At 42.2% G+C, this 56,815-nt stretch overlaps 1 protein-coding gene across 1 annotated transcript; it reads right to left on the bottom strand.

The window, feature by feature from the left end:
• Positions 1–28,599: 28,599 nt before the first annotated feature.
• KCNV2 (potassium voltage-gated channel modifier subfamily V member 2) lies at positions 28,600–41,585 on the bottom strand. Its single transcript, XM_019645879.1, has 2 exons — positions 39,970–41,585; positions 28,600–29,881 (listed from the first exon to the last, which is right to left on the bottom strand). Exons 1-2 carry the CDS (start codon positions 41,347–41,349, stop codon positions 29,600–29,602), a joined length of 1,662 nt encoding a protein of 553 aa, XP_019501424.1. The 5' UTR covers positions 41,350–41,585; the 3' UTR covers positions 28,600–29,599.
• Positions 41,586–56,815: the final 15,230 nt, after the last annotated feature.

Below are 56,815 nucleotides of genomic sequence, written 5' to 3' on the forward strand. Positions count from 1 at the left end.
CAGGAAGAGCGCAATGATGGTGCCAACTTGGGCCAGTGAAGCAACGTCCTCCACAACTAGACTGAAGAACAAAACGACAGCAAATTGTCTGTTCCCCTTCCCCCAATTCCCCAGCGCTGTTCCCATCCCCCCAATTCCCCAATTAAAAAAAAAATCTAAAAAAAAAAATTCAAACAGAACTCTACTTTTAAGTAAAATTATCCAAAGCCCAGAACTAAGGCAAAAAGATAATGCCCCATTCAAAGACACATTAGCACATTGTCTACCAAACCACAAACAAGGCTATTTGACTTTTCTAGGGGGTGTAACTTTGTTTGATATACTAGTCTATTAATTAGGACCCAGACCCTGGAAAGGTGGGTCATGATATATTGAATATTAATAAGTTGTGAACAATTTCTATCCAAAGTAGAGAGAATGCCAAAGATTATATTTTATTGCCTTGTAGAACATTAACCAGTGTTGATCTAAATTTGCAGTCTTATTTTAATAGTCTTTCATTGAAGATACAGTATATGTATTAGAGGAGGGAAAAAATTTTCCCTCTACCCTGCTAAGATGGAAAAGAAAATATCTGTGGTACCTACATGTGACATGTCTTTAAATCTATTTTCTTTTTTCCTCGTAAAGATAGCTTCTATGTACGCTCAGTTTATAAATGTGTCATGACCTCAGGGTTCTCACCGTTTCCCTCTCCGTGGTACAAACGCTGTCTACCTGTTGCATCCCTTGCCCCTCGCCTTCCCCTGAGTGTACCAGAGACTTGGCCAGGATGCAGGGTGAGCCAAGGGGAGATGGGGGACCAGCAGTTCAGGGGGATAACCTCCAGTGACTTAAGTGGGAGGGGTACCTAGTCCCCCTCCTCCCGGAGGGATGTTCGGACTTGCCGTAGAAGCAGGTAACGCCTTGTGCCTTGATTTCCTAGTACAGCAAATACTGCATTTGGGATAAAGTGAGATGCAGTTTGGCACTGGGCATGTGAGGGCTGGCCCAGGAATTGAAGGATATTAAGGCAAAGTGAAAAGGTCTGTGTGCCAATAACCAGGTGTGTGACACAGGCTGAGCTATTTAACCTTTCTGGGTCTTCTTATTTCCTCCATTGGAATAGATCAGGTGGTTTCCAGCTGGGATCCTGGAAAACCCAGGGCGCCCTGAGATCCCTGGGGAGCTGCAGCGTGGCAGGATGGATAGGGCTCCTGACCAAAGGCCTGGGCTCCAACCAGAGCAGCTTCACTTATATGTGTTTAACATGATCAAACTCTGAGTAAGATTTCCTTTTGTAATGGGGATCTGCTCTTAAAAAGTTAGGAAACCACTCAACATCATCTCCAGTGTACGTTCTAGACGGAACAGTCTATGGCTGCCTGATTGCAGTCACCTCCATGTGTGTCCAGTGCAATCTGAACAGGGCCAGCAAGGGAGGCTTTAGACTGGAAACAGATTCACTGTGAAGTCAAGGATGCTTTAGCCTCAGGGCCCCTGGCTTGCCGGGTGGTCCAAAGCCTACCACCTAATGTTTTATTCATGACAGGTTTTTTCCTTAAGGGGAGATCCTAAACTGTACAAGCTTCAGGCCCCACAAACCCTGAATCCTCTTGCATCAGTCCTGAGCTTCTCAATGTGCAGACACCACTGCAGACCTGTCTAGTGAACTAAAATGCAGCCTTAGAATAAACCCAACTGTTTGGAGTAGGGTGGGAGTTGCTTTGCAAGCTCATCCTTATTAAGTGATGGCAAAACCAATTTTCTATTCCTGCTAATGAGGAACGGATGTAAAATATCAGCTATTACTCATCTTTCCTCTCTTCCACCAGCACTTTTATCAGAGTAGCACAGCGTTGAGGCTAAAAACTCACCCCCTGCAGATAAAGTGCCTCAGTTGAAATTTTCCATCACTTCCTAATTATGTGACATCAGACACATTAACCAGCCTCTGCAAGCCCTTATTTTTACATCTACAAAACGAATTCCCCATAGAATTGTGAAGGTTAAACAAGAGACTGTCATGATGTATTTAACACAGTGCCTGGACCCACAGAAAGCACTCATAAGTTTTAGTTTTCCTTATTACCATCATTGAGTGATTAGTTAATGCAGAAACAACTAGTTTCCTATCTCAACACCTGAGAAACAAAACTCCAGTTTTTAGCTGGGTGGCCTGTGACCAACTCAGACATTTCCAGCCTTCTTCACAGAAAAAGTTATTTTGCCAATGAGGTGTAAGAGGAAGTGTTGTACTCAGGAAGTCACGTTACAGGAGAATGAGTGGCCGCCTCTGGTCTTTTCTCCATCCTACTCCTTTCACCTTAGATATGATGGCTGGAGCTCCAGCAGCCATATTGCATCATGGGGACAAGGTTTTATCCTAGGGATGAAGCAGAAGACAGCCTGGGTCCCTGACAACTTCATGGAGTTACTGTGCTAGCCTCAGAATGCTGACTCTCAAATTCTTTTATAGAGGCAGGGTTCTCAAATCACCTGAAGGGTTTATTAAAACAGATTTGGGGGCCCCACCCCCAAATTTCTGTTTCAGTAGGTATGGTTTGGAGCCCAAGAGTCTGCATTTTTAACAAGTTCCCAGGTGATGTGGATGGTACTGCTCCTGGGACCATGTTTGGGAAATCAAGTTTTTATGTGTTAGGGAAATAAACTTTTTTCTTGTTTAAGCCACTACTATTTGGAGCTATTCTGGTATTAAAAATGAACCTAACTATTGAACTTGAATAACTCTATGTGCTCTACTAAGTGATAAAAAGCAGCAAAATGATTAAAATGCCATTCAAAGTGAAGCAGAGAGATGGGGTGAATTGCAGATTGAATTTTTGGCCTCTGCACCGTTCATTCGTCAGATGAGAACTGAACACCTAATATGTGCTAGGCATGTACAAGGATAACTGAGACATGGACCATGATTTGACAGCAGCTACCTCCTAGCTGATACGTGGAATCTAGTTGAGTCAGACCCATTATAACCAGTGTCTGCAAGAGAGTGATGAACTAAGCCAGTGCTTTCCCATCACTCACTTAGTATGGAAATAGGGACAGAGAGGCACAGGGCTGGAGGGGTCCTTAGAGACCATCAAATGCAGTGGTAATCAACCTCACCTGCACATTGGAATCACCTAAGGACCTTTAAAATATTGATTCCTCGGCCCATCTGCAGGATTGTTTTAATTGGTCTGGAGTGGGGCCTGGGCATCAGAGCTCCCTTGGTGATTCTAATGTGCATACTAGGTTGAAAATTGCTGATCTAAACCAACCCAAAAAGATGAGGTGACTGCCCCAAGGTGATTACAGGGTCAGGAGGCAGGTATCCTGCTCTTCAGCTGAGTGCCCTTCAGATGCCTGGCTGGCCCTGAAACCTGCCCGAGGCCAGGCCGGTACACCACTGGGTCAGCTCTCCCTCTCCCTTAATTGTCGGTGACAGAGGGCATGTGGTGCTGTAAGCAGGCTCCTGCTTTCAGCTCAGTGACAGCTCGCTGCAGCTCGTCAGTTTCCCTAACAAGATTTTCCTTGGTGACAGCAAAACAGATCATTTTAATTAGCATTAGATAATGAATTTAAACAGCACTGAAGTCATTCCAAAATCTCCCTTAACTGCCCTAAATAACATCAATAAATCCCCAGTGGGATTTATTGTTGAGCAATGTCTCTGGTAAGGATGCAGCCGAAAATTCTCCTTACGTGAGGATATTTTCCATGGTTTTACTTTGAAGATACAGTCGGGCTAGAACCAGAGCCTGTGAGAGCTGTAGGGACTTAGAAGTCATCTGGTGTCCTCGCCCCTTATCAGGTCTGCACATCTTGTCCACTGCACCCATGATGTGGTGGTGACCCTCAGCTTAGACCCTGCTAGTAACAGTTCATTCTCAATCTGCCGAGAAGCCCCCTTCACTCAGAAAGTCCTTAACACTCAGCTGAGAAGGTCCCCTTCTACCTTCCCCCTTGATCCCAATTCTGCTCTCTGGGAATTCATTCCCACCCTTCACCGCCAAGGGAGCAGGGCAGCGTCTTGGGGGGCATCCTAAGGGATTTGAATGGATGTTGTATTTGGGATGAATAATGCTGCTGTTAGCCTCAGAGGGAAGGGACGGGGAAAATGACACATTGTCTTGTAGCCCTGGAAGAACTTGTAAGTGGATTTCCCTTACCCCTAAATTTCTGTGAAATTGGCAGTAGATATTTTTGATTCACATTTCTCTGAAAGAAAAAAATCTTTTTGCCAACTTTTAAGGCATTAGGCCGTGGACATGCTCATCTCGTTGTTAGGGCATTAGTGTCTCCTGGGTCATACTCTGGTGTAGAAAGGGGCTCTGCCCTCTCTTCCTAACTGGCCCAGCCTCACTGGACAAGCTGGTCCATCCCCAGACCTTAGCTGCTTTATGGTAACATGAGTTGGTAACATGAAATCGCATGAGCTAATAACACTTAAGTTCCAGTTTTCTTGCATCTTTTGGACATAAATTTTATAAAGCGAGATAGTATGAGACAATTACCTAGTAGTAGCTTTTCTATGGAGCAAAGATAAAAGTGTTAATTTTGTTTGGTCTTTGCTTTAAAAAAGCAGAACTTATGAAGTTAGAACACTCGTTAGAGGTACTGTATAATTACATTCTGTGTTTAAGTGAAAGTTGCTCTGACACCAACTGGTGTACTGCTGTACAATTTTGACACTAATCACCCAGAGTGAGTATCATCAGGCTCCATGGGTTTAAGGGCATCGTTCCCAACAAGACTGCCCTCTGCCCCTTCTTCAGTCGCCAGCCACGCTCGGGCAGTCCCCAGGCTTCCCGCAGCTCTGACCAGTGGCTACAAATTCAGACGTTCCCACAACACCCTCAGGTTCAGTAACTCACTAGAATGACTCAAAAAACTCAGGAAAGCACTAAACCTAGGACTATAGTTTTATTACAAAGGATACAAGTTAGAACAAGCCAAATGAAAAGGCGCATAGGTGTGGAAGGGTCTCGAATGCAGAGCCTGGTGGAATCAGGGCCCTATACATCCATGTGTTCACCAATCAGGAAGCTCCCTTAGCTCTAGAGTCTTTTGCTGGGGTTTTATTATGTGGCCAAGAACAATGGAATTATTGGTGATTGAACTTAGTCTCCAGCCCCCTTTCTGTCCCTGGAGGCTGGGCTGGCTTGAAGCTCCAGCCCTCTGGTCACATCATCTTTCTGGTGACCGGACCCCATCCTGAGTCACCTCATCTGTCAGCATAAACTCAGGTGTGATCCAGGAGCACGAATGACAAGAACACTCCAATTACTTTGGAAATAATAAGGATTTAGAGTCTCCTTCCTGGGAACTAGGGTCAAGGTCCGTCAACATTTTTATTAACACAGCAGATTTCAACTAAATGTGCTTGTAGAGTAGTGGGAGGGAAGAGTGAAGCTTTGTCAACAGTGTACCCACTGTTACACTCAGTCTGTGCCCCAAAGTGAGTATGAAATAGACTTGAATCAGTGGTTGCTTTATTGGGTCCCCACATCTCACAGGGCTTCGGGGTACCTGTGTTTGTAAGAGTGCACTCTTTATTGTGCATTATTAAGTCACTATATGTATATATACACACATATATATCAGATGCACGGACTCATGATCTATAATTACTATACTATATAGTTAGTAATTTTCAAGGTGATTTTGCCTGTACATGGTTTTTTGCCTTACTCACTGACATTTGAGCCTAACCTCCATGTAAAATGCTATTCTACTATGCAGTATCCCAAGCTGACTCTTCTATAGTTTTCCAGAAGTTTGTCATCTAAATTTGTCTGGTGACAAAGAGCTCCCTGATTTAAGAGTCAATCCATTCAATTGCTTGGCAGCACTCATAGTTACAGAGTAGTTTCTTATGTTGAGCCAAATCTGTCCCCTGATCCTATGATTCTACCCTCTGGAGTCACACAGAGGACATCCTCTGTTAGAAGAGGACTTTCAATATTTGCAGAGACCCTGTGTGTTATACGCCTTCTTTTCTCCAAAGCAAACATTCCCCGGGGTTTTTATTTACCATTTTCATACATTCTTCCACATACATAGTTTTCAGACAACCTCGTCAGCCTTCTCATGGATATTTAATGTCCCTTGTAAAGGACAGTGCCAAGAACTGAATACAATACTCCAAGAGTGGTTAAGCAATTATAGCATAGTTCTTACATTTCCTGATTTGACATTCTATGCCCATTAATTCAATCATTCTGCGATTATACTTTTTTAGATGGATTATAATCCCTCCACCTTTTCACAGATCAAGTCAATGCACGTGGTGGACATATGTTCTTTAGGTACCCGCGTCCACCTCCCTTTCTCCTGGTAACTGCATTAGCATTTTCTTTGCCCAGCTACTTCCTCATTGTCAGTCTCTATGCCCACACATGGGAACATAACCTAGGACCAAACAGTCACAGCGTCCTATTCACTTCATTAAAGTGACTGGATCTTTTGCTTAAATTATTGGGAAAGAGGAGTTCTCTTTCCACTGGCGTTGCAATGCTGATATGATAAAAACCTTGAGTTACTACTGAATGAAGCCAAAATGGCGGAAAGCTGAACAGAAGGAGAATAATGGAGAAAGAAAGAGGCTTTGTGACATCTTTTGAGGCAAGCTTCAACTCCCTATAGACAGCGCTAACCTGGACTTTTCAGTTACTTGAACTTGCTGGGTTTTATTTGTTTGCTTAAACCAATTTTAGCTTTAATCAAGAGTCCCAGCTAACGTACTATTTTCTATTCAGTGATATCATTGACAATGTTTAACGACCTTCTCTTGTGAGGACGGAAAAGGAAAGGCCCTGATTTGTAGTGCTTACTGTTTTCTGTGATCTCAGTACCCCACCATAATCAATTACAATCTAACAACAGGCTGTCAACCTGCTCACATAGTTTCTGAAAATTTAATAATCTGCTCTCACAAACCAGCTTCAGCACACTACTTCTATGTCTTTACTCAAGTTATTAATAAAACTTATGATCAAGACCAAGCCAAGGATCAAACTCAAAAGCCAACTAGAGAACTTTGCTGCCCAAGTTGTCGTGGACACACTTTGGGCAATTCCAACAAGCTACAAATTTAACTCTTTTCATTAACATCCAGCCCATATTTCTACTTTGTCCAGTATCATGACAGAATGTCACAAAGTTTGCTAATGGTAAGTCCTCTGTATCCTTGTACCCCTTTACTCTTGTCAGTCCAGTCACCATGAGAAGCGAAGTCACCTTGTCATGGCTTTCTTTAATGACTCATACTGCCCCCTGATGGTCACTGCTTTCCATTCTAAACTGCAAACCATCTGCTAAATACTCCCAGCTAGGATTTTTATTGCTTGCCAATGGTCTATTGTTTTTGGAATCTGTCCTTCTTCCCACTCGAAAACTTGAACAGTGCCTGTGTCCAGTCTTTCTTCACTTCTACAGATTATTTTGGGTATGTGTCATGGGAGAAATCAGAAATGATTGGAGTTGGAATTTTATCTAACCTTTGTCATTTTTATTTTTAAATTTTGCCAACATCTATTTTCCCTCCAACAGATCTGCAATGTCGTATGGGTCTAGAGGCCTGCCTTATATAAAGAAACTGGAATTATTTGTTAACCTGTTCTCCAATTTTGAAATTTGTGCCTTTCTTAATAACGTTTGCTGTAGCCTTTTGGTAAGAAGCATACTCCCATTGGTAGAATTTCCTTTTGCTTCACCTAAATGCTCTGCTCTGTGTCTATTTCAGATCTATGGATTTTTAATTAAGACTACACCTTCTTGACATTTCATGTGACACTGCTTTCCCTACTACTAGATATTTCTTTTGAATAATTCAACATTCCATTGGGTCATACTTTAGGTGAGAGCCTGAATCCATTAAGTTTTCTTCACACCTGTAGGACTATAGTTCCCTTGGGTTAAAATTCCATGTTTACTATGATCATTCCTAATCTTTTGTGCATCAATATAATGACATCTGCGGTCATAAGCATTACAGCTAAACCCATTCTCCATAGTTTCCTTATGGAAATTATTACCATTTTATCTAGGCATTTTTCTTATTCACTTAGTCACTTCCCAGATTCCTTATTCCAGCTGTCCTTAGGGGAAAGAATGTGAAAGTAAGACCTATGCAACCAAGTTGCCAAACCAGGAAGCAGTAGGGCATAATGACTGTAGCATTCAAAAGGGAGCATTCTTGGCTTCTAGTCTGACCTTGACTACTTACTGACTATGACCTTGGACCAGCAACTTTAATCCTCTGAACTTTGCTTTACTCACTTGACAGGTGAAAATAGCAATGTCTGCCCTACCCATATGTCAGAGTTCTGTTCACAATGAAATGAGATGGTCTATGTGAAAGTGTTTGTCAACTGAGCTTTACACAAGGTGAGCTACTGTTAGTACCATTACCAAGGCTTTTTGTGAAATGCAGGTTGTGAAATGAAGCTAGATTTGTGGAATTTCAACATCTCATCCACTCATGATCAGAAGTTCTTATTTCACTGATAGAGCATCACAGTGGAAGGAGAAACAAGACTAATCTATTTGCTGAACTCATTAATCTTCATTGGATCTTTAGTTGACATCTCTATAGTAAAAGCATTCCGCTAAACACAGAGCAAAGGAGCTTTTAAGTACTAGTGGAATTGTTTTCTCTTTTAAATGAAACAGTGCCCACTGATAAGCACTGCAATTAACTGCTTCGCTATCACTTTAAACAAACCTCTCTCTCTGTTCCTGGCTCCTGGGGAGAGGAGAAGGAGGGAAGAGATAAAAATATTGGCTTGTTTTCATGTTGGTAATTTAATGTTGGTAACTCAGAACTGATAAAATTAATTGCTACCTTTATCAATGGGTTGTCTAGGAGGTTTCTTTAGAATCCATTGGAGACTCATAAAGTCTCAAGAGAGAGGTGCTAAATTTGGGCCTGGCCTATGACATAATTCTTTACCAAGTTGAAATAAACATTATTAGAAACAGGCTTTTACAAGGGATTTACAAGTGAAAGCAAAGTAATTTAAAAGTCATTAATTACATGTGAATATTATTTTGTGAATAATACTAACTAGGAAGATAAATGATTATAAAACATCATAGGGCATGGAATGAGTATGTGTGTTGCACCCCCCCCCCCACCGCCGCCAAAGGCACTTAAGTACCTCTGAACTCTTTGACCATGGATCTGTCATCAGATCTTCTTTACCAGCGTATGTAATTTTACTGTGTAGACCACTAACGTTTAAAAAGTACAAAAACATTAAAGCAAATCTGGAGAGGGAAAAGCATTTACGATTAGACCAGATTAACATACCCTTCCAGCTCTTCTCCACAAGCATAGGTATTTCCTACATGGTAGAAATACATTTGAGCAGCAATGTAACAAAAATTTTTTCCTAGCCAAATTAAACCTGCCCTCAGAACAGATAAGAAGTCAAATTTCACTCACTATTAAAGCTCTGTGGCCTCCAATTCATGAGTTCAAATCAGAACCCTTGACAAACCTGGTGCCAGACTATGGGAAGAGCCTGATGCTAGGTCTGTCATGGTCACCGGCATTGCCAGTGGTGCTGTAGAGATGGTCCTCTGCCACCTGGTGGGCACTCCTTGTCCCACAGGCCCCTCTCCATAGCCCTCCACTCTGACCCTGAATAGCTGCTTCCAAGCTACAGTGCTTAGAGTCCACAGGCCGTGGTTTTCCACAAATGCCCTCCCCTAGGGACTCGGGGTGCTGATGGTGACTTTAGGAAACACAGCTTTCTTACTTTCTTCCCAGGCTCAGGAAGCTATTATCACCCCACCAGATGAATACAGTTCTACCTCTTTAACTCAAAGCACCAGCCTTCATCCCCTTCCTCTTTGGTTCTTAACATAATCCCTTCTCCTCCCTTTCAAATAAAAAAAAATTCATATAGTGGAGTCTTCTAAAAATTCTTGATTTTGATTGTAAAGTACCAGGCTCACAAATAACTGTCAAAAGAATCAAAACTACCAAAACCAAAAAGCAATAACAACAAGACGTAACAAATATTTGGTTATCCTCCTTTGGAGGAGGGAAGGAGTGCTACAAATTGCCTTTGCATTCTGAGAGTCTGCTACATCAGCAAAAATAAGTTTTAGGGGGAAAAAAGTGTGTGTGTGTGTGTATGTGTGTGTGTGTGTTATATATAAATAAATAGACATCATATTTGGTACCTCGTCTAGCTAGCAATTTGAGAAATGAGGCAAAATAGAAAAGCTGTGGAGGGAGGTCAGCTTGTGGCCAAGTCTGGGCCTTAGGGAGTCATGACCTTGGTGATGTCATGAAAATTCATTGACCATCAGCTTTGTAATAAACTCTGAATCATAATTCTGTCATCATCCAGTGGACGGTTGATCTCTCAGACTTGTTAACCAAGCTTGCAGAGCCCAGTGTGTAAGCCAGGATGCCAACTTACTGATTTGTGTCCTGAATGTATAACTGTCAAGCTTGTGTTCAGTAGCTTAGTGCAGATGCATCAAGTGTGTGCTGTGCGCCATGTGTTGTGAATACAGCAGAGAATAAGGCAGACAGGTTAGTTTCTGTTGGTCTGTTCATGCTTTCTCGAGGAAAACCACACAGAAAGCCAATTTGGATCAGAAAGCTGCTTTGTGAGCCTGAAATCAAACCAAAGATGGTCATGTATGAGACCTTAAATGGCTAGTGGTGTCCTATCCTGACAGTTCAAGAGGGCACACCTGTCCAAACAGGGGTCTGCATCCCTTTACCTGATCCAACTTCAGGTGAGCAAACTCAAGAGCAACGAACTGCACCTACTCTGGGAGCTTCAGAGGCAGCTGGAAAAAAATGCATGGAGACTTGAGATGAAGGCTACAGCTGGCAGCGTGAACAGCAGAATCCCAACAGGTGAACACAAACATCCAGGCCTCTCCATTTGGCAGCGCGTACTGGAACCCTAAATTCTTAGGAGCCTACTTCACTTTTCATGGAGATAAGAAATTCAGAGGCCTAGAGTGAGAAGGGGTCTAGTCCAAAGTACTCCAACAAGTCCTGGTTGAATGCGCCAGTTTCCTGTCTCCAGGACTAGTTCTCATTCTCTCACCAGAATTTTCTAGCAGAGAGTAGGAAAGTGAAAGGAACGAGTAGCTTATTTTGGTGGTGGAGGGAATACAATTTTAAACTTACAGGAAAGGTGCAAGAATCATACATATACTCTTCAAATTCACCCAGATTCACCAATTATTTCCATTTGCCTCATATTTTCATTTTTTATCTAAATATATTTATATCTATGCATATTTTGACCTTTTGAGAATAAGTTGGAGATATGTCCCTTTATCCCTAAAAAAAGAAAGAAAAAAGAGCTGTGTGTCTTTCCTTAGACAAGGACATTTTCTCACATAATCATAGTACAAATCTCAAAATCAGGAATTTAACATGGATATAATATTTTTTAATCCACAGTCCGTATTCCAATTTTGTCAGTTGTCCCTATAATGTCCCTTATGGCATCTTTTCCCCCCTGGTCCAGGGTCTTGTGCAGAAACTCATATTGCATTTAGTTGTTAGGCCTCTTTAGTCCCCAGTAATCTGGAATAGTTCTTTAGTTTACCTTTGCCATTCTTGACCTTAACGTTTTTGAAGAGCTCAGAAGAGTTACTCTAGCATGTCCCTCAACTTGGGTCCACCTGATTAAATGCAGAGTTTGCGTTTGCGGCAGGAATGATACAGCAGTGATGATGTGAATTTGAGTCCCCTGGTGCCTTCTGTTTGTCCTGTTACCAGTGATAGTAGCTTTGAGCCCTTGGTTAAGGAGGATCTACCTTCTCCTTCAAAGCTAACTTCTTTTCCGTTATAAGTTAACAAGTAATTTGTGGGGATGTATGCCAAGGCTATGTGAACATTATACTTCTCATCCAATCTTTGTCCGCTAGTTTTAGCATGCATCAATGATTTTCTAACTGTCCCACTTGGAGGGCTTGGTCTCTATGTATAGCTGGAAATAATATTTGAAATAGTCCGTGATGTATTTTTCCTTCTCTGTAATTCCTCTTTGTGCTATGGTCTTTCCACTGCTGGGGCTAAGGACAAGTCTCACTTCCCCAGGGCAGGGTGGAAGCTGAAGACCATTAAGAACATAGTAAAATTCTTGAGTTTCTGGCACAGTTAACTTGTATGAATTGAAAATCGGCAAGGCAAAATTGTGTCCACTAAGACCTTGGCAGAGAATAAAGTCATCAACTGTCAGCTGTCCATGTATTGTCAAATGAGAGAAATTTTACCTGTATTTATATATCTATAATATCTATGCATATATACATATATATATACACATATATACATACATACATATAAATACATATATATATATATACATAAATATTGTATACATGCACACACATCTGTACATACATAGGGTTTCTAAAACAAATGAAAATGTAGTCCATTAATTTCTCTCGCAGACAGAAAGCCTAGACCTGAGCTTTGGAGCTAGACAAGCATACTGCAGAGGGCTGTATATCTGGAACACAGTGTTTTGGTTTCTGTGGAAATGGGTTTACTAACTTGTATCCTTAGCTCACACCTAGTGTGATACCATGAGAAGCAAACATACAAAATTGAAATTATGTGAGTTGGAGGGATGTCTGGTACTAAAATGCACACTTGGTCCAGCGTCCACTGCCCTCAGCCCTAACCATCCCATCTTTGAAAAGGCTTTAAATGCAAACAGAAGACTCCCATCCCTCTCTGTTTATGCTCCCACCACAAGGAGAGGCATGTCCTTCTCGATCCTTCTTTTTCCTGGAGTTTTCGAGAATCAGAATCTCTGAGGAGGGGGCTCCAGCTTCAGTGTTTTTAAAGGTCTCAGATGATTCTAATTGCATTAAAGGCTGAACAACATGGCATTTAGGTTACAAAGCTTCTCTGAGAGCAAAGGTTTATTTTAAACTTTTGTTACCCTCAAGTGGAACACACGTCCCACAATGTTAAGAAAATGCGATTTGATCTTGGAGAGAGTTATATTTGAGTTAAAGGGAATTTGTGGTCGAAAAGGGAGAAGGGACTTTTCCAAAGTTACTCCTCTGCTCAATGACAGGGCCAGGAATAGAACCTGGTGTGGTGGGTAGAATATGAAGATGGCTCCTATGACCTTTGCTCCCTGGTGCTAACTTCTTTCATTAAGCTCTGTTACGTGACACAAGACACAAGGGCATAATCTAATCCCATGAGTCCTTTTAGAGAGTTTCCTCCAGCTAGTGGTAGAAGTCAGAATAATTCAAAGCATGAGGGGGATTGGTGCAATCGCAGTTCCCTGTTGCTGAGATGGAGGGGGACTGTGTAGAAGGATCTTGTGATATAGTGATATAATAAGTATATGTCTGGTCTTCATTTCTGGTTCTGGGCACAGAGATCCTAAAACCTTTGTAATTTCCTGAGGGGGGGGGTGTGAGAAGAGTGTCTTTTGTTAAACTAAGCCCTTTTCAACCATACTGAGGTTACGCTATCGAGGTGACTTTTGGTGGGCCCCTAGATAACATCCAGGTTGATTGGTTCCTCTGGAACCAACCATGTGACTAGAGGGCTGAAACTTTCAGCTCCACTCCTTGAAACCCCCTGGGAGGAAGGAGATTGAGTAAATCACCAATGGCCAGTGATTTCATCAACTATGCCTATGTAATGGAACCTCTACCAAACCCCAAGATGATGGGGTTCAGAGAACTTCCAGATTGGTGAATACATCCTTGGGGGAGGCTGGCGCACCCCAACTCCATGAGGGCAAAGACTCAGAGTTTTCCCAGTACACCTCTTCAACTGGCTGTTTATTTTTATCATTTTTATATCCTTTGTAAGAAACCAGTAAATATAAGTAGTGTTTCCTTGAGTTCTGTGATCTCTTCTAGTAAAATATTAAACCTGAGGAGAAGGCTGTGGGAATCCCCTGTCTTTATAGTCGGTCAGAAGTACAGGTGCCTGGACTTGTTCCTGCAGTGCGAAGTGGGGGCACCTTGTGAGACGGAGTCTTTAACCTGTGGGGTCTGTGTTAACGAGATAGTTCGTGTCAGAACTGAGTATGATTGTAGGACACCCCGTTGGTGCCCACAGAGAACTGGAGAAGGTTTGGTGTAGAAAGTCCACACATTTCATATCAGAAGTGCTGTCAGCAAAAACAGATTTGCTGAGACGTGAGTTGAATTGCTGAGAGTAATCCCTGGCCAACAGCCAGGAGGAACACAGGAACCTCAGTCCTGCAAAAGCAAGGAACTGAATTTGGCCAGCAATTTGAATGAGCTAGGAAGCACTTGATCCACAGAAGCTCCAGGTAAGAACCCAGCCTGGCCAACACCTTAATTTTGGCTTTGTGAGACCCTCAGCAGAGAATCCAGCCAAGTCCCTCTGGGCTTCTGACCTACTGAACTGTGAGATGATACATGGGCGGGGGTGGAGGTGGCGGGGGTGTTTTAAGCAGCTCAGTTTGTGGCAATTTATTATGCAGCAATAGAGACCTAACACAAAGCCTTGGGGACCTTTTGCCGTCACGGCATTCAGTATTCTCAGGCTGAAGGGGGAAGCCAGCTGGTCCTGCTGCTTGCCTTGTGAGGGGTGCAGTGGTTTAGAGAGGAGACGGAATTTGAGTTGATGCTAACGAAAACCCTAGTGCCATTGTCGAGTGGCTACCAGGAGCCAGGCATTGTAACCGGGTGCTTTGCATTTGTTACTTTGCTTAATTCTCAACAACAATCCATAAAACATGGAATTTCCCATTTTTATACATGACGAACCTGAGGTCCATTAAGGCAAGTAGGTAACCCAAGGTCATGCTGCTGGCAAGTGCAGAGGTTCAAATCAGGTCTATCTGACCCTGTGGTTTTGTGCTGATGATACCTAATGACCTAAGATTAGCTTCCTAGGGCTATACTAATAAAGTGCCATAAACTGGGTGGCTTAAACCTCAGGGATGCATTGTCTCCCAGTTCTGAAGGCTAGTAGTCTGACAGCAAGGTCTCCGCAGGATTGGCTTCTTCTAAAGACTGTGAGGGAAGGATCTGTTTCTGCTGGTTTCCTGGCAATTGTTGGCATTCCTTGGCTTTTAGAAGCATCACCCTGATCTCTGCTGTCATCTTCTCATGGAATTTTCCCTGTGTGTCTATCTCTGTATCCAAACAAAATCATACTGGATTAGGGCCCACCCTAATGACCTCATCTTAATTTGATCACCTCCAAAGACACTATTTCACATTCACAGACAATGGGGATAAGGACTTCAACATCTTTTGGAGAGAGACACAATTCAACCTGTAATAGACCTCAACTCCAGTTCTTAGGCGAGCTGCACACCTGTGTGCAGATGTGTTTTGCCTTGTCTCATTTATCCTCGAGTTAGAGACTGAAATCAGTACCCAGGCCCTAGGCAGAGAAATAAAAGGAACCTTTGTGTTCCTTTTCCTGCCCTTTCAGGCTTCCTGTTCTTTATCACTCCATCCCACGCCTTCAGGCGTTCTCAGCCTCCTCTGATCCTAGAGAGAGGAAGTTGTCAACCCCTCTTGACTTGCAGCCTCTGCTGTGTGATCACATCCTGCTGGTGTCAGCAGAGCTGCCAGTGAGGCTGCCAGTTCCGTCTGGGCGAGTCCTGTGGGAGGAGGGAGAGGCATGTGGGGCTATTTCAGGGCATTGATGGGGCTTCAAGGGACAACTGGGCACAGGCTAGAAGTTCAAACACCTGCTGCCATCACTTTACTTCCTTCTCCTTTAACCAGAGATGAGCCTATCACTAGGAGAAAGCTCTACCATTTGTAAACCTTATACTGAGAGCCATGCCCTGTTCTCAGGACCTTATTATAAGATCCCACTTTTTCATGATCATGCTCAGTGTTTTATGGTTTGCAAAACATTTTCTCTTCTGACCCTTACTGCATCCCTTTGAGAGAGCAGGATAGATTTTATTTTCATTTTGTGGAGTAGGTAGGACTGAAACCTAGTTCACAGAGGCAGCCAGACTCTTCCATGGGAGCTGCTTAAGGCTCCAATCCAGAGGTGTTTTAGTCCCACCTGTTGTTGGGGACCTTTCAGAATTTGCCTCCTTCGAAGGCCCACGTAGGAGACAGCCATGTCTCAGAGCCCTGCCCCATCCTGACATTCATGTGTATGTTTCTCTCTCACATCCATGCAGGCACACACACGAGCCTTGTGGTCTCACTTCTGGGAAGAAATCATGGCTTTACTTTGATAAGTTTTCTCGAGGGTTCTGCATCCCCCGCATCAGTGTGTAACATGCTCTGGTCCCCAGGGAAATGCCAAGCCAATGCAGTCATAATTCCTAGCTAGGGTTTCTGTCTTAACTCTTGGCTGCCTAGTTTCCTTTGGGGAGCACAGGGCAGGCACACAGTAGGTGCTCTATGAAGAATGAAGATCGTCTATTTATGTAGCAGAAATCTTGCTGCATAACATATTACCCCAAGTTTAGCAGCTTGAAACATACATATTCTCTCCCAGTTTCTGTGGGGCAAGAATCCAGGCAAGATTTAGCTGGGTGGTTCTCTCATGCGGTGGCCATCAAGTTGTCACCAGGCCTGCAGTCATCTGGGGCTGGTGGATCTGCTTCCAAGCTCATTCCCGGGGTGAGGTTCCTAGTAAGATTCAGTTCCTCTTTGGCCTTTGGCTGGATACCTCACCACATGGGTCTCTCCGCTGGCTTCCTGAATGTCCTCACATAAAAGCAGCTGGCCTCCTCTAGAGCAAATGATTTGAGAGAGCCCAAGACATAAGCGGCAGTCTTTATTTACCTAATCTCAGATGTGACATGCCATCACTTCTGCCGTATGCTGTAGGTCGCACCAAGCTCAGCTGTGGTGCAACGGGGAAGGGTATGACTACAGAGGCACGGGGTCGTTGGTGGCCATCTTGCAGGCCAACTACCACAACTTGTCTCTACAAATACTTTACATTTCTCAGAGAACTTCTCATACACCATCATATTTTTTAAAAAATTGGTTCTCATGGATATATCTTGTTTTCCCAATAAATCAAAAGCTTCTCATGGAAAGAGAATGTCACATTTCTAGATCAGTTGCCCTGCCCTCTCACTCCCCCATCCTCCCAACCCACACCAATAAATAAAACAACATAGAAATGAACAGGGCTTCTGTGGATTTGGGAATAGTATTCACTGCCTGAATTAAGTAGGCTGCTTTGCATTCTCGGCCTCAATTTTTGCCTCTGTAAAATGGGGTGCAGAGGAGAAAGGGTTGACCTAGATGTTCTCTAAGGACCCTTCTAGCTGCAAGGATTGTTTTCTAAAGTAGATGAGAGTTTCCCCATTTAACAGATACAGAAACGAAGGCAGACAGCTGGGGCGTTCACACAGCTTTACCAGGGCAGTCGCTGTCAAAGCTGGGAGCAGAACCCTTTCCTCGGGACTGTTGGGTCTGATTAAATCTGGGCCAGCAGCACTTTATCTGTTGTCTTAGTAGTACTGCTGTCACTACTGTTCTACCACCACCACCACCTCTGCCATTCACTTAGCATCTACTGATTGCCATGCTCATTTTAAAGGTTTATACTATTCATACGAGTCACAATAATCCTATGCGATAGGAATTACCATATTTCCCCATGTATAAGATGCGCCCTTTTTTTCAAAAAATTTGGGTTCTAAAAACTGGGTGCGTCTTATACATTGGTTGTAGATTTTTTTTTTACATTTTTTACATTTTTTTTGCATTTCCCGCTTTTTCGCGCTTGTTGTCTTTGTGCGCATTGTTTCGCACTTGTTACCAGTATATTAGGTTATGTTTTGCCACGTTCTGCCCAGAAATGGCTCAGCAAAGATTTTCGTACAGTGCTGAATTCAAGTTAAAAGTGATCCAGTTTGCAAAAGTGAATGGAAATCATGCTGCTGAATGTAAGTTTGGTTCTCCTCCCACTGAGAAAATAAGCCGAGACTGGCTATGGGAAGAAGAAACCCTACTGAAAACGCCACGGCAGAAGAAGGCCATGAGAGGCAATATATGAAGACAGTGATTCGTCATCAGACACAGAGGAGGACAAGCTAATGGTTGGGAGTTTTGACAGTGATGAGGAGTTGTACGAATTTTATGATGAATAAAACTTGAGTTCAGTAACTTTATGTAAGACATTTTTTTTTTCAAATTTCGGGCCCCCAAATTAAGGTGCATCTTCTACATGGGGAAATACGGTATTCCCATTTAGCTGGGGAAAAAAACTAAGGCTCAGTTTTACCTGAATGATTGGCCCTAAGTCACCAATGAGTGGAAAGCAAGAGCTTGACATTTGGAGGCTGGGTTGAGGGTAAACTGCAACCACACACACCAGGCGAAGGTGACTTCATCCCAGCCACCCACAATTTCTGGCAAGGCAGCTGCATGGCAAGCAGCTGCCACCACATCATGCTGAAAGGGTGAAGTGACCTCCAGGGACACCTGTGTAGAGGATGACCTTGACTCTATAGCTATCTGACTGCGCCTCAAACAGGTGGACTGCTACACTCTGGGCCAAGTACAGGATGGGGGAAAAATGCAACATGTTTGCTTTGCATACAACGTGGTTCCCTGGATTTCTAGGCTGCGGCTGCAGGGACGGCTGCCAATGTGGAGGCACTGAAGACAGAAGTGAGGACTGGGAGCACGCTCTCTCAGTACTGCTCTGCCCCTCCCAAGTCGGCCTGAGGATGCCATCCAAGCCTCCCCATTGCTTTGCAGAGCCCAGGCTCCCTCTCCCCCACCTCAGGGAAATCACCTCTCTTCTTTTGGGTTTGGGCTACTCACAGCCCAGTGTCAACTCCAAACCCTAGTCTGTGTTGCCCTCTAGTTTAGCATCATCCCGTAAAGGTCTGGCTTCCCAAACAAAACCCTGAGTAGCAGCCCTGAAAACTTGTTAAAGAAGTTCCTAATTCCCTGCCCCCCCCCCCTCACCCTAGCCCCTCACACACCAGGGGCAAGGGAGCCCGGAACACAGAGGTCTGCCAATTCACTTTAGAAATCTTTAGGGGTAGGGTGGAGAAAAGGACTCTTTTATGCTTTGGAATCTCTTCCAGCAAGGAGAAGAAGGCAAAACTTAATAGCTCATTACGTCACCCTTCCACTGATTCCTTCCGTTGTTCTTCCATTATTCCTTATTAGAGCCCTATGTACCTGTGGCTTTATTCTCCCAGTCTTAAATACAAGAAATTGAGCCTCAGCGATGTCAAATAACTAGCCGAGGGGTCATACAGTTAGTGAGAGGCAGAGTCAGCACTTGAACTCAGATATGTGTAACCTGAGCCACAAGTTGTGGGCCTGAGAGCGGTGAGCACCTATCAAAGGCCAGACTGTATCTTTTAGATGTTTCTGGACATTGTCTAATTTTAACCATTGCAACAATCCTGTGAGATAGGTCTTTGGGGGCCACTTTATGGATTATGAAACTGGCTCAGCAAGATTAAGTAACTTGCCCAAGGACACAGAGCTTAGACTTAGTACGAATCTAGAGGAGTTCAAAATGCCTTTGTAGGGCCTCCCTCCCTCCAGTCTCCAGGGCCAAGAGGGAATTCCAAGCTCTGAACCTTTCAGATTAGATCATCCCTTGCCAAGACTCCAGGCTTTCATCAATAGGAGTGCGAGGTAGATAAGTATCTGCATGCCCTTCCCACCTTCCACACTCACAGCTTCTCCGTCACGACCTGCCCCGAGGCCAGCAGTACCACCTCACTGCCCCTTCTTCCATGTTTATGACAGTCACCCGCAGAAGGCTAGGACACCTAGGTCGCCTCTCTGCCCCCAGACTTTCATTATGACACCTTTTTTCCTTGTCCCAACTCCTGCACTTTCCAAATTCTACAACCCTTCCACTGTGGTCCTTGGAACTAGTGTCAATCATCAACGACTCCCCCTATATTCAACCTTTCCTTTGAGTGTTGAGAGCTCTCACTTCTTAACTGTATTACGTGTTTGCAATGGGGGCATATTGGTTGGGACAAATCTTCATTTTGTGGGGCTATTCTATGCTTTGCAGGCCATTTAGCACCCTTGGTTCATCTGCACACTAGATACCAGTGAAATGATGATGAATCACACTGGTACCTGACTTTCTCATGAGGACCGTGTTCCCCAGAAGCCCTCTCTAGTGGTGGTGGTTTTCTATCCAACAGCCCTTACCTACTGGGCCTGGAGTAAGATAGATGTCCTCCTGGGTCCTTACTGCTACTTCCAGATCATTCTGCCTTTCTCCTTTCTAACTGCTCCAAACCAAGTTTGAATTGCAAGTCACAGACCTCCCTCTTATCACGATCATCTGCTGATCTCCAGGCCCTTCCTCTAAATCCTTGCTGAGTAGGACCTGGCCCCCACGACCCTCTCCAACACTATTCCTCTCTCATTCTTGGTGATTTTAATTATCTACATAGATGAGACTTCCAGTAGCTTCATCTCTCTCAGGTCCTCCATGTCCTTTCCTGTAATGGTTTTATCTTAAGCCCTACTTCCGGCACTCACTCTCATGGTCTCACTCAAGAATGAGTTATCAAGGGAACTGCAGCCATTCCCTAAAGTCAACTGCAGAGATCCCACTTTTTGTTCATAACTTTCTATTTTTCCAGGTCACTCTAGTGTTTAAACTTCAGAAACTCTTCTACTGTACCCGCACTTACAACCCATTGGTCTTCCCACCTTTTCACTGTTCCTAATGCCCTCACTAAGTATGTTCTTGTCCCTGGGCATTTGCACTTGGGGTTTGCCTGCAGAGTTAACTCTTCACCTTGTTCAAGGTCCCAGGATCATCCTTCAAAATGAGTCTTCTCCTGATGATTTAATTTAAAAGTACCCTTCCCCCAGTATTGTTACTCCTTGTGCATTATTTGTCTCCCTGTACTTATCATTAAGATACTATAGATTTTGCTTTTCATTTATTCCTCTAAGATGGTAGCTTTATGGGAGCAGGGAATTTTATTCACTGTAACCCAGTACCTAGAATAACGCTTGGTGTATATATATAGGTATCAATAACTACTTGTTGAATGAAAAAAAATATGCTAGGGCTGCATTTTGAACCCAGGCCAGTTGGACTAGAAAGTTCCTCCTCGCCTCTCCTCTTTGTCCTTTCGAGATGAACCACAGTTATGAACTAGACTGTGGGAGCCATTGAGTTAGCTTTTCTGAGTGTGGGAGCACAGGGAAGGGAAGGGGCGCTCCATAAATCACCCAGATGTGGGTGATTAGCAATATAGAACCAATTACAATTTTGAAAAAGATGAAAATTCAAATGGATTTCTGATGTCATGAAGGCATGAAGCAGTCTCATTGCTGCTGTCCTCTGTTTTCACTCCTTTCTCTTCCTTCTATCTTAATCTCTCTCTCTTCCACTATTGTATGTAGCTTTCCTTTTTCCTTTTGTCCCTTCCTCTTTGCCTCTCATTTTCTTAAGCCTCACTCCTTGACCCCTTTCTTCTCTCCTTAGCTTTCTCAGAGAACAAAGAAAATTATTTTTTTTTTGGAAAGAATTTGAATTTCCAGGGTGTGGATAAAATGAAATTGTCCCCTTTCCTGAAGTTCCCTTGAGCATCCTGTGCCTAATGAAATAAATGCCCTGCAGGAAGACATGGTGAGTGGAGGTCAGGTGGTAGGTCTGTCGTGTTTGGGTTCCCTCCCTTCCTCCCTGTTTGGCCTCTGCAGCTCCAGGGGGATGAGCAGGACAGGGCAAACCCATCACTGGCCCCTTGCCCTCTGTTACTTCTAAAATAGAAATAAATGATAGTCTAGAGATTTTGAAGAAATTTGAAAGAAGAAGGGGGAGAAACCCCTGTAGATGGTGAATCTTGAAGCTGGTAGAAAAATGCAATCCTGATTCTGAATGTCAAGGTTTAATTTCCATGGATGAATGGGTCTAGGGCAGCGGTTCTCAACCAGTGGGTCACGACCCCTTTGAGGGTCGAACAACCCTTTCACAGGGGTCGCCTAAGACCATTGAAAAACAAAAAGATATTTACATTACGATTCATAACAGTAGCAAAATTACAGTTATAGAGTAGCAACGAAAATAATTTTATGGTTGGGGGTCACCACAACATGAGGACCTGTATTAAGGGGTCGCAGCATTAGGAAGGTTGAGACCCGCTGGTCTAGGGGAAGCCAGTTTCTCTCCTTCCCCAGTGAATTAGCCTACTACAGTTGCAAGTGGTAGAGCCAAAGGAACAGATCTGATGGTGGGGCACTGGCCCTGAAAGTGGGAAGCAGAGTTGTCAGGAAAACATACCGCACAGAATTCGGCCTTTTCCATTGGGCAGCATATGGAGCAGTGGGGAAAGAACAGGACTTCGGCTTCAGGCATACTTGAATTCAAATCCTTGCTACATTCTTTTCTCCCTCTGAAACCTTGTCATATCATTTAACTGCTTTGTGCCTTAGTTTCCTTGTCTGTCAAATGGAGATGATAACAGTCCCTACCTCTTTGGGTTGTCATAAGGACTGAAGATGATGCATAATAATGATGATGATGATAATTAGTATGAATCTGGATATTTACTCAATGCCAGACATTGTGCTAAGTATGTACATTAACTCACATAGAATGCTCAGAACAATGTTCATCACGTAATAGTCATTCGACACAGTTTAAGTAGCATTATTATCCAGCACTGTGTAGGAGAGTGAGAAAATGACTCCAAAGGACATGAACATTTAATACATGAATATTTCAAGTCACTTCTCTGTTGTGAGATGGAGCGGTTTCACCTTCCCTGAAACCTTGACATAAAAACATCATCAAGATGGATTAAGTTATGGTTACAGAAAGAAACGACTCCAAAATCTCAGTGGCTTTGCCCACTAAGGGTGTGTTTCTCACTTACACCACATGCCCAACAGGGGTCAGCCTGGAGTTCTCATCATTGTCACTCAGAACACTTAACAGATGGGTGCCCCATCTCAATATCTGTTTCCACAGTTACCAAGACTAGTATAGAAAAACAGCAGTTAAATACTTCTGCCCAGAAGTAATGCATGTTTCTTTTGCTCACATTTGTTTGGCCAAGGCAAGCCACTTGGCCACATATAACTTAAATGTGGTGGAGAGATGCAACCTACTTCCAGGAGAACAAAAATATTTGTGAGTAAACCAATGATCGTGGACCTTAATGAGTACCCCAGAAGAGCATACTCCAGATGGTGGACATCACTCACATTTTGTTTATAAAGAATGAATAATAAGAGCTACCATGAACTGAGCATCTACTACATGATAGGTATTGTGTTAGGTACTTGGCATTCATATATCAGTTAATCATCCCAGGAAGGTCTTAATAACCTCCATATTATAATGTAGAAGTAGAAACTGAGGCTCAGGGAGGTTCAAGTACAAAGGCGTAATAGTATAGTATAGTATTAATGAGTATAGTCTGCAGAAGTTTTTGAAGGAAAATCCTTCAAAAAGAACAGCATACTAGGAGGCAATAGAGACTGATTTCCAGTCCCGCCTCCTCGTTTTTAAAGTCTGAGCCCATGCCAGTACAGCAGACAGGTCTGGAGTGTCAACTGCGACAGATTTGTATTGGCCGCTAGAGAAATGTGATGCTAAGGCTCTCCAATGGGAGAGGGTAAAGTGATTGATTAAGAATGTCTGCTGTGGGCATAGGAGAGGAGACGGCCATGTGGGAAATAGATGCTTGTCATCTCTGGGCACATTTCTGCTCTGAACTTCTGTTGTATCACTTACAAAACAAGGTTAATAAAACCTTACCTAAGTGAAGGCAGGAGTCTGGCCAAGATAATTTTTTGATGTCCTCAGAGGACACCTTCTGTCCCAAGGAGCATATAGTCCAACTCGTTTTATGCATACTGTTCCATCATGTAGTCATGAAAATTCATTAGCATGTGTGGGATGGGGCTGGGGAAGGGAACTCAACAGACTGAGTCCTTGAAAACCCCTAAAAAGAGCAGAGACTTTGACAAGAAGAATGAATCATGTATTGGCACTTAAAGATGCCAATCATCACAGCCCTACCAACCATCTGTGAGTTGAATATGCCTCCTGGTCTATAAATCCAAGGGCTGTGTTTCTCAGACTGGGGTGATATGTTAGGAGGCCTGAATCTTCAGATAAACATGCTTCATCTTTTTGGTGGTGATTTGGGAAATATGAGCGATATGTTTTTCTTAAGGTAGACAAGATGTACTAATCAGGATTCCAGTGAGGAAAAGGCGGCACACTCAAAGGGTTTATTTAAAGAGATTTACAGAGGGATGGGCAGGGTTAAGCGAAGCAACATGGGGTGGTGAGATAATCAGTGACTAGCAATGCAATAGGCCATTACCACTCGTAGGCTTGAAGGGATGACAGGAGGGGAAGATGTCCCTGGAACCTGTGAGTGCTGTGGCCAATCAGGAAGGCTGCTCAACTGAGTCACGGCTGTAGGAACTCAGCTGCTTCCCAGACTACTGCCACACAGGGAGAGGGTGGGGAGTGAATACTCAGAATGGTCTCTCCTCTCATCCGCAAATATCCTGCCCAAGGACAAGGGAGTCTGGGTGTTACAGACATGGAAGACAGGCCCCTTGGACCATGCAGCAGGGCAGAATAGTGGCTCTAGACAGACAAAGGGAAAAGACCCAGACATATATTTTTTAGGGGGCCAGATGGACTCATGTCTTGTTAGGGAGACCACTTCATAGACAGTGTAGAGCCGTGACGACCACACTGTATTTCTGAAGCTGATGTTGAATGATATTGTATGTCAACTATAATTATATATATGTATAGTCACGGGACGTGGAGTAGAGTGTGGGAATGGAGTCAATAGCATTGTAATAGATAAGCATGATATCGGGGGTGGGAGGGCTGTAGATGGGGGAGAGGGGTTGTTTCTTTGTGAGGGGTGAAAAGGATAACTATTGCATTGTTCTGTACACCTGAAACTAATAAAAAAGAAAAAGCATAGACATATAAAGTAGATTGCACGTGAGTTTTAGGGATGTCACATCAGAGTTGAACAGGGAGGAAGAGAGAGCACTGAGGTGTAGGGAACCACAGCCATCTTGGTGTGGGCGGCCAGGGCATCAGCCTGGGAGAAGAGAATTTGAAGCTCAGAAAATCTTAAACCGACTTTCCTAGACCTCGAATCTTTGGGGACTGTTTGGGGGGGATGGTAACCTAATGTTTTCCTTTAATTTTCAGAGAGATTTCTTGTGAACATACGTACTTATATCCTTGAAGCTGTGGTTATAATAAGGGAAATGTGTTTTTGATCCAGTTTGGGTTAGGAGTTTAAGGAGGCCTTCAGCTGGCACAAGTGAGGGAGCCCAAGCCCCTCAGGGTAAAGGTTGGGACCCACTGAAATGATGGCGCTCCTTTGAGAGCTCTTTCGGTGTTGCACATGCTTTGGAAGGTTATTTCTCCTTTCTTCTTTAACAAAGGAGGCTGTTCCAAGCCACCAATCTGATCAGCCAACCTTTGCTTCCAGTGCCACCTGTGATGACCTGGAAACTCGCCCCAGCCCAGAACAGGAGAACTGCCATATTTTCTTTTCTCAGTCCCACTCCCCACAAAAGCCAAGCACCTCTCCTGACCTCAGAGCAAATGCCCCATGAGGGCAGAAGGAGGGCCTACAACTGCATTGTCCAACATGGTAGCCTGTAGCTATGTATGGTCATGTAAATTTTACATGAAATTAATTAAAATTAAGTACAACTTAAAATTTAGTTCCTGAATCACATTAGCTGCATTTCAAGTGCTCAGCAGTCACACGTGGCTATATTGTATTAAATAGTGCATTACGTTTCCATCGCTATAGCAGATTCTATTGGATAGACCAGTCTGGGTCCTTGTGCTTGGCTCTGAATGGGCTAGTGGGCTGGCCACAGGATTCAAAAGCTGTCTCCACCCACAGAATCCTCTCCTTGATGACAAGCAACTCTATCTGGGCTTGTACAGTTTTCCTACACAGCCAGCAAAGTATTAATGATGATGATAATTATAGCCCACATTTATTTAGTTCTTAACATGAGCCAAACTGTGTGCTAAGGGTTTATCATACATAGGCCATTTCATTACTGTCCTGAGTAAGACACTACTATCATCTCCATTTTAATGATGCAGACACTGAGGCTTAGAGAAATTAAGTAACCACACAACTATTACATTATACCGGATGAAATTGCCAATAATTCAGCCATTTTTTCATGAAAATGGCAATTGCACACGATGCAACCTCACAGTAAATGGCAGACCCAGGTTTCAAATCCAGATCCAAAGAGCATGTCAAGTTCAATGTGGCTAAGCCTCTGTAAGTGACTACCTTGAAATCTACTTCCTAGGGCTATTGAAGGATTAAATGATGTTGGTTCTGTGCCTGGCGCACACTGGAGCTCATGGAATGTTGGTTATTTTGTTTTCACTCCCTTCTGTCAGTCTCATTCTCTTGGGAGGCAGAGCACAGCTGTCTGAGCAGATGTGGCCAGTGAGACTGGAAGGAGGGGCCTGCTGTCATTTACCAGATCCCCTCCTAGGGACCTGGAAAAGTTCATCTTCCTCACCAAGGCCCCCCCACCCTTCCCCCCAATGGTCTCCACCCTTCTCTCTCAGGGAGTTTCTTCTTCTGGGCTGGTCAGGGTCATTCTCCTGGGCCTCGAGCAGAGGGAGGGGTGATAGACGCTGGGCCTTCCTAGTCTCTGTGGCCTTAACAGCCCCAGCAGATGCACTTCATCAACAAACCCTTCCTGCGGAGACCTCAGAAGGAACTGGAAGGCTGGAGGTGGACTGGGAGCGGCAGCTGCTGCATTGAGCCTGTCAGGTGGTTATATAAGCTGTGTGCTGACCTCCTGCCTGTTGCAACTCTGTTTTCATGATTCTTCCTGGCAAGGAGCCTGATTCAAAATTCCTCCCTCTTTGACAAGAGGGAAGAGAAGTCCCCCTTAGCTGAGTGTCCTGTTTTAGGACTCGGGGGTAATTGCCACCCATATGAGGAAACTTTGTCTCTCAAAAGCAATAGTATAGGGTTGCCAGATTTAGCAAATGAAAATACAGGATGTCCGGTTCAATTTGCATTGCAGATAAACAATAGATAATTTTTTGTTGTTGTTGTTAGCTGAGCCATCCTGCCACCTGTTGGCAGCTCAGCGGCAACTCAGCTCGGGCCAGGCATTGAACCGCTGTTGCTCAGAGCTTGCACTCTTGAGCAAGCTCTTAACCAACTGAGCCACTTGGCCTGCCCAATAAATAATTTTTAATGGAAGTACATACCATGCAATATTTGGGATGTACTTCTAAAAATTATTTTTTATTTACCTGAAATTTTAATTTACGCAGGCATTCTGTATTTTATCTAGCAACCTTCCAATAGTAGGGCTTCTGTTTGCCCTTCAGATGCCATCATAACGTCACTTATGATGTTAAGGGTGCTTCGGAGTAAGGGAGAGGGAGATCTAAATCTAGTTTTTCCAGCTGCACTCTAGTTTCATATTCATAGCCCATCATGGGAGGTACAGAGTGAAGTGATTTAGACCCCCTTGGTTCTCAGAATGTGGTCCCTGAACCATCAGCATCACCTGGCACTTGCTAGAAATGCAGAGCCTTGGGCATCACCCGATCCACTGAATCAGCGACTCTGGGGGTGGACCCAGCAAGCCCTCCAGCTGATGCTGATGCAATTTGAAAACCACAAGTGTAGACTTTGAGCAAGAGCCTTCGGGGGTCAGACAGACCAGGGCTGAAAATCCAGTCCCATCGTTTACTGACTGTCAACTTGGCGAATTACTTAACCTCTCTGAGCTTGCATTTCTTCCTAAATAAAAAGGAATGTAATACCTTATTTAGGGGTGTATTAAGGATTAAATGAAGTTATACATTATAAAATACAACCTACAGTGCCTGTTATTGTAAGAATGCACAAAAACGATTACTCTTATTTTTATCACAGAAGCGTAGGTCCAGTCATGCCCTGAGATGAATTTGATGGTCAGCATGGCAAAAGCTCTACTTACAGGGACAATCTCTGTTGGCTCAGTGCGAACAAGCCTTTCATTTCCAGGACTTCAATTTCTAATAGGCCTGTGGAGGAAGGAAGGGATTAGGAAAAGGGAACAGGGAGAGAAAGGGCGGCGCCCTGTAGGAAATGGTGTTCTTTTCTTTTCTTTCTTTTTTTAAAGATTTTTATTGGGGAATTGGGGGATGGGAACAGCGCTGGGGAATTGGGGAAAGGGGAACAGACAAGTTGCTGTCCTTTTGTTCTTCAATCTAGTTGTGGAGGACGTTGCTTCACTGGCCCAAGTTGGCACCATCATTGCACTCTTCCCAGGCGAGGCAGATCAGTCGCTGGCTTCTGGACGGCCGCTCACGCTGGCTGCTGGCTACACACGGTAGCCCATGGCAACCCACTGCCACAGGGGCTGCAGCCTATGTCATGGCCGGCGACTCACGGCAGCCCAGCTCCAGGTTGAGGTTGTTCAGCATCTTAGCTGTGGAGGGCAGTGTCACTGGCCCTCATATGTGGGATCCGAACCAGGGCCCTCTGGCGTCCCAAGCCAGCTCTTAACCATCACGCCACTCGGCCAGCCCGGAAATGGTTTTCTGACCCACAGGTGGAGCCCGGAACAGAGGACCACATCGATTTAATTCCCTTTGTTTAGTGCTCAGCACAGAACAATCCACAAAAGGCAGAGGTTTTTTTGTTTATTTTTGTTCTTTTGTGAAAAGGTAAGGGAAAGGAGGCTGGGAGAAGTGAAGACATGTGTGAACTCCTATCAAGGGAAGGAGGACGAGCACACTTGAGCATGTCTCACAGGTCAAGTCTGGGAGCTCTTGTACAATATTAACTCTAGACCAAGGTTTCTCAACTTGGGCTGTACTGACACTTTGGGTCAGATCATTCTTGGCTATGGGGCTGTCCTGTGTATGTTTAGCAGCCTCCCAGGACTCTGCTGATGCCAGTAGCCCCCTCATCCTCCTTCACAATGGTGACAATCAAAAGCGTCTCTAGAAATGGCCCAATGTCTCAGGGTTGGAAGGGGGGATGGACAATGACAAGATCTCCTGGGTTGAGAGCCTTCAGTCTAGAGAATCTACTAGAAAACACCATTCAAAGAGTTTTAATAGCCTCCATTTACTGAGCATTTATAAATATTATCTCTGTTCCCCATGTTCATATTACAAGGCAGGTCTTATTACCTAGATTTTACAGCTGAAGAAACGGAGCTCAGACAGTTAAAGTAACTTGCCCCAAATCCTACAGCTGGTAGATCTGGGTTTCTGACCGAGGTTGGTCTAACTCTAGAGCTCATGTAGTTCCTGATGCAACGTTCTCTCTGGAAAATTAAGGATTTTTTTTCTTTAATGTAAAGAAATTCTTCTCAAGTTAACTCAAGTCCAAAAATATTTATTGAGGAGCCATCAGAAGCTACAAGAGAAATCTAAGATGTTCTCTCAAGGAGTTTTCAATATCAGTGTCATTGGGAAGGTCAGACTCTCACACAACACAGTATGAGGCAGTCCGGGTTTGGGTTAAAATGAACATTTCTAGAGGTTGAACTTCATCAACTTAATGCCCTTTGTGTACATCTGCCTCACATATCCTTTCACTGCCAATCCTGATGATAAAAAAGGAAAGAGAAAGGAAGCCTTGAAAGTCACAGGTCTATCAGCTTCCTGTCCTACAGAATATTAATTCTCTTGCCTTGGGGTGGGCTGTGGGTTGCTTCTAGCCAAACACTCAGCCATCTTCTTTCTGGCTCTCTGCAGGAAGTCCACGTTTCCCCTTTCCCTCCGTATGGCGGTGTACTCATAAGCCTTGAGCTTGCTGTAGTAATCGGAGAATTTGTTGTAGAGGATGGAAATGGGCATCCCATTGAGGATAATCCCAAAAGCGATGCAGAGGAAGGCAAAAAACCTGCCCAGGTGGGTCTCCGGGTACATGTCTCCATAGCCCACAGTGGAGATGCTCACCTGTATAGGAAGGAAAGCAGGATGGGATTGTTAGCTCCGTAAGGGAGGAGAAGAGAGGGAGAGAACAGGCACTGTCTCCTATTCTGGTGGCCTTTGTCTCCCTGAAAGTGCCGTGGGGTGTGTAACAGCACCCATGGAGTCAGCTTTGGGAGGGACCAGAGAGTTTGCCTGCAGGACCTGTGTAATAGAATGTATGCTTTGGAGCTAAAAGACTTGTTACTAATGCTGACTATCACATGGGAATTTTCTTATATACAATACAGGGGAGACAATACCTACTTTAAAGGGTTGTTGTGGAGAGCATATAAGATAACATGTAAAGTCCATGGTGTAGAATGGGCTCAATAAATGTTGGTCTTTGCCTCCCCTCAGTTTGGGCCAGCTTTAGGAGTGGGGGCCCTGAGTTTGCCGACATGGTCTCCATACTGAAAACAGCTGGGGCTAGGAACCAGTCAGACCTGGATTCAAGTCCTGACTCTGACCTTCCCAGCCAAGTGGCCTTGGGCAAAACATTCAGAGTAGCTAAGCCTTGGTTCCTTCATCAAAAACAGGAGGATGTTACCTATCAGGGTTCTTGTGAAGACCAAATAAGAAATGTATATAAAGTACTTAACATAGTATCGGGCACACAAAAGTCATTAAACAACCTTGTCCATTGTCCTCTCATCTTTAAAATAGAGACAATTATAACACTTGTCCAAGTTATGTCGTTCAAATGAGATATTTTATATAAAGGTGCTTTAATTGGAACTGTCTGGAGAAACACACGCTCATTGTTTTATGAAGGGGCTGTTTTGAAAGACATTGCCAACCAAAGATATGTTTACCTTACCTGAGACTCTTCCCATCACTCTTGTCAGGCTGCTTTAGATTCAACTAATTAGAAATTTATTTAGGTTAACAAGTTTCAGTTTTAACATGCAGATTCCCATGGGACTAGTTATCAGAGTAGCTAGAGAAAACCCAGGAACATCTCTTGGGGCCTGCTTTTTATGCCTCATGTACTAAGACTCCCTTTGGCCCCTCAGACTATTGGCTAAATTACCAGAAGCCTTGTAGGCAGGGCTGTTGCTTCGTTGAAAAATTGTGCATTGCACAACTCCTGGCACCACCTGTGTGCCTCATAGATTTGTGTTGTTGTTGCCACAATTTTCTGGCAGACGGAAGTAAAACGTACGAAGTCATCCAAGCTGGCCTTTAGGTAAGAAATGTAAACATTTTTGTTTTGATGATGTAAGGGCTAGTTTGAATTTCGAATAAGTGCGATAGATTAGCTAGCATGAAATGGCGAAGTGGGCCAGCTTGGGAAATCTGGTGGAGTGATAACACCGCAGCTCCAACCAGCCCGTAACATGAGAAAGCTCGCAGCTCTCCCCTGGGGTGGAGGAGGCTCCACCCCTCACTGCGCCATCGTTGGTGAGAGACCCACTGAGGGATGGGCTGCCTCTTCTCACCGTAAAATAATACAAGCAAGCCTCGAAGGGAGGCAGGATGGTGTGGACTAGGTGAAAGAGACGGGGATGTGGGTCACTTCTCAGCTGAGTGACTTGGGCGAGTCACCTAAATTCTCTCTGCCTCTGTTTCTGCTTGTGAAACGCAGACAGAATAACAGTACCTACCTCGTAAGGTTGTTCTGGGAATTGAAGGAGTGCCTGGCTCAGGGTGTGTAAGTGAGGATGTGGAAGCAGGCTCCTCCTGGCTCCTGCTGAATGCCCTGTGAGGGGGATTGCAACGGACACACTGGGCTCCAGGAGAGTCTTTTTCCTACCTCCTGGGCCAAAGGGTGATGAGAGGCAGTGATAAGGGGAGATAGTGGGTTAATCTCAAAGGATGCTCACGTTTGTGTGTGTGTGTTTCTTGTCGTTGGCCACACCAAAAGTAAAAGAACTCGGGTCAGATCTCTGTCCGGGCGTCGGCACTGAACAATGATAGCTTTCATACGTCACTCACACCTCTGTATGAATGTTTAGTCAGCCTACATTCTCTGGAAGAAGCCGACATGGAATTTGGCTATAGGGGTGAGTGACAGGAAGGATAGTTTTAGAATAGAAAGCATCCATGAAGGGCCAAAGCAGAGGCTTTGAGGTTAACCAGCCCCTCATGGGTGCAGTATTGATGGGGTGTGTGTGTGTGGGGGGGTAGGCTGGGATACAGAGGGAGGAAAATCATTGAGACAAAGCGCCTTTTTAGAACTTTGAGTCAATCCCCATTCTGGCTTTGCTTCACTCCCAAACCCAACTTCATTTTTTTTTTTTTGGCTGAACTTTGAGTGAAAAGTCAAAAACAAAGAGAGTTGGCTTAAGGAGGATTAAGTACTTCATCTGCATAATATGGTGTAAATATTTTTGTATATCTTGGATATCCATTTTTAAAGAAACGATGTCTCCTGCTAGGAGGCTCTGTATGACTGGTGCTGAAGAATTTGTTCAAAATGCATAGCTAATTTATGCATTGTCAGTTTTATGGATAATTTGACTCAACCAATAATCTGCTTGCTCTTTGGCTCCAAGGGAAACTCAGGATTCCTTGGCTTTAGGAAGCTTTTGTTTCACATTCCACAGTCCAAACCATTTCTCTCTGGATGAGCATTAAAAATTGAAGGCCCCAGACTGACCCATGTGAACTCACAGAGTGAGTTCTCACATTAGCAGGAATTGGGTTTGGAAATGTGACCAAAAATTCTACAGTCCATCTTAATATCCTGAGAAAAACTGGCTGGCTCAGCCATTCTGTAAACTGGACATTTACCATTCCGTTGAAAACTTACATATTTTCCCTAGCCTTTGGCTCCCAAAAGCCAGAACGTGACCTTCCCCCAGCAGCTCACCAACTAATTATCAAATTCTGGCCTGCTAAGCATTACAAGGAGGACAGCATCCAGTTTTTCTCTAAAACTTTAGAATGACTACACTTGAATTTTTCCTTCAACAAGAAATGTTTGTTTCCTTCATAATGTACTAGGCATAGATTAAACCTTGGCTGCCAGTAATCTATGCATCTAGGAATTATCCCAGGGAATAAAACTGATTTTTCAAAATACTTAACACCCCTCCTAGTTTTCCCAAAGAATGTATGGTGGTAAAGACTAACGTTTTCTGGCAAAAATTATTATCTACCTCAATTACATAACTCATTCCTTCAAAGGATTTAGCTTCAAAGGCGATACTTAGCCTATCCATGCTGCTGTTGCTACAAATATTTTAGGAATTCCTCTTTTGGATTATAATCTGCACAGAGGATTCAGTGGCGTGACCTTGAAACAAGTGGTCTTGTTGGGCCACAATTAAGGCACAATTAGGGCCTCAACTAGAGATGAGCCACCTCAAGGGTTAACTGTAGTTGCCAATCTTAAACTCAGGGTCTTGACCATTTTGAAAATATTGAATCCACCCTCAAAGAGGTAAAAATTGAGCACCATTACAAGGCAAATGGATATGTCACAGACTCTAAAGATAACTCCTCAGTGGAATTCAGAGAATGTTTTGATCAGTGGAAGCACGAATCAGGTCATGGGTGACTACCTTCAAGAGAACAACTAGCCTCATCTGTATATTACAGTTCGGACATGTATGTAAATTGTACAATCAGGAGGAGCTATGCAAAAGCTAAAGCAAGTTTGGGATCTATTAATCTACCCACAGGAAGGTACATAATAGTAACCATGCCCTTTGCCATCTTCAGCTTACCTGGTACTTCTCCCTGCCCTCTGCAATTCTGTCATGTCCTGCTCAAGTCACATTGGCCAAACAGGAGGAGCATAATTTAAAGAGATGAAAGGGGACCACCCCCAAATCAGAAGTCCACAAGATCAAAAGTCACGGAAGTGCCTCATAGTCTTTGCCCCATTTAAAGCTCCTGTGCTATTTCTGAAGGAGCTAGGAGGGCTTGAACGCCTTCTGTGGCAGACATTTACCTGTTGTCTCTCTGTCTCAAAACCGACACACTTCTGTACTCTATTCTGTAACACTGCAGCCAGGAGTCTGCAAAGTACATTTCCCAGGTTCCCTTGCCCACTATCTTCTAGTTATGTCCTGCCAATGAGAGACACTGTTAGGAGACTGGAAGGTGTGATGAGGAGATAAGGGGCTCTATTCCTGCTCCTGTTTCTGTTATCATCCTCTAATAGCAGATATCTGCGGCTCAGACATCTTTCAGCATACCTGGCATCGACCTCATGGTGTAATCTTCAAAGTCCCTGCAACAGCTACACAGAGGCTCCTCCTCTGTACTACTTGGTTCTGGTAACTCTGCCTTCTCCTATTTATTCCCCCAATTCTAGGGCCAATAGCTATTTCCTACAGTTACCAATCTTTGGGTTATCTCAGTTTCCCCTTTTTGCTTCTAGCCTTTTAACACCATGTATCTATTTTCCTGTATCAAATTCCCTGTTTAAAACACCCAAACTGTTTCCTGTTTTCCTAACTCTAACTTGACTGATTCACCTTTCAAATCAGTCTCCTCAAAGCAAGCAATCAATAACAATAAAATAAAATAAATCTTAGTGATCTTGTAAGTACCACCTATTTGCAATGATATCATCCTTTAGGACAAAGATAGGAGCAAGGTCTCTGGGGTACAATTATCTGATGCCTCACCTAGAAGTAAACTTTCTTTTTGAAGATTTTTTTATTTGTTGAAGGAATGAATTCATGACATAGTTTCCTATTTGATTTCTACAGCTTTAAGTTGCTCTGGTAAGCTCAGAAGGAAATGGTTTGTTGAACACTCCGGTTGCCCTTTTCTACTTAAAAACATAGGCACACTGGAGGCCAATGATTACAGCTTCATCATAGAGCTAATTGTTCTTGTTGAGCTGTGCCATGCAGTTCCCACACCCAGGCAACCCTGAGAGCCCCAACATGGCTGGAGCTGCTCCAAGTGTGGGCCTATTTGGACACTCAGAAGCCCTCCCAAGATAGAACAGCTGACCCTTTTGTACGTTTCACAGTCTCTCTCTTTCCCCAGTAGAGAAGGAATCACTTCTGTTTTATTTTCCCCAAAATGAATCTGGAAGCGAAGGTTATTGCTTCCATGTGAGAAAGACTATTAACTAGTCAGATATAGTAGCTTCTATTTATTGCAGATGTACTACAGGCTAGCATTTTACATATGTTTGCTATTACATCAGTGCTCGCAAATCACCTCTATGTGACAAACAAGTGGACCGGTCTAATAGCCTAATGCATGAACATTTGCAGACATAAATGTCCACGAGGGATTTGTTCTGTAGCTGTAGGAGAATTCACAATAATAAAAATTACTGTATTCCTCTTTAAAACCTCGAGCTGAACAGAGGACGGTTGCAGGATCCTTAACAGAGAGAGAGGAAAGATTTTTAAAAGCAAGTCAGCTTTGAGATTGTCTGAAAGTGCTAAAACATGCAGAAGAATGGAGCAGAGAATCTGTTTCTGATGTGGGTCACTATACCATGAGGGATTCAGCCCTGGAGTGGAGGAAGAAGATATCAATCCTATTACTCTTTACCCCATCTTTAAAATTACAATGTGTGAGTATGTTTTCTGATGGGTATAATATATTTCAGCAGGAATATCTTACTGCAGTAGAGTGATTTATTATGGGACCTAATTCTTGATATCTTCCTACATCCAAGCTCTTTGCCATACAACTTTGCAGTGCTTTTGATAATGCGTGGGCTAACCTGCCCTGCCCTTTGTCTCTGAGTTGGCTTTCAGAGTTGTTTTGGGTGATGGGTTCAGCAAATGAACAGTGCTTCTATAGTGCTTGTGTGAGTGGGCTTGCTCTCTCGCTCTCTCTCTTGCCCTTTGTCATGGCCATGGATACATGTCTGCTGGAGGACGAAAGACATGTGGCCTGGTTTCTCCTTCATCCTAGCTGTCAGCCAGCTGACCATCAGATATATGCGTGACTGACACCAGATCAAATGAGAAGAACCTTCTAGTTGAAACCAGTCTAAATTGCTGGCTTGCAAACTCATGAGCTAAAGAAATGCTTGGCATTTTAAGTCATTGCGTTTTGGGGTGGTTTGTGAATCATCATTATTGTGGCAATATATAACTTAGAATTTATGAATAACTAAATACACATTTATCACGGGTGTGCTCAAAACTTTTTTCATTATGACATGTATGATCAATAAAATGCTTGGAGACCATTGGGTCAGAGTTACTTCTCGTATTGAACTTCTCAGATTCTCATGTCTGTTTAGTCATATCTATTTAGATGAGTTTCTTCTCATTGTTCAAATTTTACCTAAATGTGATCTTCTCCAAGAGGGCTTCTCTGACCATCGCATCAAAGGCAGAAAAGTAGATTCTGTCATCCAAGTCACTCTCTATTTTATTGTCTTATACAAGACACACCGATATCTGAAATTATTATCTTTCTCCTTTAGAACATAAACTCTATGAGGGAATGTTACTTTTTTTTTTTAAATCACTCGCTATTCCTAGTATTTAGAATAATATTTGGCACACTGGAGATGCTCAAAACCTTCTCGCTCAGTGAATGAATACCATGGGGTTTTGTAGGTAACATGAGGAATTGGCCCTGATATTTTGCATCCTTTTACTTTGCATCTACATAAGGAAATAAGACATTTTGTCTCCATCATTTGGACAGTGTTCTTTTCTCTTTGCTCTACTGAGACAACTATAACCCTTAATACACAATGTGCAGTGTCAGCAGAACTGAGCTAATAAAAATCAGCCCTCAGGAATACGGTAGTCCTGGAGTGTTCAGAGGAATTGCTCTTATTGTTTTCATAGATTAGTTAAGAAACCAATACAAATGATCAGTCTTATATCTAATTCATAATGATTTTTACTGGCAATAATAATTGTCAGATAATAAAATGGACAAAAGCCATTGGTAAAAGCTAAGGTTGGGCAGTGGTAAAGTTGAAATGTGCAAGTTTTGGCTTGTGAAAACATGGCCTGATAGAAACAATGTCCACAAAAGATAGCTTGCATTGGTTAAAAAAAAATCTATCTATATATCTAGATATTTAGATATAGATATAGGTATAGAAAACCAAAATGTCAATTCAATTTTTATTGTAAAATTTATGGAAAACACTGATCTTGAGTAAAATAATTTGTTACTATAAAAAGGGGATAATTTGAAAATGCCAAACATTATTGTATGTTAAACAGATCAAGAAATTAAAGGGAATTAATGGACATTTACTTCAGAAAATTTTTTCAAAAGAAAAATCCAATAATAGCAACAAAATTTTTATAAAAATCAAACTAAAAACTTTTTGCACAGCAAAGGAAACCATCAAGAAAACAAAAGACAGTCTACTGAATGGGAGAAGATATTTGCCAGTGATACATATGATAAGGGGTTAAAATCCAACATTTATAAAGAACTCATACAACTCAACACCAAAAAAAACAATCCAATTAAACAATGGGCAGAGGACCTGAATAGACATTTCTCCAAAGAGGACATACACATGGCCAACAGACATATGAAAGATGCTCAACATCACTAATCATCAGAGAAATTCAAAAACCACAGTGAGATATCATCTCTTACCTGTCAGGATGGCTATCATCAATAAATCAACAAACAACAAATGTTGGTGAAGATGCAGAGAGAAGGGAACCCTCATACACTGTTGGTGGGACTGCAAACCGGTATAGCCACTGTGAAAAATGGTTTGGAGGTTCCTCAAAAAATTAAAAATTGACTATCTTATAACCCAGCAATTCCACTTCTGGGTATTTGTCCAAAGAAATCCAAAACACTAGTTCGAAAAGATATATGCACCCCCTATGCTCATGGCAGCATTATTTACAATAATCAAGGTGTGGAAGCAACCCAAGTGCCCATCAATAGGTGATTCGATAAAGAAGATGTCACACACACACACACACACACACACACACACACACACACAGGAATATTACTCAGCCATGAAAAAGAATGAAATCTTACCATTTGTGACAACATGGATGAACCTAGAGGGCATTACGCTAAGTGAAATTGGTCAGACTGAGAAAGACAAATACCAGATGATCTCACTTATATGTGGTATCTAAAAACAAAATAAATGAATAAACAAAACAGAAACAGACTCATAGATACAGAGAACAAACTGATGGTTGCCAGGTGGGAGGGGGGTTGGGGAGCTGGGTGAAAAAGGTGAAGGGATTAAGAAATGCAAATTGGTAGTTGCAAAACAGTCATGGGGATGTAAAGTACAGTATAGAGAATATAGTCAATAATATTGCAATAAATATGTGTAGTGCCAGGTGGCTACTAGGGGATTACTGCATAAATTATATAAAAGTCTAACCACTATGCTGTACATCTGAAACTAATATAAAATAACAATGAATGTCAACTGTAACTGAAAAAATAAATAACTTTTAAAATTTTATGAAAATCTTAATATACAAACAGTAAAAAAACTTTTGTGGGTTAAAACTAGAGTATCATAGAGTCCACTAAGCCCAGTTTCTATACGTAGCCTTCTAAGTTATTTGGATGAATGGAAACTTGACTGTCTAAACCTTGGAATTATATCATCAGCATGTGGATTTGTTCTTTTTCCTTCCCGCTTTACTCGCCTCCAAAGTAAATGTCAGTTGCTGGGGACAAATCATCCTCTATCAGCTTGATCTATACACAGGGTTTATCTACTATGGGGATGACCTTTTGTTATTGGAATATGATCAGAGGAGCAGTATTTGGCTAGTTCATTTGGAAGAGCCTAACCTCATCCCGTCACTGAAGAAAGCTCACACATCCTGTTGTACATATGAGCACTCACTTTCCAAGGAAGGAAGACTCAGTGAACTGTAGAGCTCTACATCCTCCCGTTTAAAAGATGAAGACAACGAGGACAGGGAGTGAAGGAGCAAGCATTCACAGCTCATTCATTATTCAGGGTCGCGTTAATTATTGGCAGGTCTGGGACTAGAATCTAAATCCAAATCTTCCATCCCGTTGCACTTCACTGTTAGGAGCCCTGGGTTGGTTCATCTCAGAAGTTCACATCAGACTGTGGAGTCTGACATACCCAATGTTAATGTCGAAAAGATAGACTTTCTAACATGGGAAAAACTGGTTATATCTGCTTAATGTCTTTAAAGGCATTACAAATTATCTACTCAAAAAAAATAATAAGGAAGCCATTCATCCAGTTCTTCCCTATGCACGTGTCAACTTATGCACTGAGCTGAGAAGACCTAATCAGCATTTTCAGGGATATGGGGATTTTCCAGGAATTTAGTGTAGCATCCCAGAAATATAGATATGTGAGTTGATGGAATAAGTTATTATAAAAGGCAAATACCAAAGAAAGTAATGAGAAAAATAACCAATATATTAACTGTGAGGCCTGCACAAGAACTAAAGCATGAAAGAGGCAGTGCTGGGACGTGGAAAGGCCATAGATTTTGCAGCAACTTGAGTTTTAGTCCTCACTCTGCCACCTTTAGCTGTGTGTCTACAGTCAAACTCTCTGCATCTCAGTTCCTCTAGCTGTAAAATGGGGCAGTACTATTCAGTCATGAAAGAATTTTAGTGACATTGGAGACAGTTTCAGTTTTAGACGCTTCTGTACACACTCAGATTTAACTAGAACCAGTAGGATTTCAGTTAGGATGGACGGTGTTTAGCCAAATCTCACTTCTTCTACTGAATAAATCTACAGTTTCCTTAAAAGATTGAAGCCACTTCCAATGTGTCCTGTTTTAAATAGCAATAGTGGTTATAACCACCTCAGGGTTAAGATGAAGTTATAAAGTGCTCAGGGGAATAGGTGTTCAATAAGTGACAAATAACAAGAATGATGATGAGGAAGTTTTCCACAAACATCAACAATGAATCCTCCTTAAAATCTGCTAAACCTAGATTTGGAGATTCCTAGGACCAAGTCAAAGTCAGTTACTTACTGGACTACACACAGCGTCTATGTCTTTCCAACCCTCTAACACCCACCTCTGTTTCTGTTAAGGCAGAGATGGCATGGTCCTGGCACAAGGCAGGGGAAACATCAGGGGACGAAGACAGGTGGCTAATAACCATGGAAAGGGAGGACCTGCTCCTGCCGGGCTGGGGAAGAGGGTGACCAAGCCCAGGGCCTCGGTACTCACCGCGGCCCACCACCAGGCGTGGGGGATGCTGGTGAAGTTGGTGCCAGGCATGTCGTGCTCCACTGAGTAGACGGCGGCGGAGAAGGAAAAGATGCCCATGGTGATGAAGAGCAGCAGGCAGCCCACCTGCTGGTAGCACTGGCGCAACGTGAAGCCGAAGGCTCGCAGGCCGGTGGAGTGGCGGGCCAGCTTGAGGATGCGGAAGATGCGCATGAGGCGCATGATGCGGAGTACCTGGCCCACCTTACCCACGGTCTCAAGGTCGTGCTCCCGGGACGAGACTTTGCCGTGCTCCTGGTCCTCGCCTGTGAAGCATTCGATGAGCAGCTGCAGGTAGAGTGGCAGGATGGCCACCAGGTCCACTAGGTTGAGGGCGCTGCGTGCGAAGTGCCGCAGGTCTGGCGTGGAGGCGAGACGCAGCAGGAACTCGAGCGTGAAGAAAGCGATACACAGCATCTCCACGTGCTCCAGGATGGGCCGCCGGCCGCCCTGCTCTGCCTGCTGATGCATCTCCTCCACCGTGTTGAGAGTAAGCGCCACGATGGAGATGAGGACGAAGAGGCTGGAGGCCACCCCGATGGCCTTGGCAGCCACCGATGAGAAGGGCTTCTCCATGAGGTTCCAGAGGCGGCGCCGCTGCAGCCCGCAGAAGCGCAGGTCGCGGAAGAGCTCCTCCGCCTCCTCGGCCTGCGCCTGGGCGCGTAGCTCCCGCTGGATCTTGAGCTGCTCGCTCAACTCGCCACGCCGCTCCTCAAAGCAGATGCGGCAGCAGCGTGGGGTGTACTTGAGCCGCACGCCCCAGTAGCCCAGCTCCTCCAGGAAGCTGCGCGGGCACAGCTCGTCGCGCACCAGCAGTACCCCGGACATGTAAAAGTTGTAGATGAGCTGAAAGACGGCCGGGTCGCGGTCGAAGAAGTATTCGTCCGTCTGCGCCTCGTAGTCGTCGCACAGGCCCAGCTGGCGGCTGCGGCTGGTGGAGGTGGCCAGGCGGCCCAGGCGAGTCTTGGGGTAGCAGGCCAGCTCGGTGGTGTCCAGGCGGTAGCTCTGGCCTCCCACGTTCACATTCAGTGTCGACAGCACAGCGGGAGAGTCAGTGTGGTCTTCCATCCGGGCGGTGGTGGCCTCCTCTGCCTGCTGGTCCTCTTCGGCCAGGCCGTTCTTCCAATCCTCCTCCTCCTCCCCGTCCTTGTCCTCCTCGATGTAGTAGTTATAGTTGCCCTCAGTCCATGGTAGGATGCTGCCCTGGGAGCCGGAATGGCCCCCCAAGGAGCAGATGGTCCTGCGGTGTTGGTGGTTTCCTGCATGGAGTGCGTTGTCAAACTCAGTAGTAGTCCAGGGTTTGCAGCTCCAAGACGGCCTCCTGTCGCTGTGTTTCAGCATGGCTGCGAGAAGCAGACCCCTTGCCTTTCCTTCCTGGCTGTCCTAGGGTCCCCAGCCTTCTCACTGCCACTAGGAGGAAAGATCATGTGCCCTGCACTGTCTTAGAGAGGCTGCCCTGGACCACAGACCTAGGGTCCCAGGCATTGCTCGTAGAGGGGCCCCCTCCTCAGGCCCTGGGCAGCCCAGCCTGCCTACTGGGTCTGAACACATATGCGGACAGCTCTTGACTGCTCTAATCTTGCTGATAGGGAAGAAGCAAGTGTTAGGAGGGATTTAGAACCTCTTATCCTGTTTCCTCCCCCTCCTCCCTCCACTCTGTGACGTAGAAGATGATTATGTGGTCTTAAATCTAGATAATCAGAAGGCGGCAGAGATTATTGCTAATAAAAATGTGGGCCACCCCATTAGGAAGGCCTGCCCTTAGGAAGTGCTCATTGTACCTGAGCTGAGATGAAATCAACTGAATTGGCTATAGAATATAGCTCAGTTGCAGTTTTGACCTCTCTTTGTTTCTCTCTCTTTCTCATCCTCCCTTCTCTTAAAAGATAGGGCATGTTTCAAGGTAGAATTCCAGGACTGGTATGTGAACAGACATAGGGCTTTGCAGAGCTGCTCAGCTGTTGTATTAGGCCATATGGAAAGATGGCCAGACTTCCTTCCAAGGAAAGGGCCTTCATCACTCTTCAAGATACCACTTTTCAAAAGTCCTTTTCATATGTAAGGCACCGTGCTAGCCGCTGGCGATGGAAACTCAGTGGAGACACAGTCGCAGCCCTCAAATTACTCATGGTTTTGTAGGTGATATAAATATGCAAACACAATGAAAGAGTGAGTAAAAACTACGGGAGTAGCAGAGAAGAACAAGGGATTTGCTTGGAGCAGGGACTTTGTTTTTAAATTCAATTTATTATGAGTAGCTTCTACATGTTTATGAGAAAACATTCAAAAGGTGCAAAGGTGCATTACAGTAGAACTTTTCTCTCTCTCTCTCTCTCTCTCAACCCAGACTTCCAGCTATCAAGTATGCCTCTGAGGGGGCAATCACCATTAGTAGTTTTCGGTTATCCTTTCAGAAATATTCTAAACATATACAAGCAAAAACTTATCTCCATCTATCATCTGAATAGCTCTCTATTATTACAAGCAAAAATGTATCTCCATCTATCATCTGAATAGCTCTCTATTATTAACACAAATTATAGTATGCTATACATTTTGCTTTTTCCAATTAATTATATATCTTAGACTTGTTTTCATATCTAAACATAAAGATCTGCTCATTTTGAAAATAGCCACTTAGTAGTCTGATATTGATAGACATTTAGGTTGTTTTCTATCTTTGCTCTTATTTTTTTTTCATTATTTAGCGATGACAGCATTTTAAAATTTTATTATGAGTTTCAGGTGTACAAAACAACATAATGATTCGACACCATATCTGTCTTTGCTCTTATAAACAATGGTGCAATCAGTAACTGTATACATACATTACATATGTTAGGATCTATGAAGGATAAATTGTTAGAGTAGAGGTGGGATTCCTAGGTCAAAGGCCTCACATTTGTAGTTTTGATTTATAATGCCAAATTCCCCCTCATAAAAGTTTACTAACTTACAACTCCAATATATGACAATGTGTTATCACATTCTTGAGCTCTCCCCATTTTATGGGTGAAAAATATGTGGGTTAATTTTAATTAATGTTCCTCTTGTTATGGATGCAATGAGCATCTTTTCATGTAGATCAGGAGCTGTCATATTTCTTTTTCTATTTTCCATTGAGTTGTTGGTATTTTCTTATTGATTTGTAGGATAGCTTTATATACCATGAAAACAGACCTTTTGCAGTTGGTATGAACTACAAATATTTTTTTCTGAGTTTATGCTGTGGTGAGATCTTGTCCATGTAAAACATTTATGACTTCTGGGTGTTATGTCATAATAGAAGAGTCTTCACCTATCTGTAATTCTCAAAAAAAAATTCTTATAGTTTCATTTTTCACATTTAAGGATTTGATCCATCAGGAATTAATTTTGATGTAAAGAGAGAAGTTGGGATCCAACTTTATTTTCCATCTTTTTATCCAGTTGTCCCAACAAATTTATCAAATAACCTCTTTTCTTCACTGATTCATAATGCTATCTTTCTCATGTAGTTCAGTTTTAACTATATTTCAAAGGTGTTGGTACAGGTAACAGTTACTACAAGGTCTGTACCTGTTAGTGTAGCATTCGCTGATGTTGTTTAGTTTCCAGTGGGGCTCAGACCTACAAGCTTACAATAAAGTCTCTCACCAGCCCTAACCTTTAAGTTTCTTAATGTATTTCTAGTCTTCTCCTATTGGCATACAATATTGATGTTGTTTCTCTAGCTACATACTTAACTGTTTTCCAATTCCATCTCTTCTTTGTATGTGCCAACCATCCCAATAGTTTTCACATGTTCATAAATTCACTTTTTTCTTCAGAATCAATTATACTATTATTAAGAGGAAAAGCATTATTTTCATATTTTTAAACTTTCTCTCTTTCTATTGCCATCATGTAATACTGTTTACCTAAACTTTCAACACTGTTATGGCTTTTGCACTAAAACAATAGAGCGAATAAAGCTTGTAAGGTATCTCAAAGCTAAGCACAAGCACCACATCCATGCAGCAGAGTGAGGAATATTGCCTTGATGGCCACGTTTGGGTGACTCATACCCTGACAGTGTCTGTTGGTGCGAGGCGTGTTGCTTAGGTTTTGCTCTGATGTGTATGTGTGCAAGTGCAATGGTAGATGAATTCCCATGGATGGAAACACTTTCTAAAAGAGAACCATCCATGTTGTAAATATTTTGTAGGGTGTCAGATGGTCACATGTCTTGCTAGGGAGACTGCATCATGGATGGGGTAGAAGCTTGATCACTGCACTATACACCTGAAGCTGATGTTGTATAGTATTGTATGTCAATATATATATATATATATATATATATATATATATATATATATATATATATATNATATATATATATATATATATATGGTCATGGGACGTGGAGTATAGTGTGGGAGTGGAGTCAAGGGAATTGTAATAGATATGTATGATATTGGGGGGGAAGTGGGGTGGCGGAAGTGCGGGGTGGTTGTCACTTCGAGGGGTAAAAAGTATAACAATTGCACTGTGTTGTACAGCTGAAACTAATTCTAAAAAATGTGTATTTCACAATAAAAATTAGTAATTAAAAAAGAGCCATCCAGACACAAGATGGGTTTGCTCAAAAAGTAGTGCATTTAGGAACCTGTAGGGCGAGGGGCAGAGGGAGACCTGCAGGGCTGGAAAGTAGAATTGGATGGTCTCCCAGCCTTGAAATTACTAAGATCCTAAGTGTTCGTATGATGCTCCATTTGTCTGGAATTCTCTTCCGCCCTCCTGCTCCCTAAGTCCTTCTTCATCAAAAGTCAGCCCAGACAGCATCCTTCTGACCTTCTCTGACACCTTTCTGTTTCCCCAAGGTGGTTAGCCACCCCTTTTCAGTGTGCTCATTTACAAAACACATGCCACTAACAATATAAGGCAATTATTTTAGTGAAGAGTGATGTAAACATTTTCCCTTTATAAAAGTTATGTAAGTGGATTATAGAAAAAATTTAAAAAATAGCAGAATACTATTGGGTTGTCGGAAAAGTCATGACGTATTTTTTCTGTTTTTAGTTGCAAAAATGTGTCATGACTTTTCCGACAACCCAATAATAATTGATACAATAATAGTAGTAGCTTGCCCAGATACTGTGCTATGAAAATGCTTATAGCAATCTATCATGCAGGTGCTGTAATTATTTCTATTTTACAGGTGAGGAAACAGAGACACAGAAGTTAAGTGACTTGCCTGAGATTGCACAGATGGTAGAGCTGGGTTTTGCTAACTATCATGCTAATAAAAGCATATACATAAAAATCACCTATAATCTCACCATCCAAAGACAATTAACATTTTAACCTGTCTCCTTCCATGTAATTACAAACACACACACACACACACACACACACACGTAACACGGTCGTGGTCATATCAGATATAAAATTATGTATGCTTTTTTCATTCAACATTTTAGCATAGGCATTTTTGGTATTTTATAAAATACTTTGTAAGCATTATTTTAAATGGCTACAAAATATTCCATATTGTGGATGTACCATCTATAAATTGACCAAATCTCTTTTATTGAAATAGATATTTTTCAGTATTCCACTATTTAAGTAATGATGTGATAAAAGTCAATGTTTGATAGGTTTGTGGGTTTGTTTTTTTTCTGCTGCTGTTGTTTCTTTCTTTCTTTTTTTTTGAATTCTGGGTTATTCCTTGAGGTAATTTTGCCAGAGTTTTAGGCCATTCTCTTTTCATTCCGAGCCTTCCCATGTGCTGTTCCTGCTCCCACTTCTGTTTAAAGCACGTTGTCTCCACACTGCACTGTCTCCTCTTCCTCTCGCTAGCTCCTGTTTATCATTTAGTAGATGGAATCTACTATCTCCTTCCCTAATCACCAAAGGCTGAATGTAACTTCCCTCACATGTGCTTCTGTAACATCTTTACATTGCTGGTGATAGCACTTTTCACAAAAGCTTATCTGCCTATAAACAAGACGAGCTCTAGAAGGTCTGGACAGTGTCTGCTTTGTTCACCGATTTCCCCCAGAATCTAGTCTAGTGCCTTGGCACAGAGCAGGCACTCAAAAAATATTAGCTGAAAGATAAAAATATTTCCTACATATTACCAACTTGCTTCCCCATTTGCCTCACTTTACACTCTTACCAATAAAGCATGGAAGTGTCTCTTTCCCAGTAGCTTAGCTAGAAGATTGTTGCTATTATTTTTACTTGCTAATAGATAGGTGACAGTGCATTACATTTTTGTTTTAACTAACTCTATATTAACTATTCCTGTATATGCTCCCCATTGGCCTCTACAGTCTCCAAGGACAAAGACAATCTTGTCTCTGTGATGCCAGCCCCAAGCAGAGTATCAGTATGTAACAGATTAAAATACGGATATTGTGAAGGGATATACAAGACCTTTCTGAATTAGCTCTTATAACTGCTTGAGAATCCAGAATTATCTCAAGAGAAAATGTCAAAAAATGTTTGCTCTGTCCTGACCTAGCCCCATCCCCACTTTGAAGGGTGAGAAAACGAGTGAGCTTTGAGGAACTCTGGCCGGAAACACTGGCTGGGAGTCCCACCTGTTTTTCCTTGGTGACAGAGATTGATAGGCAGCATGGCGAAACAGAAAGGACATTGGAATTCAAATAGACTTAATTTTGCATGCCGGTGTCAAAGCATTGGGCAAATTACTTAACCTCTGTCTCAGTTTTCTTATCTGTATAATAGGTTATTGGACAATTTCCAGTTAATATAAAAAAGAGAACGCCCTTCTACTTTACCTTCATTTGGCCTGCCTAAGCCCAAACCCTGTCATATGATACTCACCAGAAGATGCTCATCTCTCCCTCATCCAGCTAGCTCCTGTCCCAATTCCTGATTATATGCCTGTAATGCACAAATGTATTTATTTTTAGCACCTGTAAAGTTTCTCAGCACAGGAATAATGATCATATTCACAGTCTACCATTAAAATAAATTCCTTTATGTTAAGGCAGAGCTGACTAATAAAACTTTCTGTGCTGACAGAAATACTCTTTTTTTAAAGATTTTATTGGGGAATTGGGGAAAGAGAACAGTGTTGGGGGATTGGGGAAGGGGAGCGGCCAAGTTGTTGTCCTTCAATCTTAGTTGTGGAGGGCGCAGCAAGCTCAGCTCAAGTCCAGTCGCCGTCCAGTTGCCCATTGGCAGCTCACTGCCTCTCAGCTCAAGGTGCTTTGTTCAATCTTAGTTGCAGGTGGGCATAGCCCACCATCCCATGCAGAACAGGCAACCTTGTTGTTAGGAGCACGTGCTCTCACCAGCTGAGCCATCCTGCCACCTGTTGGCAGCTCAGCAGCAGCTCAGCTCGGTTACAGCTCACTGGCCCATGTGGGAATTGAACCAGCGTCCCTGTTGCTCAGAGCTCACACTCTTAACCAACTGAGCCACTCGGCTGGCCTCCTGACAGAAATATTCTTATGGCTTAAAATATGACTCATGCCACTGAGGAACAGAATTTTAAGTCTTATTTAATGAATTTATTTTAAAATTTAAATAGTCACACGTGGCTAGTGGCTACCATGTTGGACAGGACAGTGTGGAGATATTATCTGTGTCTAGATCAGTTTCTTATAAATACGCAGTGCCACAAGGAGCAATGAGCTTGTAAAGATGTTAACACCTTAGTCATATGAGTTCGCCCCCTTAAACGGGCCTTCAACTTCTAAGACTAGAGGAAATGAGACAGGGGAGAAGTAATCTTGATAGGACAAAGACTTGAGCAATGGGACTGGGTTGAGAAGTCTGAGTAGGTGGAGGGTGAGCTTAGGGTGGGGAGATTCAGGACAGATAGAGATTCAGGATGGCTTGGGAAGCGAGTAGTAATAACAGGGAGAAACTAAGGCAAATGGTAAGAAGAGCAATACACTGGGAGACAGGGTTAGGGGGCGGTGAGAAGTTTAGTGTTTACTAGGGAAGTTTACTTGCATTCCTCTTAAGACCTTTGAATCCCCTGTCAGTACAGGACTAAGATTGTGATTGTAAAGTGGGAAGTTGAGATGAGGAACAAGCCAAAACAAAGAAATGACAAAAAACAAGACTCTCTCCAACTTCCAATAAAGGGGGGAAAAAAAGTAGTATTTTTTATAGCCCCCTCTAAGTCTGGTGACTTTTTTCCAATAATTGAATTATTTAGGTATTTGTTCACTTCTTTTCTCTTTAGATTTGCCCGTTTTGTCATAGGTGAAATGTGCAATCAATGGGAACAGCAACTGATTGCAAAGTGTCTTTGTCAGTTGGAATCCTTGCTGACCAAATCAAAGTTGTTTGTGAGTTGGGAAAAAGGAAGAGGGTGATGGGGAGAAGAGAAAGCTGTCACTGCACATTCTTTTTACCAATGTACTCAGGCTTAAATCTGAAGGGTGCACCCACTTTCCCAAAATACATCTATCCTCTTTAGTTCCTTCTTTTAAAGTTGGAGAATCTGTGACTCAGAGATGCAGGTTTCTTGCCTGATGTCATCTGGTGAGTGGCTGGCAGGGCTGGATCCAGAACCTAGGCTTCATCTAGCAGCCCCTCAGGGCACTTCCTTTGTCTTGCAGTGGCAGAATTGGCAGCCCGTAAGGATGTGTGCCTTACTTAGAAAACCGTCACCTTAGTTTCTCATCTTCATTTATCGTTTCTTCTAAACATGCGTAGACAGACTTTCAACGTGTTTCTTTTTGATCTTTTTGCCTCAGCTGATGCAACAGATCTTGATATCTGTTATGCCACTTTAGAAGTGGATGCAATCCAATTCAACATAAAGTGTAAACATACATACTGTATATAAGGCACTGTGCTACTTTCAAGCTGGGAGTGACCCAGAGGTTGTCTAGTCCCACTGCTCACTTTAGAGATCAGGAAACTGAGGTGTCAGATAAATCAGGCCACTTACTTGCTCAGGGTCCCCATAGATAAGTGAGTTAGGACACATCTGACTGTAGAATCCCGTTCTAACACCAGGCCAGTGTCGTTTCCCAATAACTTGACATTGTTTCAGCATCACTGCATATAGTTTTCACTTTGAGACTGTGTTCAGGTGGAACAAGGGAGTTGTAGATCTGGAAGGAGTGTTTTGAGTAATTTAAATATCATATCCTGGCATTTAAAAAAGAACTGGGCTCAATTGTCCAAATTAATTGCCTTCAGTGATCTAATTCCGTGGAAACTTTCTCCGTCCTCCATTTTGTATATCGAGTAGGTAGTCACAGTTGTATTTCAAATACCTGCCAAAAACAATCTGTTCTCTTCTGCCCAAACTACAATGCTGCTTAATTTCCATGATGAAATAGACCCAGTAGCTCTTTAAAAAGTTTAGCCTCATATAATTCAGCACAGCTTTGCATCTAACTTACTTTGGTCTTCCAGTATTCTCTTTGGTGTCCATCTCTCTGTGCCTGACTCTGCCTCCTGTACTCTGAGCAAAGAGACTCTTTCTGACCAAGTCTCCAGAAGAGCAGAAATGAGGCTGCTGAGAACTGCAATTGATAGAGAGGGAAAGCATTTACAGAAAATGCTTGCACCCAAAAGTTTTTTTCACCTCAAAATTTGCATTCAAAGAACTCTACTAAGAGAGGGTGATAAGCCAGAGAGTATAGAACATCTGCTGTGATGCTGGTATTACTGCCGCGACGAGGGGCTCCCTGCAGTAGGGGCGACGGGAGCCAGATGATGCTCCTGAGGAGATCTGCCGATTTACAAAGTGGCATCTGTGAAAACCTAGTAAGAATATGAGGACTGCACTTGGACAGATGGTATGTGAAGAACATTGGAATAGAATCATTCTCTGAAAATCTTTAAGGGTAATAAATGTGGCAAAGGGAAGGAATTATAAGTGATTGATGATGACTCAATTATATTATTCAAATTGTCTATGTAGTTTTACTCCAAAGATTGTTTTGGTTTTTTTTTTGTTGTTGTTGTTGTTGTATTTTTGGCATTTGTCAAAAGTTATCGCAAAATTATATAACATAGGTAAATACTTTCCATGCAGCTTTCTAAAATATCATCTCTCTGCAAAGGTTACTCATAAAATCAGAACAGAGGAGTTAGACCTTAGGTGATGAATGTGTGTGGGGAAGGTTATACTCACTGAAGGCATAAATAATAGGTTTTTAAAAATGCACATGTGGTTATACTGTTCTTATGTTGATACAGATTAAACTTTAAAGCAAGGTAGCTGATTTTATAGAACTTTATGAAAAAAGTCAGTACTTCGGACTGAAGGTCAAAATGGAATGGATTAGCAAGGCATTGCCAAGAAGAATTAAGCAGTAGATATAAACTATTATAGTTGAAATCGCATCTATTTGTATGTAACCCTGTGCTTGGCGATGCTAAAGGGCTTGTGATTAATAAGTAGCTTATTCTTTCAAGGAAGATAATGATTTTCCTTACCACTGTAATTTCACTTTTGATTTGTTTTAAAATTAATTTGGCAAAAGTAAATGTTCTCTCCTACTGTATAAGAACATCAAAAAATATGACTAAGGTCAATTTAAAAAGGTTTTATTGCATGTGTATTTTAGAATTACATTCAGCTACAGGTAACTGAAAGAATGCTAAGGAAGGGCTTCTACCTGTAGGCTTTGTTTTCTTCCTGTGATGAGATGCCCAAAGATTGGCAGTCCAGGGATGCTGGAGGCTTAAGGCGTCATCAAGGATGCAGACTCCTCCAGATGATTTGTAAACCAGAAAGGTGCATCATTTGGTCCTAAATATATATTTGTTTCCTCATTTTTGTTTTGGAGCAGGTCCCCCTGTGATCTCTACATCCAATGTCCATATTCTAACATGAACATTTGCTCCAACCCATTGGTCATGCCCCTGGTACCTGGAGTTATTCAGAGCAATCTGTCTTTTAAATTTTATTGCTTTAAAAAAGATATCAGATCAATACAAAAAAATTGACAATAGAGAAATGTAAAAAGAAAATATAATCCATCTTATATTTTACATCCCCAAATAACTAGTTAACATCATGGTGAATATTCATCCAGAAATCATTATATTTCTGTATATCTATGTATACTACATACTATATGTATACATACACATATGTATATCCACATATATATAATTATACATATAATTTTTACATATTGTATAATGTCATACACCTGTATTTTTATATATAATTTTACATATGTAGGATGATAAATGTAACATCTATAATCTTCTTTACTCACTTAATGATATAGAATAGTTATTTTTCCATATGTAGATCTATTTCCAGATTTATGTCATCTTTTTAGTGGCTGCCTGGTATTCCCTTGTTTGTATTGGGTTGTCGGAAAAGTCATGACGCAATTTTGCAATGAAAAACAGAAAAAAATACATCATGACTTTTCCGACAACCCAATGCATAGCAACAAGCAAAACATTTTTTAAAAAAGATGTATTACTTATATATTATTCTGTAACAAATTATTTCAAAACTTAGTGGCTTAAAACAACAAACACTTATTATCGCTTACCTCTTAAAGTTCCTGGTTAGGAATCGACGAATGGCTCAGCTGGATGGTTCTGACTCAGGGTCTCTTACGAGGCTGCAGTCATATATTGGTGGGGCTGTAGTTATCTGAATCCTTCACTAAGGCTAGAGGATCCACTTCCAAGACCATCCACCCTTGTGGATGGAGTCTGCAGACCTCATTCCTTGCTGGATATTAGCAGGTCTCATGTTCTCTCCATGTGGACCTCTCTATAAGACTGCTTGAGTGTCCTCATGACATGGTAGCTGCCTTGCTGCACAGAGGGTGGTCTGAGAAAGAGCAAGGGAAAAGCTACAGCACCTTTTATGATCTAGTCTCTGAATTACTTCTGCTTTATTTTTTCCTTAGCAGAGAGTCTCTAAGCCCATCCCACACCTACTAAGATCAAAATTAAGCTCCACCTTTTAAAGTGAAGCATTTCAAAGAATGCATGGGTATACTTTAAAACCACCAGAGATGTCATACACAATAGCAAAAACATCTAAGTTACTTAGGAATAAATCTAATGAAAGATGAGGGATCAAATATATGATGGAAGGAGAACTGACTCTGAGTGATAAACACACTATATGATATACAGATAATGTATTACAGAATTGTACACCTGAAACCTACATGACTTTACTAACCATTGTCACCCCAATAAAGTTTAATTAAAAAGAAAACGAAAGATGTGCAAACCTTAAGAACATTTTAAAGCTTTAGAGAAAGACATTTAAAAATACCTAAATAAATGCAGAAATACATATTAGGTAGTCTCAATAGCAATTCTCTAAAATTGATTTATTAATTCTAATCTACGCCCCCAATAGAACTTTAAAAACAATTTTTTTAAAAACTTGAAAAACAGATTCTGAAATCCATATGAAAATTCAAAGGCCCAAGAATAGCAAATACACTCTTGAAGAAGGAAAACTATAAGACTGAGGAACATGCCCCATATATAAAAATTTCTTATAAAGCTTTATATCAAAAGCAGTTAAAAATAGTATAGGATTGCCTCAGACATAACCAAACTGGGTGATGGCACAGAATAGAGGACCCAGACACAAACCTATACAACTACAGAAACTTGGTAGATGCCAAAAGGAACTTGCAAATCATTTAGGGAAGAATGTATTATTTAATAAATAAAGCTGTGACAATTGGTTATCTATCAATGGAGGGAGAAAGTGACATTGTATCCCTGACTCAGGCTGTATCTCCAAGTAAATGTATTCCAGGTAAATTTAGAACTTAGGTGTACAAGGCAAAACTTTGAAAGTAAAAATATATACAAGGATATGTCTTTGTGATTTTACAGTATGGAAGGCCTTCTTAAGCAGATAGAGGAAGGATAGCTACAAAATGATTGATAAATTTAACTATATTAAAGTGAAAAAAATTAAACATAAAACAAGCCATAAAGAAAGTGAGAAAGACAAGTCATACATGGGAAAACTGTTTTTAAGTAATCAACAAAATGTCATTATCCTAAATATAAGGTATTTCTCAACTCTCAAGAGTGGGACTGCTGTGTCAATGTTTATGTGAACCTTTCACTTTAATACATATTGGGAGTATTTAAAGAAGCTGTTAGCCATTCAGAGAGCTCATCCCACCAGCAATAAATGTTATAGCTCTTTTTATTTTTTGCCACTTTGAAATATGACTAAGAGTGAAACTGAAAATTTTTCATTTGTTTTTCTTATAGTATGTTTTGTCATACAAAAGTGGGGCTTGGCATTGTTTTCTTGTTCCTGGCTTAACTGAAATAGCTGCAGCATATTATTATTGGGTATTTATTTTACTACTTTGTAAATTTCCTATTCATATTCTTTTTTCTTTTACTATTCAACATTTTCTTGGCACTATGAACAAATTCAAAAATAAAAAATATACTCTGTATACACATTTAAAAGCAGAGATAACGCCTTTATTTGTTGATATGATTTTGTTTCCAGAAACCCTGAAACTCTTGTTAAAAAAAAGAAAAAAATGCTAGAATTAATAAGATAATTTGGTAAGATGGCTCAATATAAGATAAATATACAAAGACCAGTAACTTTTCTCCATACTAACAATAAGCACCTGGAAATGGAAATATGGGAGGTATTTCATTTCCAATGGTAGATAATGTAAATAAAGTAATAGTTCAGAAGAAATTGAACAAGGCAGACTTAGGACTTTTATAAATAAATATGTAAAATCTTTCCAACAGTCATAAAACAAGATATGACCAAATGGAAAGGCAAACTATTCTAAATAATCCCCCTACAGTTGTATCTGGCTAAAAGCAAGGAGGGGGGATGGGCATGGTACAGGAGAACAATTCAGAATATAAGTAAGCTGACACTTTCATTCAGTCATTCGGCAAATTTTACTTACTAAGTGCCAGACTCAGATACATGTGAGTAATAATCCAGACCTAGTCTGTATTCTCATGGAGCTGATTTAACAATAATGAAAGACAAGGCTTTATAAAATCATAACACACGAGGGTCAGTAGAAGAGACCTTGAATGTCACTTATATTCATGCATTATTTGACACGTGGAAACTGAGGCTCAGGCAGACGGTGTGACTTGTTGAAGTTCATATGGCTAATAAGTCGTCAAGCTGGAATGAGAACTCAGCTCTCTTGACTTCTTCAACATGCCATTCTGCCTCTCAGATTACAGTCTGCGGGGTTTCAACTATACCCACTATTGTCTTATCCAGTGCTTAGATTTTATACATATACAAAGAAACCTGACATTGTGATGGTGCTCAAACTCTTTTAATATTGTTAGAGAACGAGTAGGGTACATATTGGGTTGTCGGAAATGTCATGACATATTTTGTCTGTTTTTCAAAGGTCATTTATTTATATAAAGAACAAAGATCAATCAATGACATATTGCCCGTTTTGTTTGATAACCTTTTGCCATCTTTCAGTGAGCTTCATAATTTCTCATTCATAGAAGGGGCAGTCTTTATTTGCAAAAAACTGAACAAGGTGCTGATTTACAGCCTCATCTGAATTGAATGTTATACCATGCAAACAGTTTTGAAGAGAGAGAAACAAGTGGAAGTCTGATGGCACAAGGTCAGGAGAGTATGGTGGGTGTGATAACACATCCCATCCAAGCTCCAATAATTTTTGATGGTTGATCAAACTTGTGTGTGGTCTCACGTTGTCACGAAGGAACACAACTCCTTTATAATTAACAAGCTCTGGACATTTCTGGATGATGGATTCGTTCAAACTGTCCAATTGCCGACAGTACACATTCGAATTGGTTGTTCGGTTCCTTGGTAGGAGCTTGAAAAACACGACACCTTTAAAATCCCACCACACTGAGAGCATAACCTTCCTCTGATGAATGTCTGCTTTCAATGTCGTTTGAGGTGAATCATCACGGTCGGGACCAAGACCCTTTGCACACCACATTGTTGTAAACAATCCACTTCTCATCAGTCTCTTCAAAAAAGGATCGTTTTCCTCATCTTTAATGAGAATATTGCAGATGTTGTTACACGCTGTCAAATGAAGATCTTTGAGTTCATGCGGAATCCAAATATCGAGCTTGCTTAATGTATCCCAGCTTCTTCAGGTGGTCATGAACGCTTGAATGATGGATGTTCAATGTTTCTGCAATCTCTCATGTCATGTAACTTTGGTTTGACTTGATCAATGCCTTTATTTTGTTGTCATCAACCTCGGTGGGCCTCCCTGACTGAGGAGCATGGTTGAGATCAAAATCACCAGTATGGAATTTTGTGAACCATCGTTGGCACTGACATTTTTGTAGACCATTGTCACCGTAAACTTTATGCAACTTTTCAGAAGCTTGACGCGTGTTCTTCCCTTTATGTAAGTAAAACAGTAAAATATGGCAAAAATGCACAGTTTGGTCTTCCATCTTCAACTTGTAAAATCTGCAAAACTCAACCAAATCGCTCAGTTTTTTTTAGAATGAAGCTAGAACTGTCAGCTGTCAAATGACATAGCAATAACAATAAATGTGAATGATTCTAGTACTTCCAAAGATGAACTAGTGCCATCTGTTGCAAACATGCGTTATGACTTTTCCGACAACCCAATCGATGCCTGATTTTCCATATTTCGCCAACACTTTTTCCCTCAATGCGATTTCCCCTTTTTCTTAATCATAAAAATAACTTTTTATGTAGCCATTGCTATGCTCTGAGCACTGCTATGTGGCTTCATTTATATTAGCTCATTCAATCCTCACAACCACCCTTTGAGGTAGGTGCTACTGTTATCCCCAGTTTACAGGTGAAGAACTATGGCACAGAGTGATTAAATAACTTGTCCAAGGACACACCACTAGTAAGTGACATAAGATTTGAACTCTGGTTCCCGAGTTCATGCTCTTAAACTTTATCCTGGACTGTCTTTTATAGCTAACAGCTATTGAGTGCTTGCCCCATGGTAAGAGCTGGTATAACTCAATTAACCATCACAATCACCTTATAAGTGCTGTCATCATCCCCGGTACTTCGCATCTGGTAGTACATGACACACCTTTGTTACTGAGTGAAAGCGCTGGTTTGATGAGGGCTAGACTGGGTGGTTGATATTCTGTGCCCTTTGATTTGCTGAGCAGTGGTTCCTACAACCCACCAGGACTTGCCTCAGGACTGGAACTAGACTGAGACAGACTGCCAGATTTGTGGGAAGGCATGTGGTTGTAGTGTGAATTTAGTAAGGATCACATGTGTATCCGTACTGAACATGAGACAGTCTAAAAGAGCAAGGGCTCAGGAAAGAGAAACACTTGGATTTAATGTTTTCTCCCACTTACCAGCTAGGTTTTTTTTTTAAAAAAACAACAACAAAAAACAAAAAACTCTGAGTCTCATCTGTAAAATGGGACAGTGATAGCAACTTTGTGGTTTATGAGAATTAAGTAAGATGGTCGGTGTGAAGTCTGGCCTAGTGCTGGGCATGTGGTACTTGCTCTGCAAGTGTGAATTCCTTTCTCCTTCTCCAAGAGCAGCTGAGCATCAGGACCACAGATCGTTATGTGTAAGGGCACAAAACCAGCCCCAAACTGAAACCTCAGACCCAATGAATAATCCACACATAGACAACTGAGTGTTGATTATGTGTAAGCAGATGTTTTTACTAATGAAAAAGGAATGTGTGATAACTTACTGTGTGCTGGGTACGATTCAAAATACATTATATATCTAATTTTTTTTTAAAGATTTTTATTGGGCAATTGGGGGATGGGAACAGTGCTGGGGAATTAGGGGAAGGGGAACAGACAAGTTGCTGTTGTTTTGTTCTTCAGTCTAGTTGTGGAGGACGTTGCTTCA

Source organism: Hipposideros armiger, unplaced genomic scaffold, assembly GCF_001890085.2.
Source record: "Hipposideros armiger isolate ML-2016 unplaced genomic scaffold, ASM189008v1 scaffold_95, whole genome shotgun sequence".
NCBI classification, from domain to species: domain Eukaryota; kingdom Metazoa; phylum Chordata; class Mammalia; order Chiroptera; family Hipposideridae; genus Hipposideros; species Hipposideros armiger.

Excerpts from the sequence above, each read along its gene's own strand:
- KCNV2 (XM_019645879.1), bottom strand. The coding sequence starts at position 41,349 with ATGCTGAAACACAGCGACAGGAGGCCGTCTTGGAGCTGCAAACCCTGG. Across the intron at positions 29,882-39,969 it reads ACGCCTGGTGGTGGGCCGCG|GTGAGCATCTCCACTGTGGG; the intron begins GTGAGTACCGAG and ends CTTCCTATACAG.